This window comes from Hyalella azteca, unplaced genomic scaffold (genome assembly GCF_000764305.2).
Source record: "Hyalella azteca isolate HAZT.00-mixed unplaced genomic scaffold, Hazt_2.0.2 contig2932, whole genome shotgun sequence".
Lineage (NCBI taxonomy): Eukaryota > Metazoa > Arthropoda > Malacostraca > Amphipoda > Hyalellidae > Hyalella > Hyalella azteca.
Window position 1 is genome coordinate 146850 of NW_025933189.1, and position 53732 is coordinate 200581.

The 53732-nt window shown below is 38.8% G+C and overlaps 3 protein-coding genes across 3 annotated transcripts in view; all 3 read right to left on the minus strand.

Moving 5' to 3' along the window:
• The window catches only part of LOC108674424, a 66553-nt gene extending 63350 nt beyond the window's left edge, over nucleotides 1-3203 (minus strand). The window contains exon 1 of the mRNA XM_047885735.1: nucleotides 2532-3203. Within this exon, the coding sequence (XP_047741691.1) occupies nucleotides 2532-2585 (54 nt within the window). The 5' untranslated portion in view covers nucleotides 2586-3203. The remainder of the gene's footprint in view (nucleotides 1-2531) is intronic.
• A 14828-nt stretch (nucleotides 3204-18031) lies between these two features.
• LOC108674427 (homeobox protein unc-42) lies at nucleotides 18032-52921 on the minus strand (the record flags this gene model as incomplete). The annotated part of the gene is given in 4 exon segments (XM_018162372.2): nucleotides 18032-20430; nucleotides 21922-22012; nucleotides 23346-23549; nucleotides 52814-52921. Coding segments are annotated over 4 exon segments (588 nt in total), but the record flags the coding sequence as incomplete, so codon positions are not given.
• LOC108674425 lies at nucleotides 19539-20117 on the minus strand. Its single transcript, XM_018162371.1, has one exon. The coding sequence runs from the start codon at nucleotides 20115-20117 to the stop codon at nucleotides 19539-19541; it is 579 nt and encodes a 192-aa protein (XP_018017860.1).
• Nucleotides 52922-53732: the final 811 nt, after the last annotated feature.

Below are 53732 nucleotides of genomic sequence, written 5' to 3' on the forward strand. Positions count from 1 at the left end.
CAGCGTGAACATGTCAACTCAGCATCAGCGTGAACATTTCAACTCAGCATCAGCGTGAACATTTCAACTCAGCATCAGCGTGAACATTTCAACTCAGCATCAGCGTGAACATTTCAACTCAGCATCAGCGTGAACATGTCAACTCACCTTCAGCGTGAACATGTCAACTCAGCATCAGCGTGAACATTTCAACTCAGCATCAGCGTGAACATGTCAACTCACCTTCAGCGTGAACATGTCAGCTCGTAAAGCACTTATCATTTTTCGCAAATTTTCGAAGTGAAGAAAGCGTTGGATGCGGAGGCTTAAAGAGCGATTTGCATATTGAGATTGAAATTACAGCATGCACTATTATTATTATACACTTCTACGAACAAGTGAAATGTTGCCAACGTCGACGTATATATAATATTCTGGAAACTTGAATTAAAAAAAAAAAACAGAAATACCGCCTTAAATACTGCATTTCTGATGAAATTTTTCGAAATTAAACGAGTTCTGAGCATGTTTTTATCCTGCACTCTCGACGCAATATGACGAATGAAATTCAATTAATTGCGACACAATTAATTTCCTAAAACAGTTCAGTAAAATAAACAGAGAAATTAAGTTACTGAAATCTTCGTATTAAAGAACGCAGAGTTCTATTAACCCAGTTCTATTTGCTGGTTATGCACAGGCAGAAATGCGGGCATTAATTGTATAAATCTTCTTTAGTTAACACAACTATGATAAGGGAACACGCTTTGACAGAAAGCTAATGGAAGAACGAAATGTATTTAAAACCTTGGATAAACACACGCGTGAATATTATAAATTTTATATATATTATTAAGAGGCGAACACGAGCGATGGTCTTGTTCAATGTATTATTCTCATCCTGCGTGGGGAACTTTTTCGCTATCAACTTTGCTTTAAATTCACGGTATATTTAAAATATATGCAAAAAGTTATCTTAACACTCTACGGAGTTTATGTTTTTACAAGACTCACTTATTTTGTGGAGCGAAACCGAATATACGAGAATGATTCGATTTAGCGTGAAATATTGCACAGAAATATATTCATTGCAAACGAAACTGTAAGCCCTAAAGAAAGGTGTACGACAACACGATAAGACATGTAAATAATTCATTGAATTATATACCAGAGACTCCGATCTCACTGCACTCGTAAACTTGATTTTAAAAAGTTCATTTTTTACAGACCCTTTACGTTTTTTATCCAGCACATTCTTACGGGCTTAAAAAATCTAAACAAACTCATGAGAGACTTGCAATTCGTTCAAGATTCATGATTAACATAATATAATATTAATGCAGTTATTCTGTGAATTCAAATTAATTCCCATTGCCTCGAAACGAAGTGCAACGTTCCGAGTCCTTGCCTGGTAAAACTATCCCTTTCATTTCTCCCCGGACTCTACTTACTCCATCACATGAATGGAATCATTCAAGCCAGAGCTGCAATATTGAAGTAAGATATTCTGCCCGAACATATCAAGCTTGCCTCATACAAAGCGACGAACTGCCAGCCTAAATATTACATTTAATGAGCTTAACTCTGTTAAGGCGATAATTACAGCAAGCGTACGAGACTGAATTTGTACCCAGGTTGCTCGTATAAATAACTAATTCAAATGAAAACCTAGTTGAAATATAAAACTAGTTGAAATATAAAACTAGTTGAAATATAAAACTAGTTGAAATGAAAAACTAGTTGAAATGAAAAACTAGTTGAAATGTAAAACAAGTTGATAAGTAAAACAAGTTGAAATGTAAAACAAGTTGAAATGAAAAACAAGTTGAAAGGAAAAATAAATTGAAATGTAAAACTAGTTGAAATTATAAACTAGTTGAAATGTAAACAAGGTGAAATGTAAAACAAGTTGAAATGAAAAACAAGTTGAAACGCAAAACAAGTTGAAATGCAAAACAAGTTGAAATATTAAACTAGTTGAAATTATAAACTAGTTGAAATTATAAACTAGTTGAAATTATAAACTAGTTGAAATTATGAACTAGTTGAAATGTAAAACTAGTTGAAATGTAAAACTAGTTGAAATGAAAAACTAGTTGAAATGAAAAACTAATTGAAATTATAAACTAGTTTATATTATAAATTAGTTGAAATGTAAAACTAGTTGAAATGTAAAACTACCTAGTTGAAATGAAAAAATAGTTTAAATGAAAAAGTAGTTTAAATGAAAAACAAGTTGAAATGAAAAACTAGTTGAAATGAAAAACTAATTGAAATTTTAAACTAGTTTAAATTATAAACTAGTTGAAATGTAAAACTAGTTGAAATGAAAAACTAGTTTAAATGAAAAAGTAGTTGAAATGAAAAACTAGTTGAAATGAAAAACGAGTTGGAATGAAAAACTAGTTGAAATGAAAAACTAGTTGAAATGAAAAACTAGTTGAAATGAAAAACTAGTTGAAATGAAAAACAAGTTGAAATGNGGGGATGTAGGAGCAGGGGATGTAGGAGCAGGAGATGTAGGAGCAGGGGATGTAGGACCAGGCACTCACCCTTGGGGTTGCCCAGACAGCCTCTGGACGGGGTCGGGCGGACCGGTCCTCCATGGCGCTGGATCCGCAGATCTGAAGTCCAGTCCGTCGGAGATCTTCAGCGCGAGATCTCACGTGCGCGGCATTTCCGCTAGATCTTGCACGGCATTTTTGCTAGATCGAGCACGGCATTTCTACTAGATCTTGCACGGCATTTCCGCTAGATCTTACACGGCGTCTCCACTATATCGTGCACGGCATTTTCGCTAGATCGTCCACTGCGTTTCCACTAGATCGTGCACGGCATTTCCACAAAATCGTGCACGGCTTTTTCACTAGATCGCAAACATGAAAGTATGCGAGATGTTGCAGGTAGATATAACAACCTCCTATACGTTGAATTTCAGAGTGATATCACATGAGCATGTAGATTCTTGATAACCATAGTGGCTCTAAGAAAATAGGAAAGATATCGTCTTGAAAGAGCTACATGCAACTCGAGTAGTATTTACAAAAATAAGGTGTTCACGCTCCTACATTATCCAAATCGTATCGTGTATCAATTGAACTGTGCAAACGCAACACTCACTAACACAACTCGCCGATAAAACACGTAACTTTTCATTCAACGGAAGCAAGTAACTTTTCACTCAACGAGAACAAAGCATTTTTCACTCCAGCACTTCACAAATCTGAAAATGACAAGGATATTTTACGAGCTTTATAAAACATGACGAAAATTTAATCCGTATTATCATTGGCCGACCATTGGCCATTGATCAAGCACCCTTAATTTGTTTTATAATTCATCAAGAAAGAGCGAAATTAAAGGGTAAGTACAATCAGAAGCGACCGTTCAATAGCGCCGGTAATCTTCACCATCGTCTCAAAATGAACTATACATTTTATGCAAGGACTGAAAAATGGCTAAGAAATTTAATGAAAGGTATAATTTTCCTTTTCGTTTAGAAGAACTTATTAGACAAGGAGGAGGACGATACTGAAGATGTTGATAAAATTTGGAGAAAAAATGTGAGAAAAGGCAAAAGTATGACAGTCATTCAGATAATTGATAATATAATATTTCAATAGATTTTCCAGTAACTGCGTAACTTTCGTTGCCAAGCCTTCAACCATGCTTCAAAACCAGATTTATAAGATTGGTTTGGACAATCATCCCCAGCAGGCAATGTCAGGTTGAATCAATGTTGCAGCATCAAAACTCACGACATTGAAATAACGTTGAATATTAGTTTAGAATGAAAATTTAAGTAACGTCATTTTTTCAACGTCTTTCATTTCGACGTTGTTTCAGCGTTAAAATCGCGTTGGCATCTGACGGGAAGATTGCGAATGAATATATATATATATATATATATACGAATTTCAAATCAGAATATTACGCTTTTTCAACGTTGAATTAACTTCGAAATATAATTTTACGACGCTGAAAAAATCATGTTGCTGCAATTTTCATTCTAAACTAGTATTCAACGTCGTGAGTTTTGCTGTTTCAACGTTGATTCAACCTGACATTGCCTGCTGGGTCAACAAAATTATCAGTGACTTTCAATATACTGCCAGTGACTTTCAATATAACAATATTGCCATTGACTTTCAACTAGAAATAACAACAAACTTTCTTTGAAAATTTCAGATCTTTTAACCATGGATTTTTCATGGAGATTTAGATCTGTGAAAATTTCAGATTTTAAATCTTACATAGAAGCAGACTTTAGGCTGTTTCGTTCAAATTGTTCGAGAATTACTAAGAAAAATTAAATTTAACGCTACACGGGGAAACCAATCAAGATATTATTTATATCAGAAACGAGTAGGTTCAATATGGAAGCCACGTTTTTTTTAGAAGGGTTGCTTGTCTGTATAAGGCAGGACACACACAATTTTTGCAGGGCACTGCGATGGTGCAATTGCCAGACTTGTTAATGGACAAGAACTTCTGGCGCGACACTGAGGGGCAGTGAAAATGGCGCGAAGACAGTCCCTAACATTCTCCAATTTAAGCCAACCCTTCGGCGAATGACCTTTGGCCGTTCTATGGACATCTGTGACCAAGTCACTAGCGAATTCGCCCAAGACGAAAGATCTGTCGGTAATTACATTCCGGAAGCTCAGACTTCTTTTTTGCGAAATTGATAAAAAATAAACAAATGCAGTTGATCAAAATTATTTGTTGTTTTGTGTAAATTTGCGAGAGAGTAACAACTGAAATTTGAAAATAAATTTCTCTGTAATAATGATTGTCTTCATTTTGCATTTGGTATGCATATGGACGCTTTTGATAAGTACACCATTGCCCAATTTAATGGTGGCATTCTAGTGATTAAATGCAACGGATGTTCACTGCATCTACGGCCAAGACCGTAAACACCCAACGAGCAGAGTAGAGTTTTTCTTCAGTATCCCAAATTATATAATGCAGTGGACTTGAAAGTTTGCACATACATATATAGCGCCTGTTCCCCCTTTATTTCAAATTGAACTTTAATCGCAAAAACTCTGCAATCTTAAATTCAAAACTCTCCAATAATTACGAGCGGTAATATAATTACTATTCTTTCGATCAAATGAGATGTTACGTTAATGATAAAAGGAAGACATTCAACAATAGTGACTGCCTTCAATCTAGCCGTGATTTAAAACGGACGGGTTTGTTAGGTTATACGAGAAGTATCTGCTTTTACTTGCTGAAATTTGAATATTTGAAAACATGTAGAATTATTTGAAAATGTTTCGTTTTTTACCTGACAGTTAGTAAAATGTTTACCTTTCCAAAAAATCTTTGTATCTTTTCTAATTTCATTGTATAAATAATCACAACTAAAACTAAACGCGAATTACAAATTTGGGCACCTCAAATGAAATAGGTAAATATTTCATGATTATCTGCTATAAGAAGAAGGATGCGTCAGGTTATAGAATTGTTCCACGCTGACAATCAAATTAAGATTCAGTTTATTGAAGGCGATACGTACCTGTGGGCGACAAATCGTAATGTGAATCCAGTATCTCCAGATTTTAATTAAAGATACGGTAGTCATAATGTTGTCATCGTAATTATACAAAGAAGCTATGAGCCTGTGACTGAAGTGAAAACCACCATGTATCAATAAACGCGCTTGAACGATTCACTGCGAAACACGAATAAAAAGAAGGCTGTACTCTCAATGTATAAATGTCTACATAAATAAATCAAAATGACCATAGGCGTTTGTGGCGTGGCCACGAAAACATTGAAGAGAATTAGAAAAATTTAACGCTAAGGAAATTCTTCTACACATGATGACGGCAAAAAGTCGTAGGGATTTATTTGCCTTTTGTAGAGCGCGAACTACAGCCTCCTATATACGGAGCTGCAAGCACCGGAATAACCAAATGCCAGTAAGCAGAAAATATTCGGTTATCCAAAAGCTTGTCTTGGTACATAACTACTCCATATAAAAGAATAAATGAGGTTATAGCAAATCCTTAACCATGCATCGTATTTATCACTGTCGTCATTCATTATTTAACCGCAAGCGCACTTGGTGACAAATAGAATTTTCGTTATAAAAATGTCTCTTTCCAGGGTTATTAGAAGTGAAAGAATTTACTCGAATCAATTAACAGGTTACAAGGATGTATTCGAAAAAATCTTGATCATTTTCAGAATGAAAACACGGCTACGGCCAAATCGAAACGAGGGTTGTGATTTCTGTCCATTGAACCCTGAAGTTTAAATCAAAGCTAAAAACGACGTGTGTTCTCAACATCCAAAGAATAGGAGCGTTCGCTGCTCAAACTACTGCAAGTTGCGTTACTGCCTACACAAAACATGTGTTTAGTAAAAGCTAAATACTCTCACAACTAATAAATATAATTAAATTTCGTAGGCTCCGGTGTTCACAAGGTAAACCCAAAGAGCTCTACACTAAGCTTTGATGAATTTAAACTGAAAGGCATATATTAATATCTGCCTTCAGGCGGAACTAATTGTGGTTATTGAATAAGCCGTACATGCACTGAATGCAGCGCGAATGTTTGGTAAACGCATATATAAATCATTCGGCTACGGTTCTTGTTATGAAAGTGTGTTATGAACTTATGAAGGCTGTGCTTCATTGGGTATGTTTCACTCACGGGGACACTTCAACCGTTAATGAACACCAACAATTTACTCAAATCAGAAGAAGATGCAAAGTCTACCGTAATTTATGACACGTGTACTGTGTTTCGTGTACACAGTACACGAAACAATGATGATCTGCGATTCCTTGACACATAAAGGTATTCATTCCTGCGATTCCTGCTTCACAAGAAGCAGCACTTCTTTGGTCTATAGAGCGAGAAGTCGGTCCGCGTGGTGAGCACGTGAGTACGAAAAGCTTCAAATACGCTTGTAGAGGCAAGATTTCTTAGTGCCACCTCGAGTCCAGCCCCAGATCCGCAACTATACACATTAAAAATAGTATTACTTAGGAACTGACTGACACTAATAATGTAATCACTGTAATAATGGTAATAATGGAATTGCAATAAGACAGACTCAATAGCCACTGAATTTCAAATATGTGCAGCACATTTTATTGTAAAACTTAATTTGATTGAATGAAAAATCTTGCCAATAAAAGCAAGGTAAGTTGACTAGAAATCAAAGTAATTGAAGGTGTAATTGTTACCGTCAACCATCCCTAGAAATAGGTTGTTCACAGGAGGACTGTTTGGTAACGACTGGTCTAAGCCCCGGTCGTTCTCTCTTGACCAGAGTTTTCAATCGGTGACTTCTACAGTATAATTAACAACCTTACAGGAGGGTGAAGTATGATATCGTATGAATAAGACGGAATAGTTAGCAATTATGCCGAATTAACCTTACATATTTGCTGCAGTAGGCTTCAAACACACACCAACATACAAATTTTTACAAAAATAGATAAGATTGTTTTTTATTATTAATAACTGCGCATAAACAACAATTACTAAACTACCAGAACTCACTATTTAATTATAATTAGAAAATTGCAAGCAAAATCCCATCTGAAAGCTCCGGCATTTATAGTTATCCTGATGACGAAACGATTACGTAGCACCAAACTCTTGTTCGTTCCGAATTTGTCGCATTAATGCCCGACGAGCAGCATTTAAGTTACACAAACCATGTCATCTAGACATATTCACTAGCGAGTATTTAAGTATTCTTGTTGATACCTATGGAACAAAATAATATAATTCTAAGAAGTTACCCAAGCGTCGCAGGTTCATCGGGTAGCAGGTTATGCGGGCGGTGCTCCTGATAGGAAATGTTCTATTTTTTTGGTAGTTAAATTATGAAGAATATTAGATTACAGTTGACATCAGTCAGCCGATCTTCTCCTAACCTCTTGTCTAGAAAAGTCGTAGATGTCCGATCTCGGCGATACCCCGATACGATAGGTGGAGATACGTTCCAATACCTTGTAGGCATAGTTTCAAGCTTCAAGCATATACCCACAACCGAGCATTATAAATTATATCAATCTGAGTGTAGTTATCTCCTTCACTTTGACAGAAGGAAGACATGGATGGAAGACAATCTGCGAAGCGAGGATTTCCTTGGTCCAAGTGCGTCTAGTTTTACAGATGACAACTCTGACAGAAGTTTTTAGTGTTGTCAGTGAACTTAGTTGCTGCCTCAGTCGCGCTCTTCAAGCGCAGCGCCGCAGCAAGCTCATTTTGCCGACGACAAAGCAGACCAGGGAGAAGCAAGATGACAGGAAAGACTGGGAGCTTTACGAGTTTATGAATTAATTTTGTCATGAAAATAAACGAAAGAGTGGTAATGTAAAGCCCCATCCACACGCTCAAACTTATCGTCAGTCTTGCATGTCATGCCAGGTTTGACCGATTTTGACGGAAGACTGAAGAGCGTCCACACGCTCAAACTTTCCTTCAGTTTTTAGTGCGTTCGTGACAACTCGCAGCAGTGAACGCAGTTTGCGCCACCAAAATTAGGTTAAAACGATGCAAACGTACGCGGTGGTCCCGAAAATGGTTTTAAAAATGCCACAGTGAGAGTTGATTATAGACAGCATCCCCACCAGCACCAGACAGCATTGACGACTTCATTCTGGCACATTCGTTTCGATAAAATTTATTTTCATCGTTACAAAGTCTTTATTTTCTGTATAATCAACTTTTTTGCACTTAACTTTCAATGTCGCATAGGCCAGTGCTCTCTTTTCCTTGTGACTGTAGCTTTTTGATTGAATTAACTATAAACATGGGAAACTACGATATAACTCGATAAACTCGCCAAAATAAATCGTGAAACCAGTGTCAGATATCCTGGGATGTGAAAAACTAGAGCTAGCGAGGAACAATGTCACAGCTCTCATCATCTATATAGACTGAGATAGAGAAAAAGTTTGACCAATTAGTCGGTTGCCCGTCCACGCGCTCGAACTTATCGTCAGTCTTGCATGAATCCAAAGGTCTCGCCCGTCCGTCTTTTCCAGGTTTGTCAAACCTCAAACTCCGCCCACCCGTCATGCAAGACGTCAAACTTTGAGCGTCCACACGCTCCGTCTTGTCGTCAAACCTGGCATGACTTGCAAGACTGACGATAAGTTTGAGCGTGTGGACGGGGCTTACAGAATACAGAGGTAGGGTACGCACACAGTGGAAGCAGGTTTGCCCGCGCGGGCAACCTGCTCCAACCTGCCACAAGAATGAACATAGGATAATAATGTAAGTGTTCACAGTGAAAACCTGTACGTATAGGCTTCTGTATTCTATGGTTTCAGGCGCCAGCCAATGCGCAGGTAACCAGCACGCTGGCAACCTGCTTTCACTGTGTGCGTAGGTACCCATAGCCTTGTAACCGCCCAAAGCGCGCGAGAAGCGCACAACGAACAAGTTCAACTCTAACAGACTTTTCTTATAATATCGTCCGCCAAATTAAATTTAAATAAATTTTGACCGATCTACTGATTATTTAGATTAAATGATAAAAAATCGACGAATTGGCTAGGAGGTTTTATGAATTGACTAGAAAGTTTTCACAACACATAGTACACTTACAGACTATCCAGAAATTTCTCGGGAATCAGGACAGATGGACCAGAATACCGGGACTAGATCTAGCATAAGATTCTGAAACTACAGAAACTAGCTACTCCATTTAAAGAATGAGCAGTTCTAACTCACATGCACTACGAAAGTTCCATTTAAATCACATTTTAATGTTCAAAGAAAATTAAATTTTCATCTTGGAATAAAATGTAAGCAAATCGAAGAAAAATTACAAATATGTACACATGCAATTGACCCTTCCTCGTCTCGCTAGCCTTAGGTATAAGCTTATTGGTTATACTGTCAATGCTGCTAACAAGGCCATAGCACAAAAGTCCCCGGACTTAAAAAGAAACGATTCATCATGGAAACAAAAATAATTCACAACTTGCTAGCGAGATCGAAACAGGTAGTATTTAATATGTAGCGATCCTCTACGACAAATCATAGTTCTTATCAGAATTATGAGGTTATTAGTGACGATGTACCAAGTGCGATATCTACTCGAGTTACGACTTATGAGTCAATGGCTGTTCCCTCAGGGAGAATTAAATTTCTTGTAATGAAAAAATCACAATCTCCAAAATATATTTGAAGTTCGGAATTAAACCAAAAATTTCGATCTTGGGAAATTGAAGCAATTCTACTGTGGTTGTGAAGAAATTTTTAACTTCCCAAAGCTATGCAAACACTCAAGAGAATATTGATACAAAGTGAAATAAACACAGCCTAAATATATTAAGAAAACAGAATTATTATTGTTCACAATAGATAGTTTCATATAGATATTTCATAACACTGAGCCCAAGCAAAGATATCGGTTAGTGCCCCGATACGGAGCTCACACGTCCACAACCACACACAGACACGGCGAATACTACACTGGCATTAAAATGATCACTGTGCCCGACCTAAGCTGTGAACTTGTGACACCACGGGAAGGAATCTTGGTTATCTCTACCAACTCATTTATTCATACACAAGATATTTTATCTAACTTCATTCATTGTTTAAGGAATGCAATATTTCCTTCAATAGGGTAAATAAACGAATCAGTCATCGAAAAAAGGTAAACAATTAAGACTAAGCCATGGACGTTGCCTGATGTATGAGCCTGCTGCCACCTGTTGACAGACTCAGAGCGCCACCTCATGCATCGTAGTACACCCTTCATTCCAGAAGACTTGAATACCACCTGTTCTTTAATAATTAAAGCCTATAACGTAACACTAATGAGGAGTTTTATATTTCTGAATGCATTTTAGCGTAGCGGCTGAAGGTTTCATTGAAAATGCTTCTGCGTGAGATTGGGCGAACGGAAACATTTTTTCAATCAAATCCATACCACATTATGAGACAACGCGAGCTCAGCGTTTTGGTACGAGACCCGATAGTCCAGAGTACAAGCCTCCGCTTTTGATATTATCGAATAGAAACCTCGCTCCCGATAGTATTTTAGTGGCATTGTCAAGTACGATGTATGAATCAACGAAAAGACTCGCAGTTTCTTATGAGGCCAGGAAATCAACCATTCAAGTCTAGAGAAAATGAGTATTTAAGTATTTTGGAAATTAATTTTTTTTTTTCAGATACGCTCGGCGAGTTAATGAAGCATGCCAGTTATTGCTGTCGAATAATAAGTTCGTCGTTAAGAGAAAATTATGTTTGCTTTAATTATCATAATTATAACCGAACAAATTCATTAAAGTTATGGATGAGAGTAAGTGTTGAACTAAACGAACGGTGGAAACTTCAAGGCAGGTATAGAAAAACGGTCTTCGTTCTTACAGGTACACAACATTAGTATATATCATTACTCATATATCATTCATGGCTATTAGCATTATACTAAATCATGTTAATAGCCAACCCGTGCTATGGTGAGAGGTGTCAACGTACAATAATTGTTGTGGCAAGCTATGCATAGGTTAATAGGTAACTCTTGGTTACCATGTTAATGCATGAAAAATAAAGGCGTAAACTTCAAGAAACTAATTTAAAAAATTTCAGAATGCAATAGTAATTAATTTGGTATTTTTATGAAAGATATTACGTTAGACATGCTAAGTTACACCATGCATTTTATTGAAATTTAAACCAGATGTTAGGCAAACAATATTTCATTAATACATTATTGTAAATCTGATCATGTGTGTCTTTTAGCAGATAAAAATATGTTAGCATAAAGTGGGAATTAAGGTGAACCCCTCTAGTATCTTAATAGAAGCCTTAAATGTGTTTATACAACATAGCAAATTGTGAATACAAAAATAGAACATTTTATTATTATATTTTATTATTATATGGAAAATAGAGTCCATAGGTAATACAATTACGTTCCTTAGTTAAGTGGCCTAGTACCTACTTCTTCATAAAAGATTGTTTCGATCACTACTCCTAGCTGGAAACTTAACAATTCATAAGACTCACTTTGCTGATCTTTTCCGTTCCCTTCATTTAAAAATGTTACGCCTTAGAAGTGAGAAGTTGAGAAAATAAAAGCAACATAGATGTTGGAAAATAGAGTCCATAGGTAATACAATTACGTTCCTTAGCCAGCGTCTGGGCAGGAAAAACTGCGACAGACAAGCGCGTCCAAAACATTTCCGTGGGGCTAAATTGGCCCCGGGACAGACGATGTGGCAGTCAAGGGACTCTTTCGATTTGCCGGTCCAGTAGCCAGATTCTCAAAAATACTTACGATATAGTAAGCGTTTCAAAAACCTTGGTTTCCTTCGAAAAAAAATCCTGTGAATGGCAACCACAATCTTTGTCATCCGTCCTGCAGTCAAGGCAAAAAATCTTGATAATCAGAACCAAGGCTGCCGATTTTCGCAAATAAAAATAAATGAATCCTACTACTTGCGAGTATAAAAAACGACAAAAATAATAAATATAATCAGGATATGTTCAGAAAAATAACTACTAAATAACAATCTATTGATTAGGCGACTTGATTTTATTTAATATTTTGGACGAATATTTCAAGGAAAATTATTCAGCTTTCGAGCAGCGAATTAACGAACTCCTTCTTTCTCTATTTATGAAAATCATTCAATAACATAGTGCCAAAATAACTGTCCAACTAACTCAATGTCTGTCTTACACAAAAATGATCGAATATTTTAGAGTTCAAATAGATAGCTGAAATACTGCAAAGCTTACAAAAATGCATTTATAACTCATTTTCTCATTCATGGAAAAAAAGGCGCTATTGTGGTCGTCATGTCCGTCCGTCCGTGACTTCACATGACAGAGAAAATGCGCTCTCTGTCACTCACAGCAGTGAGTGCTGATCTATTTTTATGTCTCTGAATGTACAGCAATTTGAAAATAAGTGTATCAGGTATTGTGATGTTTAGTTGTATAGTTTACGGATCGTGTAGTTCATATATTTACAGCATCGACAGAATAGGAATTTCGCTGCACCTTAATAGATAAAAATATTTGGCGTCCTTCCTCCGCTCTGTAGGCTGCCGGCATAAATTAAATTGCATGCTTTCTGTTAATTGGACGAGTCTCTGTTCTCAGTGCCGTTTGGTTCTTAGTTTCGATTGATGTCCACCCATCTCTTCTTGTCCTTTATCGAAAACCTACTCAATGTACGAATGTAAATTTTCAATTCTAGAATATAGTAAGGATGTGCAAGGCTGTTATTTAGTACGGTACATTTTGTGCTACGGGAGATATTGTGTGCAATTTATTAAAATTTAAACTTAGTATTGGCACCAAAAATCTCATCGAACTAAAATACAAAAGAGCAAGTAACTAAATGCAGAGCATTGACTGATAAACAAGTACATTGTGATTTCATTCCAACTAAGATCTCTGACGTCAGGAAAATTACTTCCCATTCCCACAAAAAAAACTGTGAAGTAATTCTATCACTTAAATTGGAGGTTCAAACGTGTTTGGTGAATATATTGAATGAAGAAATCGAAATTCAATGATTGTACGATCGACGGCTTAGGTTTCCTGTATATTGGCAAGAAAAATCTAGGGATAAATAATTATTGCCTCTTCATTTCAGGTCATCTAATAGCGCCACTGATATATAATTGAATTGAAGGATAATTTCTTGAAATTTAAGACAGTCAGCAAAGTCTCCAGAAATCGAAATCAAGTAATTCACTGATGAGTAAGTGAGACCTGCATGTAGGTCTCCGCCATGAGGAGCCACACTCGACACTCGCATCCATCCTCTTTAAGAGCAACAGGTTATAGCGCTGCACCGCGCAGGTAGCAGCAACGCTTCTCGACGCTTCACGAGCAACAGGTTATAGCACTGCACCGCGCAGGTAGCAGCAACGCTTCTCAACGCTTCAAGAGCAACAGGTTATAGCACTGCACCGCGCAGGTAGCAGTAACGCGACAAATGTTACGCGACGCTTCATGAGCAACATACTCGTATTAATTAACACCGCAATAAGCTATATAGCAGCATGGAACGTAGCGAACATTTCTCGGCGTTTGCTCAAAACATTAATGCCGTGTCGATCAAGTAAAATTTCTGCACAACACATTTTTTATGTGCATTTGTCGGCTACATAGCAGCTTCATTAATATATATGTGAACACATAAGCGCCCCCAAATGTACGTATCTTGCCGTCTGTTGTCCATTTGGACTCCCGTACACTTCTGGATGTTATTGAATCAATCTTGCACATTGGAAAGTGAACTGATAAATGTTTATGTTGAAATGCAAGTTTGTCAATAATTCATGATCATCATCTCATTGGAAAAAATATTTAAAACAATAAATTACTTTCATATGTCATTCGCTGTGCAATTTCTGCTCATAGTGCGCTGAGAAATTTTCCCAAATTTATAAATATATTCACCTACTCTTCACGAAATTTAATATATAATATTGATGATTTATTGATTTCTGTAATTAATTTTTAATATTTAAATTTTATTCAATTTACGTCAAAAAAATGAGACTTACAAAAATTAACCAGGAATTTAAAAGCAAAGAAAATACCACAAAAATTCACCATATCTTTATAAGAGAAAACGTTTCGGAGTCCAGCTCCATCGTCAGTTAAATTGATTTATTTGTGTTTCTAGGACTGAACTTTTTCTGAACAGAATTTTGTGGTTTGAACTGACGATGGAGCTGGACTCCGAAACGTTTTCTCTTATAAAGATATGGTGAATTTTTGTGGTATTTTCTTTGCTTTTAAATTCCTGGTTAACTTGCGATTCAAGCAAACAAGTGATTTTAATACTTACAAAAATTAATTATGAATTCAAATAATAGTGCATTATTATAATGATAGTGCATTATTATCAAGTATGGAATTAATGAGGGAATTTCAGCGGAATGAATGGAAAGTAAATAATAAAGTTGGAATTAATGGACCTGTGCTTCTGAAGTCCATGACCTGAACCTTTGGGTTTAAACTGGTATATATTTTATTAAGGTCTTCATATTCATATTATGGCAATTGTTTAAGAAAAATAATTTCGAAACTAAACCAGAAACGAACATTACGAAAATCCTGACTCTCAAATACTGCTGCAGTTAGCCATCGAATGAAGTTATTTGAATTTTCTGATACACTCATGCAGAAAACGTTTAATGGTAATCGGAAGTAAAATGAAGGTGAGTCTATTTGTGCTCAATAATTGTTCAAGAGAATAATTTATGATTTGCAGAAGATCAGAAGATATTATGCATGCACCAACAAATACCATGTCATTCAAGAATTGCTAACAAGCATTGTATTCAACTGAGTCATCGCGAACGATACAATGAGTAAGAACAACGGCCGTAAATCATTGAAGGTTATTCGATTGACAAATATTTTGTCTCGATTAAATAAAACGAAAAACTGCAACTTATACGCGAGTGAGGAGTTCATTAATCAATCAATACTATCAATGGATCTCCATAAAATTCATAACATGACTAGTTGATAGCAAGACAATCGGCACAAGTTTTCACGTTGCTGCTTTTTTCAATAAAACAAAACTTTAAAAAATACGTTATGTTATGTAATCAGAGGTTACGCTAGGATAGGTTAAGCTAGGATAGATCAGCATAAGATGCAATATAAAAAATTGCCACTTAACCAATCCTAACCTATCTTAACCTAACCTATTTTAACCTAACCTATATTAACTAAACCTATATTAACCCAACCTATCTTAACCCAACCTATCTTAACAAAACCTATCTTAACCTAACATATCTTAGCCTAACCAATCTTAACCTTTCTTAACCTAACCTATCTTAAACTAACCTATCTAAACCTAACCTATCTTAACCTAACCTATCTTAACCTAACCTATCTTAATAAACATGACGTAACCTAACACATATTTTTTTTCGTTTTAATCGGAACCCACGCAACGTAAAAATCTGTACAAATTCCTACAGCGGGATCTCGCCATTAGATATTTATATTTTAAATTTATGCAGAAGTATTCGAATTGAGGAGCTTATAAGATGTCCTGTTGCGCAAAAGTTGTTTATTTTTATTTTAATCGAGAACAAAATGACGTAAAAATCTAATTATTCTCCCGCGGCGCATTGCTAATAATTAGTTAGGTTCTGATCTATTCGGAATTGAGAGACTTACCATGAGCTATTTAGTTGCACAAAAGTTGCGTTTTTCGTTTGCGTTCGCTGACGAGTTCGCGGGGGATAATTCGGAGAAGTGCCGATTCTTTGAATGCCGAGAAATGTCAGAGCCTCCCGAGGCCAAAGAAAGAAAAAACAAATGAAAAAAATTTTGGTCCAATAGAAATTTCAGGTCAAATTGCATAATTGATTCGATATCAAAATAAAATATAGCTCTCCATGAGGGTTATACCATTAAACACAAATTAAGTTCGAGGCAAAGGATCTCAAATGAAAAAGGGCTTATTATGTTTTATTCAGTGCTGACTTCCATTCACATACTTCGCCATTACTTCTTTTAAAAGTCCTAAATATATTGTTAACTTTCCAATCTCGCAACAACCAATTTCTCCAACTACTTTCACCTTGATTACATCAAAAATTCTTTAAACTTCGCCCGTGATTACCATTATGTTATTATATTTACGCTCATTAAACAATTTCTCTATAATGAATTCTCAAGTAATAATAATTCTCTTGCAACTGTTACATATTAAAGAAATAAATAAACTTTAAAAAACATGGTGTGCTATCTAAACGAAACGTGCTATCTAAAATTACAAGTTTGCACTTTGAAAACGAGCGAAAACCGTACTTATAATTTTACCACCACCACAGATGATGGTTGGTCCCATCGAACTTCGTCACACAATAAACCTTGAATTCGTTATCTTCTCTTAAACTCCGACCTTAATTTGACATTATTTATTCTCGTTAATTGAAAGAGGGGCGAGTATCTGTACCTTCTTCAATGCCTACTATATAATCTTTAGCTCTCCATATACATAATAGATTGATGTAAATAACCATCATTCGATCGGCTCAATACCGCTTGAATGCGTAGCATTAACTATGATTATTATTATTCTACGATGCATTTATCGAGTGGACTGGTTCAAACAAACTTTGAGGGCACGTCCCACAGAAGATTAATAGCAAGCGAAAAATAAATAGACACAGGAAAGGATGGGAACGGATAAATGACTAAGCACTAGATTCATAAGCTCTACGAAATAGTTCCGTCTTAAGGCGTCGACAAAACATCTGCAACGAAGCCTCTGAAGTTACGGAAGCCGAAGTTGATGATAGTTTCAGAACAGCGGTTCGTTGCGAATGACTGCCGTTCAACCAGAGTTCTCTTTGCCCTATTACTGAAACAAAAATTAACAGGAGCAAGAAATAACAACCGTCAATGTCACACGAGTCACCAGCAGCAGATATACTGCACCCAACTTGCCTCTCATCAAGAGAAATCTAATAATTACTCAGAATTGCGATTTGTAGGTTTTGTTTACCACATAATAACTACAAATTATTCCTTCCTAGAAATTATTAAAGCAGTTTTGTTCATTCAATGGATCGTTTGTATTGAAGGCCGGTAGCATATTTGCTGTGTCGACATAAGTGGCATACATCATACATGGTTGAACTAGTAGAGGTAGTTTCAACCATGAGTGGCATCGACGTTAGTTAAATTCTAGTCAGAAAGTTACTGCTACCTCCAACAGTTTCATGACAGATGTAAAAATACGTACGAATAACATGGATGTTCTTTAAGCTTATGAAATCCCAGTAGATCTCGGCAAGCACAGTTGTTTGCATAACCGCTAATCTTCAAGAGTTCTTCAATCTCCGCTAATCTTCAAGAGTTTTCGAAGCTGAAATAATTCATCGACACGAAAGGTAATGACCTGCCGAATTCTGCACCTGCTATCTAAGACTAGTTTTTTTTATCTGTCCGATCCGCAAGACAAGAAATTCATAGGATCAGTTATATTCAATCACTGCTTCGTAGTCATGAAGTTTCAGGAACACACATCAGGGACAAATAATAAATCACATTTTCCGAGTTCCGTATTTATTGCACATACTTTACAAAGATGCTCTTGGTTTCCCCTGCAAATGTGAGCTTCTGATCACTCTTCTGATATAACTAACAAGGAAATTACACAATTTACTTTTGTACAGACAGTAATTAAAATTTTCTATACTTGCGCATTATTATATATTTAATTTATACTTCATTTACAACGAATGGCTTCAAAAGTATATAGAAATGTCCGCGTTTCTATGAATTAAATAAGAGGGGCAAGTGAAGTGATGGAGTTGATTATTTGGAAATTATTTTCTATTTATCGAACAGTTCTAAAATTTTAGGTATGAAAGGAATGAAGACGCAGATAAAATAGATCATAAAAAGATTGGTCACTTCAGTAAATTGAGTTTCGGAAAACGATTTTTAGTCTTAACCTGAATAGCGGTCACCATTTATTTATTTTTATTAAACTGACTTGTCACGAGCATTTTATGATAGTCGATCACTGTCAATAATAAAGTTCTGAAATTCATGAATAGATATTATCGATAAATTTGATGATGATAGTAACTTATAGATCCTTGAATGCAGAGAGAAAAGATGTGTTACTACCGATGCTATGCTGAATAATGTCCGATTCATGAATTTATCCGTCAAGGATTCCATCACAGGAATCTTACAGTAGTCAATCCTACAGTAAACACGTAATTATCTCTAGGAGCGTATGTACACTTGTAGGATTCAAGTCATACTCTTATAAAGGGCCTTAAGATTACCAGTAGAAGGACTAGAATATCCAAATATGAGGCATTCAGAATAAAACTCATAGTATAGGAAATTATACAGCCTAGACAACATTTCTTCATCGGTTGATTAAAGTTAAGAAACAAGAATACGAAAGTTTGTGTTGATATTTACACATGATGATTCGTAACTCTTATAAAGAGCGACGAGAAGAGATACTGAAGAGATGCCACCTCAATATTGCGTGCTGTTTAAAGGATGAAAAATATTCAATATAGACTAAACATAGCGTCCATTCACGATCTCCATGATTATCACGAGACTGAAATTTAATTGAGGAGATTCACATCGTCTGCTCTCTCTTGTTACTCTTTCTCAAGCCTAACATATAATTTACAGGAAACAATGTATTTCCTTACAGCAGAAATATTCCAATTGTGGACTTCTCACGCACTGCGGGAGGCATAAAAACTGTATATTGAAAACCATTCACTATGTTAGACTGATAAAATAATTGTATTGTTTGTATTCATTTTCATGACAGGTTTTGCTACTCGCATCATCGCTCCTGTCACGATTTCAAATTGCCGGAATTTTTTTAGATTAATTTTTGGCTCATTAATCTTTGGCTCAGTGCGCTATTTTTCAATGTATTTTCTCCGCGTTTGAGAAATTTACTATTGCCCGCGATTAATTTTGAGATACCATTCTTCATGGTGTAGATATCGGTGACAAGACTCGGTACATCATAGCTAGAGCTGAAGACAAACCCCGACCCGATCTCTGCCACTACTCGCCGATCAAGTTGTTGCCGGAACCGCCACCGTTCACAGCATCTGAGGCCACAACGGCCGTGGCCGACGACGCATTGTTGTTCTCAGATAAAACGTTGGGCGATGACAGGCTTCCTGGCGAGCCGTTATGGATGCCAGCGTCCTGAGCCTGACGAAGACCAGCAACAGCAGCAGTGTAGTCAGGCAGAGGCGTCATGCCGTACGACGAAGAGCCTGGCAACAAGGACGGCAGGACAGACGAGTAGCTGAGCTCAGAGTCTTGTTGGTGCGAGCTGCTTGTTAGCAGGGACTGTTGTTGAGAGTGTTGCTGGTGAGCATCTGTAATTTGATGTTGATTCAAGTCCCTTAATGAAGATGATACGGTAACACCACTTCCAATACTGCTGCTGCTGTTGCTGCCGCCAGTTCCATTGCCTCCTACTGTCACGGTGGACAAGTCGTAATCAAGGTTTAAGTTGGATGGAAGGTTGTAGGCTTGAGTTGGATGAAACGGTGACCCTGCAACCGACGAGTGGTCCAACGAACTCATATTCTGCTCAGCGGGAGGCGTCGCCTCTTGCTGATGTTGAAGCATGTCTGTTGTTGGATATCCATAGTAATAATGATAATAACTAGAATAATAAGCAGGGTAGTGCGAAGTGGAATGTTGTAATGACCGAAGATGATGATGATGGGACGAGGCAGCAGCTGCAGCAGCAGCATCTAAGTCTGATACTGCAGCATGGGTGCTGCTAAGTTTGGATGGTGCTGCACCGAGGAATGATTCATCGAGAGAGCAGTCAGCGACTTCCTGTACCAGTCGTCGTCTCCGGGACTGGTCGGCAGCGCCGAGAAGCAGGGCGAGGCTAGCCCCTTCCTGTACCAGTCCTCCTCCCCCGCACCCCCAGCTGCGGTCAGAGGGTGGAAGGTTATGTGATAACAGGAGTGTGATAACAGGAGTGTGATAACAGGATTGTGATAACAGGAGTGTGCTAACAGGAGTGTGATAACAGGAGTGTAATAACAGGAATGTAATAACAGGAGTGTGATAACAGGAGTGCGATAACAGGAGTGTGATAACAGGAGTGTGATAACAGAAGTGTGATAACAGGAGTATGATAACAGGAGTGTGATAACAGGAGCGTGATAATAGGAGTGTGATAGCATGTGTGTGATGTGATAAAATGTGATAGCAGGAGTGTGATAACAGGAGCGTGATAACAGGAGTGTGATAACAGGAGTGTGATAACAGGAGTGTGATAACAGGAGTGGGATAACAGGAGTGTGATAACAGGAGTGTAATAAATGGAGTGTGATAACAGGAGTGTGATAACATGAGTGTGATAACAGGAGTGTGATAACAGGAGTGTGATAACAGGAGTGTGTGATAGCAGGAGTGTGATAGCAGGAGTGTCATAACAGGATTGTGATAACAGGAGCGTGATAACAGGAGTGTGATGACAGGAGTGTGATAACATGAGTGTGATAACAGGAGTGTGATAACAGGAGTGTGATAACAGGAGTGTGATAACAGGTGTGTGTGATAGCTGGAGTGTGATAGCAGGAGTGTCATAACAGGATTGTGCTAACAGGAGTGTGCTAACAGGAGTGTGATAGCAGGAGTGTGATAACAGGAGTGTGATAACAGGAGTGTGATAGCCGGAGTGTGTGATAACAGGTGCTTGTGATAACAGGAGTGTGTGATATCAGGAGTGTGTGATAACAGAAGGGTGTGATAACAGGAGTGTGTGATAACAGGAATGTGATAGGAGTGTGAAAGCAGGAGTGTGAAAACAAGAGTGTGATAACAGGAGTATGTGATAACAGGAGTGTGGTAACAGGAGTGTGATAGTAGGAGTGTGATATCAGGAGTGTGATAACAGGAGTGAGATAACAGGAGTGAGATAACAGGAGTGTGTGATAACAGGAGTGTGTGATAACAGGAGTGTGTGATAACAGGAGTGTGTGATAACATGAGTGTGTGATAACAGGAGTGTGATAACAGGAGTGTGTGATAACAGGAGTGTGGTAACAGTAGTGTGCAGCAACAACAGCGTCGACAGCACATTACTGGAGTGTTCAGTAGATAAAGCCTTAAATTGTACTGATAACATCGTCACATTGCACAGGGATGGACATCGTGACTGGGATGATTGTGAATCAGTAATGTATTTAATCGATGAAACTTGCATCAATGCATGAGACAGCCAATCCTGTGATACGAATTGCTCGTTTATTGTCATCTTTACTGAATGAATGATCGAATGGTCTCCGATAATTGCTACATTATTCGATATGCCCATGAGCATTAATCTGAATCAATTGAAGCATTAGAAATTTTACCTAGGATTCATACTGCAATGACATAATTTGACGAGCGTAAAAGTTTAAATACTTACTCATTGTATCTTGCCTCATAGCTGCCATATTGGTCGTAGGATGTGTCATAGAAAACGGCTGAGCCATCCCAGGGTAACCGCCGGTAGACATCTGTAACAAATGTGGCAGTTTGAAAAAGTATTCCATGAAAAATATTAAATGATTTAAACAATTTCTAATCAAGAAAAGTTCAATTGGGTTTACACTCATAATATACTGCATCTTTGAATTTTATTGTACTGTCATCTGAGTTCGATGACAGTAAAAAGCTCTTCAGCCTGATGAGATGCAGCGACTCTTGGTCCTGAGTAGGCGAACAGATTACTTCTCCTTCACCTAATCTGTCTTGCCGCACGGCTGAGCCTCTAATAAAGCCACCTAAGGCCCAAAACTAAGACTGACATCCGTGAAACGTTTCAGTTAACGTAAATTTAAAGGAAACTCTAAATAAAATTCCTACAATAAGTCTGGATGAGACAATTTACAGGCACTAGCCACAGTCCCCTTCAACGCCGGTGATTTTGGTGTGTTCCATGAATTCAATCGTCCATTCAGATGAGTCCTACCTAATTTCTACAGATTCATTCCGTAATCGTTTAGAAACTGACAACGCGACTATTGTCGAACGTCTTTCGAACCTAGCAATTTTGTGTACATTAATCTCGAGCATTGATTAATCAGATAGAAACTAAAAAAATCTCACCAAAATTATTGATGCCTAGTATTTAAATCTCCGATGCAATTAAAGCTTTTACTAGTTGTTTAGCTATTGTTGATTCCAGCACTTTTGTGTGAATTTATGGTTTAGTACGCAAATGTATTATTAAGTGGAAAATATAACCTTGTCTTCTTGACACCCAAAATCTTATCATCAAATCCTAAATCTGAGTTATCGAGCCTGGCATACCATTAGCTAAAAGTTTTCAATTACAGTATTTTTTTTGCGAAAAGAAGGGTGAATATTTAATATTTTACTGTATGTTAATTAATAGTGCAAGAAACGGACGGCACGCTGTGACCTAATAGTGGGTATCGGTTCATGTTAAGTCATGGGTTAAGATAAAAACTACTGCTGCATAGATCCACTAATGGTTATCGATTCATACTATGTCATGGAATGCTGATTCAAGTCCCTTAATGAAGATGATACGGTAACACCACTTCCAATACTGCTGCTGCTGTTGCTGCCGCCAGTTCCATTGCCTCCTACTGTCACGGTGGACAAATCGTAATCAAGGTTTAAGTTGGATGGAAGGTTGTAGGCTTGAGTTGGATTCCCTGTGGGAATCGGTCCATGATACGCCATGGGTTCAGGGTTCTGCACCGGCACCTACTTATGGGCATCGGTTCATGCTATGTCATGGGTTCAGGGTTCAGCACCGGCTCCTACCTGTGGGTATCGGTTCAAACTGTAATGGGTTCAGGGTTCAGCACCAGCACCGACCTGTGGGTATCGGTTCATAGTGTTGAAGCCCGAGATAGAATTGGAGGCAGGGTAGGCTTGGTACCCCCGGGACACGGGTCCAGGGTACATGTTACGCATCATCGCGCCGTTGCAGGTGGGCAGCACAGAGGGCGTCCCCGCCAGTGCCTTCTGCAGCTGTTTCTCCTGCTTCCTGTACTTCGCTCGTCGGTTTTGAAACCAAACCTGAAAAATTTCCATTGATTTAATTGTGTGGACAAAATAAGAAATGCATGTTATCTGGGTTAAGAACTTAAAAATGAGTCTTTTTCTTTGATACCTCATTGGAAAAAAATAGTTATGTGATTTAAATTTGAATAAATTATTGGAAAACATGAGCATTTTAAATTATGTATATATATATATATATATATATATATATACTTAGCTGCATAGCTTGACCAAAAATAGTGTTATAGGCATATTTGGTTGGGTCAGTTAGGAAGAAGATATTTCTGCAATAAATTAGAATAAGATTTCGGAACCAAAATTGGAAATTACGTCGCATTTGCGCCTTTACCCATTTGGGTGAAGAAACACGCATTTTCCCCAGAAAGGTCAATCAAAATATTGTGCTCGTGAATAGTTAGTCACGACAAACATTGTATAGGGAGCGGCGAAGACCTCCTCAAGCACTCCTCCCCACGCCCATGCTTCTGTTTGATCTCTTTATCGAGTCCCCGAGGGGCTGTGAGGGACCGGGCGACTAATGGCCAACTAATGGAATAGTTCCCCCGCAACCTCCCCGGCTCAACTGCTATCGTATTATTAGCTCACACTAGCATTAACGTACACCATTGCTGACACTAACACAAACGTTATTAAATGCAGTTTAGTATTATTGTTATATTGCCATCATTGCCTCTATGAGTATGCGGCTATAATTATAATTACCTCAATAATTATTATTGCCTCAATAATTATAGAGCAATTATAATAATCCTATTGCCTCCGACTAGGATTAGCCTACGGCAACGCTCACCGTGACACAAACGCTATCCAATGGAGTTTATAAACGTTAAATTATTATTATTGTATTATAATATTACCTCATATTGGCATTATTGCATCACCCTAGTATTTATATACGCACAACAACGCTGACGCAAACGTAAACGCTATTCAATGGATTAACATCTCAATGAAACTGTTGGTTTACATGCAGTACTGCTTGCTACCGAGCCAGCGCTACTAGTGGACTGTAGGAAATGAATGCAAAAGGGACGAACGGATTGGACACAAAATTAAAATTCGATTTCGCAATTGGTATACATAAATATAATTTTAAAGACGCGAAAAATCTGGTTTTGAAATGAGAGTAAAATGGTAGTCCTATCTTGCAGGTCAGATGTGAGTTTGAAGGGTATTTTATTTAATTAGATTATATAATATTACAACACTTCTCTCTAACTTCACTTATTGTTTGTTTGTCTGCTACAAATCTTATAATCAATATTTAACACACTTCTACTTGTCCAATCGATTTGAAATTTTGCACACTTGCGTAAAATTGGAGACAATGCATGAATCAATTGACATAATAAATAATTTTGAAAATTAAAAAAAAAATTATATATGAAATTAAACAAATTGAAAAAAAAAGAATTTGTCTGCAACATACATATTATAATCGATATTACACATTTTTACCTGTCCAACCGATCTGAAATTTTGCACACATTTGAAAGTCATAGACAATGAATGCATGTATCAGTTGACAGAATAAATAATTTTGAAAAATTTAAAAATTTTTAAATTATAAGAATAAAATTTGAAATTAATTTTTTTATTATTTGATAATAAAATTAGAAATTCATTGTGCATGTGTAACATCCGAGGCACTGCATTCTTTAGAAGTGTTGTCTTTAAAAAGAGTTATTTTTACACGCATATTATTTTATCTTAATAATAATATTATCAGTAAGCTGTATTATTAACGGGTTTAGTGATAACTTTATAATGATAGAATTTGAGATAACAAAGATTGCAAAATTGTCGGGACTATCAAACCCGATCAACGCCAGACTAATTTGCTAATACTATACATAATTTGCATTATACCGCACGAATACTAACTGCGCATAAAGTATCCGGGATACGATGTACCACGTATACTTTATTTAATTAAGTATACTTCGCAAGCTTGCGTTAGAATAAAATGTAAGCTAAAGCGCACACTTATTTGTCTTGGTTAAAAAAGTGGAGTTATATAGTTTAATATAAACAAGTAGACTAATATTACAAATACGCACTATTTCAGACATTAGCACTCAAACAATGTGTAATAATTAAAATTGTCAAAATGAACACAGCTGATTATTTACATGAACTTCGGTAGCGCTCAGCAATCAAATAAAAAGCGAATGCAAGCATATGTGTTGCGGGAGATATTATCTCTTACGCTAAGTTATCATATTTCTTGGTATATATAAAATTTCCTGAGAGTCGATTTTAATTTCACCGAAAACTACCGCGATCGAATCATCTTTCGGAGAAGTCCCATGTCAATCGTCAAAAATAGTAAGACCGTTGTAAGACATATTTCTTGAATTACGATGTATGCCAAATATATTCATGCATAATTAAGCCTTAAACAAATAAAGGATCGCTGACACATTTTGTGATTACAATTATTTTGGAAATGGAATGTACACCGTAATAGTTCGTGACGGCTAAGGTCAGGTTTTTCCTAGAGTTAATTTAATTTTGATTGCAATGGTAATCTTCATTATCTGAAAAGATTTGTTGCCAGCAAATTTTCCAGAAGCAGTCTTCCTGCAATCATCAATGTCAAGAGTTTCCCTCCACCGAACTGTCCACCGTTCTGAATTCAATTAGATTATTTCATTTTAAATGCATTCACAGCAATACAGGCGCATGAAAAACTCCACCCGAAAAATATTAGCGCGCTCTAGAGCTGCTTACGAAACTGTCAATGAGGCAGCAAGGCGAGAGGGTTTGTCAGTAGATCTCAGCTCCAGCAAGGCGAAAAATTCCACTGAGTCATATTTGAATAGGCAAGGCATAAAAAATGCTTCGTCTCGAGCGACGAGAAGAAGCGATCTTACTGCCAAAGCCTGCAAGTGCTAAGCTGGTGGAGCCTTAGCCATGCTCTTGCTTCCATCGCTGCGTCCAATGGACCCGAAAATTGCCATGTAATTGTCTATTAAGCTTCCTCCGTAGCGCTCGGTAGGGTTTGATAAGAACGAATATCTCCCTGAGAATAGAAGGCAACGTCATTCATATGAGCCGAGTCGCAGCCGTCGAATTTACCGGATAATAACCTGTTTCCATATACATAGAACACTTGCTGCCCGGCCCAATTCTGGCCTCAGCTCGCCTGGTTTAGCATGCACTGAGCTCACGACAAAATTGATGCAACATCATCATTATCTTTTAGAATATTTGGCTAGAACATGTTACTTATCAATGAATTATTATAATTGTTCTTGCCAAAATAATTCTTTTCGCAATGTTATTTGATAAAAGTGACGATTCACGAAAATATTTACTTATTTCTGACGCCTATTATTTTTCTTTCTGTCTCCATCGACAATAAATTCGGAGAAAAATTGTAATGCTTCCATTAACAAGTGAACGATAGAAATCATGCCCTGTCTTTCCGATATTTCCCTAAAGTTCTCGTCGGTATAGCGACTTCATTCTCCTTTGATGCGAGAGAATATCTACTTGCTGGCAGCTGGACTCTATGGAAACACTTGTATCTAAATTATAGAGTAGTTACAATAGAAATTAGAGAGCGCCTTCTATCGTGCCTGTGAAGGGGCGTGACAACCACCTGTGATGTAGCAGCACGCGTCGCTGATGTACAATAGACCGGCTGTCCCTTCGACACAATCAATAATCGCACAGCTTCCCTTCTTCTATTGATATATTCACGCCGACCAGAGCTCCGCACTACGCCTTTAAATCTTCGGTAGGTGCGACTTGCGGGAAATTTTCAATTGAGCGATAAAATATTGATATTTTCCTAAAAGAAAATTTTTAATTTGTGAAATTGTTTTGACCAACGGGAATAACAGGAAATAATAAAAGAAAATACGTAACATAATTTCTTACATAGGTAAAGTTTTCACGGTGCCTTAGAATACAAGTTCATTTTTGACTGTATGATATCACACAGCAAGACCCTTGAGATAGAACCCATATAATTACGCAGGAACAGATCTCTACTAACAACTAAAACTAGAAACTTAAACTTTCAAGCAGGTGTAAAATATCAGAGTACATGTGAAATTCAGGAGAAGGGAGCTGACATTTCTAATGAGATATCCTTCGGAATGCAAGGTAATAAAATCGTTTTTTTTAATTCAACAGCCTATGCACATCCATCATTGTTTTCAAATTATAAAAATAATAAATTTACTTATACATGTAAAAAATCTATACAAATTTGTTATATTGAAAGCCAATACCGCACACGAGAAAAATTTTTTGAATATGCATTGTATAAAATTGAGGCGATTTAATCTCCAAGCCAAAGCGATCATTAAAAATTAATTTTGATCTGTGAAATCACTTGCTAGTGAACAAACACGCTGTCTAGTCTGCACTAATACTCACATAAATGCAATTAAGCGAAAGATCATGAGCGAGTGCCCGAAGTTAGGCTCGTTCCCTCACGCATTGAAATGCGACGAGCCGCGGACATTCACGAGACTCTCATTCATTCACGAGACTCTCATGAATGATCTCCTGGTGGTGAGACATGATTGGTGCGTCGGTGCTTGTCATTAAACATTCATCGTCTTCCCATTATGAGCAAGTCGTGGGTAACCCATTAAGTGCTACGAGGGTCGCTTAAGTGACGTTCAACAGAGCGATGAGCGCAGTAGTGGACTCAAGTACCCGACAGAGTGAGGGGAGAGATGGGCTTCCTGCTTGGTGAGTGTGACAGGCGGTTTATAGGTGGCCAATCGATGGCCAACTGTCAGACAGCGTTCTGGAGATGTTTTTAGCTAAGGTATCAATTAATTTAATTTTTTTATCAACTGGTAAATAAATATGACGGTTTGCAAGTGAACGGACTACGCCTGTTTAGTAGCAACGAATTTACAATATCATTTATAAAAGTAAATTTAATCGAATTACCAGAAAGAAATTACTTGAATAAGGAGGAAATACAAGCAGCTTTCGTCAAGTCGTTGCCTCATCAAAGCTCAGAATTATTCTGGGACAAATTGAACAGTTTGTTGAGCTCAAATAGTTTATTTTGTCACCAGGTATTCTGTAAAACCTTCTAGTACAAAAATAATATATGAATGCTAAATTATGGCTTGGCAACACAAGTTGCCACTGGGAATTAAATTAGAGAATTTGTACCTTCATGGGGTGTTGTAATTGGGGTTGCTATAATTTCAGGGGTATTGGTAACCCGCTAGTACGTGCGCCTAGATATCAAGCGAGTCAGTACTGTAATTTGTAAGCATAGCCAATGTGAGCACGTCAGCACGAAGGCCGTGGACCTCTGTCTCTCTACTTGACCCATAAGCTGACAAGCCCTGTTCAGGCCGCCTTCCCTCTGAGACCTTTACGATCTTAGTTCGTTGCACTATTTTACTGTTTCTGTACATTTCCACCTACAAGATTGATTTACACTTTGTTTTCCAGTTTTCCTAATTTTCCAATAAGACGCGCTGACATTCATCGTTTGATTCACATTGAGATTAGGCCGAGCCTATAGTTGCAAAAATCAAACTTACCAACGGCAAAGCCCCGGCACTTTCGAGCACCTACATTTTGACGGCCGTTACAAGGGTTGAAAATGGAATCTTTCGCAATGTTAGCCCATGAACACCGTCACCAATTTTTAGTTCAATGTTTACTGACAGAAGCGTAAGCAACCGCGCCGTGCCATTCTCGTTCAGTACTCGTATGAAATGTGTATGATGCGGCGAAGCTCAACAAAACTGAAATCTACTTTAAATTATGAATGATACAACCGTTTTTGAGGTGTATTAGTCTTTTCATGGGTAAATGAAAAACAAAACTCATGAGGTTTTTAAAATTAGATTTCCGTTGGTGCGCAAACAGATCACCATTGGTAAAAATTATTCTGACATACCGATTGTAGCAAATTGTGCACCTGCAGGCTGATTAAAGTGTACAGTGCTCGACGCTGTGTAATTATGCCCGCCCAATGTGCAAATGCAACGACACACACACTTCTCTTCTTAAATTCATAACATTTCTCTTCGTTTGGGCTTAATTTGAATTGAAAAAGTTAAAAACATTTGTAATTATGTTCGCGGTTCATAATATGATGTGAACCTTCGCAGTTCTTGAGATTCTTTTTTTAGTGATAAGAATTTTTGGTTCATATTAGTGCAGCGAAATTTTAATTAGAAAAAAATCTGGAATTTTTAGCGCGGCATTAAAATGGTAACACATCAATAAAAGAATTATACTTAAAAACGCATGGATTTTTTTCTTCTTTCAACATTAATCCCTGTTTATTTTCATTTTTTCTCATTCATTTATTTTTCTATAGCACTATTTCTTTCTTTTTCGTTTTCTCGCTATTTCTTCCTCGTTTGAATCCAACCTTTCGGCTTTAAATTAAAAAATAGGATTTTCTTTTTTTATTAAACAAAACTTCTCAGTTCTACGATTCCCCAAAATGATTTCAACATTTTCCTTTTAACTTATTAAGAATTTGAACGAATGCGTAAAATTTATATTGTATCTTTTAGCGGTGTGAGAGCATAGCGATTAAGAGGAGCAGGCAACTGGTCGCAGTGGGTGACACCGGAGCCACGAGGGGAGAGTCCGAGGGAAGCTCCTCTCATGGGACCTTTTACAAAGCGCCAGCCTCACACTCCCAGGCACGCCATCTGACGTGCCTAGCCTAAATCCTGCACATTTAAATGTCAGCGCATGTCACGTGTAGCTCGCTCGTCTAATCCTCTCTAGCACTCGCTCCTGTAGTTTTGTTCACTCTTCTGTACTGCTACACATGTTAATATATTTGCATTGTTGCACATTGGTTCAGGCTATTGTACATAACTTCATAGGCGTCATACACGGCTAAAATATATGGCAGTTTTAATTGGCTTATAGTATGTTCTCCTTTAAAAAATTTAGTTAAAATATTAAGTAAAAAGTGGTATTTGCGTGTGATCGCCACTTCTACGTAGGTTATCTCTATACACATGGAAGTGTCAACCCTCTACCAGGTAAACGAAGAAACAACTTATATCGAATTAACTTGATGGATTACAACAAAAATTGATGACATATCGTCTCAGATCGCCTGCTACACTTTTTCATCTCCTTGTCATTTGCGGCACTGACTATCGTTTAATATTTTTTAATACATTTTTTAACACAATCCCACATTAGACAGTACCGATTTTGAAGGTGGAAGAACTCCATTGAAAAAATATTAATAATTAATCAGCTACATATAGCAGTCGTTGTTTAATGTCGGTCTCCTACGGTGCTCAGCCTTCAACACCTTCACAATTTTCGAAAAGCGACCTTCAATTGCCTTGTCCGCGGTGGCACTCAAATTGTCATTTATTACTCTCATTATTTAGTTTATGTATACGACTCGTCAAGCCGCACGAAGAACAATGTACTATAAGTTGCCAGATTGTGCTGTCCAGATTGAATACAGATGACAACTTAGCACTTGTTTATGGTAGAGGAGGGCGAGTGTGATGAAGGGGGATAAGAGACCAAAGCTGATCGGATACTCCGATAGACTCAGCAGGTTGTCTTGGCTGTAGGGACGGCGGATTATTGGCTAATTGTCAGACAAGAACATGTCGGGGGGAGGCTTTCAATCATCGATGATGCTGTGGGTCCAGAATTTGAATAAATCGGTCATTTTATGTTAAAGTTTTAGTTTAGGAGTGTTTAGTTTGAACTAGTTTACTACGGTTTATTTAAGTTTGGTTTAATTTAGGTTAATTTATTTTGGTGTAAAAAACTATCCCTATCCAGTTCTCTGAGATTCATTAACAGCATATGAACATTATCAATGATCAAAGCGCGTCCGATGATCTAGCATAGATGTGGTATGCATCTGCAAGCGAGGATTGACAGCTCACTTGAAACAGAATTGAATTGACGCCTTTTTTACAAGATGAAGAAATATAGAATTTTCGGTAAACCAAAACACAGCCTCGGCTTCTCAAAAAATTCCCTGAGAGAGGAACCTGCCAGATTGCCACGTACCATTGTCCCACTAACCTCGTCTAACGCTAAGTGTATAATTTGCCCGATGTTTAGCAAAACATTATACGCGTTGCGTGACGGCACGCTGCAGTAACACGCAACACGTGTGCGTGGGTTACACACACGTGTCACACAACACGTGGCGTTATGCGTGCCTTCGTCGTAGTGGCCTCGTTAGTCAACACGTGACCGAACACGCGTCGCAGTTCCTCCAAATAAACTTGTTACTGCCTGTTTCTGGGGGAGAATCATGGAGTCAAATGTCTACATGGTTTATCCGAGAATAATACTGCTTCATTTAAGTTTAAATTAATGCGGGTGGTCATAAATTGAAAAATTCCGAGTAGTTCAACACCTAACCATGTCCTCATAAGATACCTCATCAATGATGAGTGAGAACTTGTCGCCCCTCAGTTGCCGCCAAAATCACTCTTTTCATAGAATCGCAAATTTGTAATAGCTATTAATCAGTATACAAGCACAGGTCCTACATTCTTGGTCCTACAATGTAATTCTTTTTCAAGTAATTTCAGTGATGTCTTGGCAATAATGTAGCCCGAGTCAAGTGAATTCATGTTATGCAGGTCACTATATATAGGCCCGTCACATGCAAGTCACAAGTTATGTCAGTAGGCCCGTCACAAGTCACAAGTCATGTCACAAGTCACAAGTCATGTCACAAGCCACAAGTCATGTCACTAGTCGTGTCACAAGTCACAAGTGCGTCACTTGGAGCAGCTCGCGTCCTCGAGCGCTCGCTTGTCTCACTCGAGCCTGGCGAGGGGAGCGCAAAATGGAACTCATAATGTAATTTGAGGGCATAAAAAGCCCTCGTGCGTCGCTGCTGTTGTTTGGCGGATGTTTGTTGCTGGTGAGTTATGCTCAACGTTTGATGCGAGTCCCGGCTGTTGTTTGGCGTGTGTTTGTCGCTAAAAGTTGATACTGAGCAGCTAAAAGTTGGTTGCATGTTAACTGCTATTATTTGTTTTGTGAAATGGCCTTTGACAACTTCTAGTGAGGCAACTAGAATCTAGGCGGTTCTTAGAACAAGAACCGAGGTTCATTGGATAAGTCTCAAAATTAATTTGGAACAAGAACCAAGTTTCCTAAACTTAATTGTGTCCTTGAATGCATTCCAAGACTAAAAGCAAGAACCGGGGTCCTCGAGCTTAGTCCTGTAACGCATTAATAGCAAGAAGCAAAGTCCCATAGAATGCATCGATTTCTGACAACGTGGTGCCGCCATATAATTAACGGAGGTATATAGGTAAGTAACATAAGGAAACAAACATCTGTAACTTATTTAGAAGCTGAAACGACGTTTTGCCCTGTCCTGTAAACCACCATGCACCTGCATGCCAGTCTATAAACAGGTGGTTAATTTACAGCAAAAGTATCTTGAAAAGAAAACAGAAATTGTGCTCGGTAATTACATCCAAAAATGTATTGGTCTACCGTATTTTGAGTACGAACACAAAAAAACCATCGTCATTCACCCCAATTTAATGCACAGGATAACGATTATAAAATGTTAACAAAGCCACTGTATTTATTGTCGTAGTTAAAGCAAGGCAGTTGAAGCCCAGTTGACCCAGTTCTTTTAAATTAGATTATTCGGCACTATAAGATGCAAATTACTTTAAATGTAGGTTCATATTTAACTATATCATTCGTCTGCTTAAATAATTACCTTATTTACGACTTACTCATTGCTTTATATTTACGACGAGTTTTTCATTTAAAAGTTTAGTCATTAACCAATAGACAAATTAGACTGCTCAAAGAAATGTGACAAAATAATAATTTGCCTGTCGGGGTAGAAAGCAGTTAATGAATAAACGTGGAGCTTTGAGAGTACAGCGGCGCTGCGTGTAAACCTGAGAAGGCAGCTTTAGGGGAGGGTGAGGCTGGGAGGTAGGGAGATGTGTGCTGGGAGGGGATGAAATAGTGCTGGGATAGAGTGCAGGAGACGTGCTGGGAAGGGACTAAACAGTGCAATGGGTCGGCACAATAACTGTTGCAGCAATTGGTTGGCACAATAACTATTGCAGCAATTGGTCGGCACAATAACTATTGCAGCAATTGGTCGACACAATAACTCTTTGCAATATTGGCCTGCACAAAAATTGTTGCAATGCTGGTCTATATGCCCTAACTTATTGCAAAGTTGGTTGGCAAAACAGCTTGTACGAATTGCTAGTGCGCCCAAAGAATATTTTATTTACCATTTCTGCACATTTAATATAAGCGAGAACACTTATTCCGGAAGATGACTAGTTAGAAGAAAAGTTGGGAAAACTGTCCGCAAGTAAACCAATTATTCGAAATGATGTTCCTTGACATTATATAGCTTTCCATATAATTACTATAATGAGAATATTTCCAAATGACAAGTCACCATCGATTATCACAATTAAATATTACAATACTAAGTTTAATAGTTTATATAAGAGAAAGATGAATTAATGCACCACTAACTTAATTAACAGACTTAGCAATGGAATTATTGTCTGCTCTGCGTAATTATTTGTTTTCAATTACCTTCTATTATTTACGATATATTACACAATTGCTGTTGTCAAACAGTAGTCCAGTTTTAATCCGTAATTGCATTTATGTTGAACAAACGACAAAGATTCTATAATGTGTAACACCTTAAGTGACATAAAGGGTAAAAGCTTATTAACATACCCTACCTATAATTAGCGACCTAATTAAACAACGCCATTCGTTTAATATAAGTTAATGAACATTAATGTGCAGAAACAAAGAAATAAAATGACACTCTTTTTACAACACTTCTCTTTAACTTCACTTCTTGTTGTTTGTTTGTTTGTCTGCTACAAATCTTGTAATCGAAATTTAACACACTTCTACTTATCCTATCGATCTGAAATTTTGCACACTTGTGTAAAGTTGAAGACAATGCATGAATCAAATGTCAAAATAAATGATTTTGAAAATAATTTTTTTTTAATATTAAAAAAATTGAAAAAATATTTTTGTCAGCTACAAATCTTATAACTGATATTTGACACACTTTTACCTGTCTAATTGATCTGAAATTTTGCACACTTGTGTGAAGTCAGAGGCAATGCATGAATCAATTAATAGAATAAATAATTGTGAAAAAAATATATTAAAAAATTATATATTAAAAAAATTGAAAAATTAATTTTTTCAATATTCGAAAATTAAATGAGAAATTCATTGTACATCTGTAAGATTGGAGACACTGGATTCTTTGGAAGTGTTGTCTTTAAAAAGTAATTTTTAAACGTATATTATTTTTATTCTAAAATATGATATATATAAATAATCATGAATAAAAGATCTCATTTTCTTCAATGCACCGATGTTTTTCGGTAGATTTGTTCATTAAAAAAAAAAAGAAAAAATGTAATATTGGAATCGAAGGTTTTTCAGCTTAGTCAAAAAACGAATGAATGTTCGAATAAGTAACCTGTACCGTTCGTCACAACACGACCACAAAGTTTTCTGAGGGGTTAGCTTATACGAGGACGACTCAAAATAAAAAAATACAGAGTTACAGAGAGCGCATTTTCTCGTCGACGAAAACGTGAAGTCACGGACGGACGGACGGACATGACGAGCACATAAGCGCCTTTTTTCCATAAATGAGAAAATGAGCTATAAACGGAATGCCTGTACATGTGGTGCAAGCTAGGGCGAAGTTTTGGTAGGCCAGAATTCTCTCCCATAATAAGCAGTATGTCTACATTCTACTGAAATTTCTCCGTAACTGCCATCAAATTCCGCTTTCCTCTGTGCTACTAGGCAATGCTACTGCTAAGGAAATCCTAAAGATATCCTACACGGATGATGATATGGGGAGAAAACAAGTTTTTCACCTTTAAAAAAAGGGAAATGTCGATTGACGTCAACGCACAGAAGAAAATGTAGAGAAAATTAATTCAGGCCAAATTATCCCCGAAGATCAACGTTGAAGTATTAACGAAATTACGGAACTGTCGCAATAATTAAGTAACTCGGAGTTAATTTATACACATTTCGATTGAATATTTTGAATGAAAAAATCTTTAAAAAATCAGTCCGTTTTTTTTGGGTCCGTCCCCCTTTGCATGTACGTAATCCCCCTTTGTATATATACGTAAGACTATTTATTATATTGCCGATGTAAGGTGGACTGTCGAACTAAGTTCAATTTGACAAGCCACTGAGATGGTCATGTGAGGTCAGCAACTTAATAATTATTGACGTAAACATCAACAAGTTTTTTGCTGGGCATGCTAATAATTAATGTACATTATTCCAGCAGATATGCCACACCGGGCATGTTCATATAAGAGCCGATAATAACATGACATGAGAGTACTGAAACTAAAACAAACTTACCCCACTCAAGCAACCTTACCCCACTCAAGCAACCTTACCCCACTCAAGCAACCTTACCCCACTCAAGCAACCTTACCCCTGTCTCTTATACACATCTAGATGTGTATAAGAGACAGGTCGTAAGTCGTGTTGAGGTTCTGGTCTTACGACCGTCGTAAGTCGTGCTGAGGTTCTGGTCTTACGACCGTCGTAAGTCGTGCTGAGGTTCTGGTCTTACGACCGTCGTAAGTCTGTCTCTTATACACATCTAGATGTGTATAAGAGACAGCTTATACCCCACTCAAGCAAACTTACCACACTCAAACAACCTTAATTACCCCACTCGAGCAAACTTACCACACTCAAACAACCTTAATTACCCCACTCGAGCAAACTTATCCCGCTCGGCACAATAACTATTGCAGAAATTGGGGGTAAATTTGCACTGGCAAATTTATCAGACAAATTCGACACACTCAGATATCAAAATTATAATAAAAACGATTATAATTAAAGGCGAGCGTTTAATTATAATCGTCTGATGACCGCCATGCACCAAGTAAGGGTAAAGGAAAGCATGGACGTGCGAACGGCTCGATGTGATCATCACAGCAACCAGAACCTGGCACAGAACAAAAGAACCTGGCACAGAACCAAGCCTTGAAAGGAAAAATATAACTCAGTACTCACTGCAGTGAGTGACAGAGAGCGCATTTTCTAGTCTGTCTGTCCGTGAAGTCACGGACAGACAGACGGACGGACAGACATGACTAGCACAATAGCGTATTTTTTCCATAAATGAGAAAATGAGCTATAAATACGGGAAATCAGAATACAGTAATATTAAATTTTTTATGAATGCTATAGGAAACTTTGATATTAAAAAATATAACAAAAAATTTGTTAAAGTTTCCGGTAGATGATGGATGTTGTGTGAGAGTCTAGAGAGCTCATGTCTCAGTGTCGTTACTAAAATGGTCCAGCATAATCGAATTAAGAGCCAATCACAAACGCGGACAGCTCTAGAGAGTGCGCTCACAACAGCCAATTAGAGCTCTTTTTCCCTCACTCTGTACTGACCAATCACAGCTGCCGTAAGAAGCAAGGGTCTGGCGAGGGGTGCTTGCGAGGGAATGCGTGCACAGCTCACGTCATCGAAACACTAGCATAAAAATGGCTTCCAACTTGCAGGAGTATATTCTTTTATTTGTCACCGCATCGTGCACAAAATTAAAGCTATCCTGCACAAAATTAAAGCTACATGGTTAATACATGTGTTGATAATCCACTCAACAAAAGAGCCTTCGTACAACTTGAAGATCACAGGTGCCCATAAAATAATTTTCGCTTTAGTTCGCTTCGAGTGTAATTGTTCGCAGTTTATTTAAATTACTTACTTTTCTCTGAGCGTAAAGATGCTGGTGTCCAAAATACACGAGTTATGTGTAATAAACTGTACTCAGATTGATACGTGAAGAAGAAGCGAGACATGTGCGTGGGAAGGGAGATTACGTATCCAAGAGGGAAGAGCCGTGCACATACGCGGATAGGGTGAGAAATGTACGATAAGAATGAGGTACGAGTGAGAGAAGATATACGAGAAGAATGAGGTACGAGTGAGAGAAGGTATACGAGAAGAATGAGGTACGAGTGAGAGAAGGTATACGAGAAGAATGAGGTACGAGTGAGAGAGGGTATACGAGAAGAATGAGGTACGAGTAAGTGTCATGGGCAAGATATAATTGCAAACGACAAGACGACATATACGTGCGTGCAGAGTGACATATGTTCGTATGAGAAAGACGTGATACGTGTGCGGAAGAGGCGCAAAATCGTGGCCGGAGCGACGGGACTAATGCATGGGAAGGACCTGACACGCGAGCAGGAATAGCGAGCTGCATCCTCGGGGATGGCGAAAAATTGACACGGGAAGGCCGAGACGCGTCCACGGGAAGGGCGAGACGCGTCCACGGGAAGGGCGAGACACGTCCACGGGAAGGGCGACACGCGTCCACGGCGGGCGAGACGTCCTCGGGAATGGCGAAAAAAGGCCACGGGAAGGGCGAGACGCGTCCACGGCGGGCGAGAAGCGTCCACGGGAAGGGCGAGAAGCGTCCACGGGAAGAGTGAGAAGCGTCCACGGGAAGGGCGAGACACGTTCACGAGAAGGGCGAGAAGCGTCCACGGGAAGGGCGAGAAGCGTCCACGGCGGGCGAGACACGTACGTTCACGAGAAGGGCGAGAAGCGTCCACGGGAAAGGCGAGAAGCGTCCACGGCGAGCGAGACACGTCCACGGCGGGCGAGACACGTCCACGGGAAGGGCGGTACACGTCCACGGGAAAAGCGAGAAGCGTCCACGGGAAGGGCGAGACACGTCCACGGGAAGGGCGAGACACGTCCACGGGAAGGGCGAGACACGTCCACGGCGGGCGAGACACGTCCACGGGAAGGGCGGTACACGTCCACGGGAAAAGCGAGAAAAGTCCACGGGAAGGGCGAGACACGTCCACGGGAAGGGCGAGAAGCGTCCACGGGAAGGGCGAGAAGCGTCCACGGGAAGAGTGAGAAGCGTCCACGGGAAGGGCGAGACACGTTCACGAGGAGGGCGAGACACGTACACGGAAAGGGCGAGAAGCGTCCACGGGACGGACGAGACGCGTCCACGGGAAGGACGAGAAGCGTTCCACGGGAAGGGCAGAAGCGTACACGGGAAGGACGAGACGCGTCCACGGGAAGGGCGAGAAGCATCCACGGGAAGGGTGAGACGCGTCGCCCCAGGCCGCTGCAATCAATAGGCATTATTGGCGTCCGTCGATTACCATACATGAGCCGTGAGCCCCGCTGCTGCTGCTGCTAATGCTGCGGCTGCTGCTGCTGCTGCTGCTCTGCTGCTGCTGCTGCAGCTGCAGCTGCTGCTGCTCTGCTGCTGCTGCTGCTGCTGCGCTGCCGCTGCTGCTGCTCTGCCGCTGCTGCTGCGTCTTTGCTGTCACTACTCCTTCTTTGCTCTGGCGATTGCTTTGGCTCCAACGCATCACGCAGCGTAGCGTTGGGACTGTAATGCCGTGCCACGGCAGTCACATTCAGCAGTGCCAGGTTTTGACAGAACATCGCTGGGATTTGGTCATGATTTAGTGAAGTGCTGATCAGCGGCGACTTTTGTGAGCAAGTCATTGTACTGGCCACGTCCTGATGATGCCTGGTACATGACACAAGGCCTGGCACATGACACAAGGCCTGGCACATGACACAAGGTCTGGCACATGACACAAGGTCTGGTACATGACACAAGGCCTGGCACATGACACAAGGCCTGGCACATGACACAAGGCCTGGTACATGACACAAGGCCTGGCACATGACACAAGGTCTGGTACATGACACAAGGCCTGGCACATGACACAAGGTCTGGTACATGACACAAGGCCTGGCACATGACACAAGGCCTGGCACGTGACACAAGGCCTGGCACATGACACAAGGCCTGGCACATGACACAAGGCCTGGCACGTGACACACGTATGACACAAAAACTGTTGCTTTGCGTCGCTGCGACACAAAATGTAGATTCAAAAAATGATCACCACGAATTGCTGACTGATTGGATCGTGTCGTCGTTTTCCTATGAGAAAAATCTCAGTGCATTTTATCTTTAGTCATATACAGTATTTGTTCTGAACACCTATAGATCTCAGTATGATGACAGAGCCAAAATTTTGAAGCTAAGCCAGAAGTTATTTTTGACGTACGCAGCCTCGCCGAAATTCTGCTCACGTTCCAGTGGCTGTCGAGAATTGCAGGTCACGTTCCTTTTTTGCTCAGTGTGGCTACGACTTGAGTTCTGGGCAACGTTTACGAGGTAATTACGAAGCCAGAATTGCCCAACACAAAGTTGAAATTGGTCTTGCACTCCAGCAAATGACAAAGCTTGATGGAATTCTAAAATGTCGACAAAGAAATGAAGACTTTTGACTCATGCCAACGGAATATTTCTCGTTTCAAAACTAACGAAAAAACATCATTAATTTTACGAATACAAACAAACCTGAAATCGTCATATTGTATGGCATATTATAATCAACATCGTTCTATGCATGGCGCTCTTGTTGGCTGCACGAGGTAAATATTACAATAAAAAATACTGTCTCAACAAAAGCACACTTTTGACAAGACTTTGCAAAATGCACTTACACTATGAATAGAGAAAAAATTGTCAAATAAAAGATTTTTGTCGCTTCAGCTGCTTTCAAATTTCTTTCTGTGGTGTTTCTGCTTAGCAATTCTTATCAGAATCTTCATCTCTTCTGCTATCACCTTATCACTTTCTCTCTCCTCCATTTCGCCGGCTTCTGTTTCTCTATGCATCCGACCTTCTGAATACATGTTTCTCTTCCTGATCATCATCTATTTCCTACCGTTCCTAACCATCTCTTCCTACTTCCCTTCTTGTCTTCTTTCACTCTTTGCCTTGCAATTTCTCAGCCTTTTTTTCGCATTTTCTCATTTATGGAACAAAAGGCGCTATTGTGCTCGTCATGACCGTCCGTCTGTCTCTCCGTCCGTGACTTCATATGTTTTCGTCGACGAGAAAATGCGCTCTCTGTCACTCACTGCAGTGAGTACTGAGTTATATTTTTTCTCCATGTCATCACCGTTTTATCTCTCACAATATATTATCTTCACTTGCTCAAACTGTAAACATCCCACATCATCTCTCTTTCCCTGTCCCTCACAATCTTCTCCTCACAAGTCCCTGACCATCTTCCCTCTCTCTCCGTCCCACCACATGAGCTGCCCTCGCAGCAGGCACCCTCGTAGCGAGGGCTGTCAGCTCGCTGGCCGCTAATTTCATTACGCTATTTTTTGCCTCGCGTGCGCGCGCAACACTTCCCTCCGCGCCAACAAGTGTCTGTCTTGCTCTTATATTCACTGCATTGCCCCAGTATTCTTACATTGCCGACTTAATATTACTTTCGGTCCAGGAAACAATGTCGTGCATATTATTTCTTCATTCATTCATTCAAAAAATTTCGATCAAATGATCATTAAATATCACTGGGAGAAATCACCTGGTTTTTAAAGAATTTTTCAAGAATCTTTTTGAAAGAGTTTTTAAAAAATCTTTTTAAAGAGCTTTTCTAAAAATATTTTCAAATTATTTTCAAGAAAATGCATAATAATTTTTCGAGACACCGCAAAAGAAAAATAAAACTATAAACGTCTGATGTCTAGGACACTGTTCTCTTATAGAGCACCACAAATTTTGTATTGCATCCTCATTGCTTGATCGTTCAAAATTAAATCAAATTAACCAATTTTAGTTACCAATCCTTCGCTGAATTCTTTCCCTCAACTTCTCAATCATTTTCTGTTTTGTACGATTGTTATATTTCGAAAATTAATAAAAGCTTTATTTAAGCGACTCAAAACTCAAGCTTGCAGATTTTTTTTGAATAACGATCAATTTTTTCCTTAGGCATCAAAAGAAAATGTCCTGAACTCCTCGATATCAGCGACACATCTTCTGTTCCTCGATAAAAATAATCAGATTAATTCTGATCGCACTCAACAGACATGCTAGCATTTCTGCAGTGATTACCTGAACAAGTTTTTTGTGGCAATGAGAATAAAATAGTTTAATTTGTATTGGTATTGGTAATGCGAGAGTCGTGCCACGTCTCACATGCAAGGACACGTTATTTTCTAGGACCGGCAAAATAACATTATATAATTTCCTACTGAGCATCATTAAATAACAAGATGCTTCGACATGTCGCGAGCAAACCTTGACAATTTTTTTGACATCGCGTGTGTTGCTATAACGCCGCATGGTGCATACGTGTTATTAATATTGGATGTGTAAAGTGTTTCTAATGTTACATATGTAAGAGTTAAGCTAACGCTGCATGCACGATGCATATACGTGTTATTGATATTGGATGTGTAAAGTGTTTGTAAAGTTAAATATGCAAGGGTTAAGCTAACGCTGCATGCATCCATGGTGCATACGTGTTTTTGATATTGGATGTTTAAAGTGTTTCTAACGCTAAATATGTAAGGCTTGCGTGTTATTGTTGCAAATTATGTGTTTTGAACATTAATCTTATGTTACTAATGTTGTAAAAGTGTTTCTAGCCTTAAATATGCAAGTGTTACTAGCTCTGAATAAGTTTTTCTAACACTGAATACCTATTTCTAATTCCGAATGTGTAAATGTTACTCACGCTGAATATACATTTCTAACATTGAATGTGTGTCATAATAAGGCGGAGCCGCGGAATACGTGCTTATAACGCTGAATATATGTTTCGAACAGTGAACGTGAAATTGTTATTAACTCTGAATATATGTTTCTAATGCTGAATAAGTAAGTGTTTATAACGCCGAATATGTAAGTGTTCAGTGAATACGCATGTAAGAGAATGTGCAACTAGTTAAAACGCTGAATATCTAAATGTTTCCAATGCTGAATACATAAGTTTATTTACCATTGAATATGTAGGAGTTTCCTGCGCTGCAAGCATATTTATTTACTATTTCATCGTTTAATATATTGGCATTTTTAGCGCTGAATAAATGAGTATTTGTAACAGTCAATATATTAGTGTTTGTAATTCTGAGTATATATATGTTGAATATACATATGTATTTATATATAATTCCTGTACGTTTCTAACGCTTATTTTATGTATTTCTCTAACTTTGGACACTGCAGTTATTTCTATCGCTTTATTTTTGAGCATTTTTAAAATTGAATATGAAATTGTTTCTAACGTTGAATAAATAGGTGCTTCTAACGCTCATTACATTAATGTTTCTAACGCATAAATTATTCAATATTTTTAACGCTTACCATACACTCGTATATAGGTACATATATCGAGTAAATACATTCATCTAGCGCTTGCTATATAGGCGTTTTAACGCTATAAATATATATGTGCACATCGTACGGTAACGCTAACACGACACACGGTAATGCTATTTCACATCATACGGTATGTTTCTTACGGGTAAATAAAAACTGCATAAGAAACTGCATTTATAAGTGCATATAAACCTATATATAGAGATACGTGTCTACGAATAAATTATGTATCGTTTCTAACCCTAAATATAAAGGCATTTATAACGCGTAAGTTTAAAAAAGGATTGTAAGTGACTATATAAATTTCTAACGTAGAATACATGGTGTTTCTAACGCTGAATATCTGAGTCTCAATAACGTAAAAATTATTAATTATTTCTAATCCAAAATACCCGGGAGATTCTAACGGTAAAATGAATAAATGTCTTTAAATCTAAATATGTAGTTGTTTCAAATGCTGAATTTATTGGCCTTTCTAATTCTTTCTAAATCTTGAATGAATTTTTCTAGCCGTGAGTATAAAAGTAATTCTAATTCGTGTTATATATAATACATAAGTGTTTGGTAACATTGAATATAAAGGTGAAACTAATGCTTTATAGGTGTTCCTAACTCTGAATGCATAGATGTTCATAGCATTGAATATAGAAGTGTTTTCAACGCCGTGATTATATGTGTTCCTAACGCTGAATATATAATTGCTGCATCTAACTCTTAATATATATAATTGTTCCTAAAGTTTAATGGTATATAGAGATTCAAATGTCTCCTTATATAAATAACAAGTAACAGTACTTAAAACAAAATGAGTCACTAATTAAATAGGTCTGCGTGGTGAATAGTTTTTTGAGTTTTAGGAATAAATCATTGAAAATAGCACATTTATTATTTATGACTATATTATTAACGCATAGTTTTAATGTTATATTACACAAGCCTTGTGCCGAAATAAGTTATCAGTCGCCACGTACGCAAACAAAAAAAAACAATAAAAATCCAAACTAAAAATGGACCTGTAGACTGCGGAGAACTGCAAGCTCTCGCAGCCCCTGCATGTTGGCTGCTGTAATTTCCTGCTCCGGAAATTGTATCTTTAGCGTCGAGAGCAAACTGCAAGTGAGCAGTAACTGCTTGGCTCAGCAGTACATTTCTGGAATCGCCAGGGTTAAGTGAACTGTTTTAGATAGAAACAAAATGGGAGCAAAGACTGAAAGTTTGTTCAGATCACGATCGAAACTCACAGAGTTACGCGGCAGTGACCAAAAAACAAGTGGCTATAAGTGGGCACAATAAATGATTGGAAGAAGTCCTAGTCCTCGTTAAATGAAAAGAAGCAAATTATTCTCACAGCAACAGGAGACCAAAGGTTTCTAAGTTGTAAAAGCTTCTTTATGTTAAAATATTTGAGCTAATCATACAACGAACTTTGCGCCGCTAGAAACGAGAAAACGATGAAATCGACCTCTGCCCATTTCTGTCATACTTTTTTAAGGCATTACACTAAAATAATGCCTTCATTACTATAACCAATCATTGATTGCTCAAAAATTGTCGTGAATAGGAGAAGGGAAAAATCATCCATTGTACGTAGTGCTTCACTTTTATTTACGAAACTTTTCAAGATCGGACATGGAATTTGAAACTGCTTAAAATTCACGTCTAGCGGGATAACTGCTCAACAAATATACCGCAATATCATTCACGACAGTGATATATAAATACAAGCCAGCTTTGCAGCTGGTGAGCCAAGCCAAAATTGAATGTATTTGTTGAAGAATTCTCATGAGACGGAAAAGTCTGAAGCCATTGAGACTTAGGGCAGGCTACTGGAGAGAGCGAGCCTCGGCTCAGCTAATGCAGTTAGTGAGGCTCTAGCCGGCTAACTTCTTGCGTCCTACAAAACATTCCCTCGAAAACACATCCGTCAACATTTTCTTCACCGGTAAATGAGAGGTTTGATTTAAAACTACACGTTACCCTCACACAGCACTGCAGAAATTGCGCGGCGGCTTTCAACATTTTACGTATGTATTCACAGAAGTATTTAACATTCCCGTAAAGTTATGAACATTCTTCAATATTGCATGGTAATTTTCAAAACATTTTTCGACAATTCCCGGCAGATTCTCAATATCATTCAAATATTTGGCAAGTTGTTTATATTCCTGATTTATCCCGCAAGTTATTCAAATTTTAAAATATTTTTTGGCAAGTTCTTAACATTTCTAACATGGTACAACTTATTTAACATTTCCTCCATACGACAACGTTTATTGAGGTATCTACTTTTCTAAGCTTGTTATATCAATGCTTAGAAAGTAAAACCATTTGATGAGGCGACTAACCTAAAAATGCAACATCTATGCGATATATCATTTATAACACTTAAAAACACATGCATTTATCTGTACACATGGATCCCTTGCACTCACACTAGACACTATATTACATTTAGCCTATACACACGTGTGCCGCTTCGCCTTTCATACACCATACACAAACTTTAGCAACAATACGGGAACATTTTAAGACATCTTTCATATTCAATACATAAATAACATGTTTAACACTTCTCGCACGTGTTTTAAATCTCTTTCAACACTTCTCACGAGGGTTCAACACATCCCACTTGTATTAAAAAAGCCACGTTCACATTCAATACATCATCAAAATACGTCGTCAAAGTCGTTATCTCGTCGGTACGTTGAAAATGTGATACTCGATCTCTTTCATTCTATCGGATACTGTTCGAGGTCTATCGATGTTGTAGAACGTATAGATAAATTAACGAAGAAGAAAATTAATGATGCACTGTATCAAGCGCAGCCATTTTGGAAGCAGCATAATAGTAGCAATAAGCAACACAGTTGCCTTTTCCACCAATTCCCCTGACAACAGTTCACCAGCCACAGTTGCCTTTTCCACCAATTCCCCTGACAACAGTTCACCAGCACAACATATTTATCGATGTCCTTATGTCGTCGAATTTAGGACGTCCTTGCACATGATTACGCTGATGCGCCGCCTTCGTAGTCCTCCGTCTCCCAGTCACCACTGCAGTCGCCCGCTTCCGAGGCTCGGAGGCACGTTGAACTTGACTACCGCATGCATCTACCTTCGTTTGAGCCAGCTGATCAAAGATGCTGTGTCTTGCTGCTTGCTGAAGGTATTGGGGCATAGACGGACAATCCTGGATCGTGCTCAAAAACGTATTCGTTCGTCTCTTGAATGTCTCAGGTATGAACTCCCCTCGTGTATACTAGCTACTTCGTCAAGGCATTGAACAGCCTAGGACCTGCCACATAAAGAGATTCCATGCGAAGAGAGATTTCAGTTATAATTTCTTAAGTGTGCAGAATGATATATTTCTCCCTTCTCCGCTCCAGTGAGTATTCACAGGTGCTCCAACTTGTCCCAGGTGCTCTGTATTGTTCTCAAACTCCCTCATAGTGCTGCTTCTGGACGTGAAGGTCCGTTGGACTGCCTCCAGTTCCCGCACCGCACCCGCCTAGAGCGGTGCCCAAATCTGGCAGCAGTACTTTAGGACGGAAAGCACGAGGGCTCTGAAAAACATAATAATTGGCGCCGCTTCTCTTGTTCGAAATGCGAGCCAGATCACCACCTCTGTCTACCTTACTATATACCATCTGCCTTAATATATATACTAAACTATTGCTGCGATATGAACATCAAATGCACACATTACTAATACGAGATTACGAGCAAGTCGCTTCTCCTCAGTATTTGAGCCGTCCGATGCTGAGAAGCGGCGCAGACAAGAATGCTCCCCACTACACAACAACAGTTTTAAGAGTAGCGCGGCTCACCAACACGTACATGTGCGCAGCAATCTGATTAGCAGTTACACTCATACAAAGGCACTGCATGCAGTTGAACCGCAGTATAATGAGTAAATAATAAGAGAGGCCGGAATAGCATATACGGAATGAATCGTAGCAGCACTAACAGCAGCAGCACCACCACCAGCAACAGCAACAGCGGCAGCACTAATGCATCATCAACTGCAGCACCATCAGCACAAGAGGCAGCACCAGCAGTTTCAAAAGCGGCACTAATAGCAGTTTCAACAGCAGCACCAACAGCACCAACAATAGCACCAACAGCCCCAGCAGCACGAGAGGCAGCACCAATAGCAGTTTCAACAGCTGCACCAACAGCAGCTTCAACAACAGCACCAACAGCGCCAACAGCAGCACCAACAGCACCAACAGCAGCACCAACAACAGCAACAGCCCCAGCAGCAGCGGGGGCCGCCATATTGATCGCAGGTCCGCGGCCTCGGCGAGAGGGGGCGACAAAAAAGACATCCCCGTGGCTCCCTCGGCTCCCCCGGCCCCGTGGGGCCCCTAGTCCTCTCGCACATGCCGCTCAACTCACCCTCTGCCTCCCTCACCCTCTTCTCTTTCCACTCCCTGCCACTCTCACCTTCTTCTCCTTCCACTCTCTGCCACTCACCTTCTTCTCCTTCCACTCTCTACCACTCTCACCTTCTTCTCCTTCCACTCGCTACCACTCTCACCTTCTTCTCCTTCCACTCTCTGCCACTCTTACCCTCTTCTCTTTCCACTCTCTGCTACTCTCATCCTCTTCTCTTTCCACACACTGCCCCTCTAACCGTCTTCTTATTTAATTCTCTGCTCGTCTTTTTTCTTTCAGTGTCACTCTAACTCTTTGGCTTTCACTTTCCTTTCCACTCATTTTCCGTATCACTCTAACTTTCTGACACTCTCATTCAGCGTCAATTTAATCCTTTGCCACTCACTTTCTCTGCCATTCACACCCAAGTCTCTAACTTTACAACACTCAACTTCCGCCTTCATGCTGTTTCCAACTTCTACCTTTATGTCATTTGTACCTTAGCCTCCGACATTTTCATTTCGGCCTTCAGGCACGTTTCTCCTCTTCTTCGATGCCACTTTCGTTAGCCCCATTTACACTCCACCACTCTCACAGTTTGTCCAACTCCCACTCCACCCCTCTCACAGTTTGCCCCACTCCCATTCCACCCCTCTCACAGTTTACCCCACTCCCACTCCACCACTCTCACAATTTGCCCCACTCACCCCGTCACCACTCACCCCGTCACCACTCACCCCGTCAACACGCTCTCTTTCACGCTTCCCTCGCGCACGCTTCCATTTTGCTCTTTTCATCTTGCGCTCTCCAGGTTTACTCTTTATTAGCACTTCTCTCATATTACTTACAATATTTACGATGGTAAACTGTACCTAAAACAATGTTTCGATACTAAAGGTATTCGCAATTCAGGTGACAATTAATTGGAAGGAAGAAATCATCTAAAGTTTAAATGGCATTTAGCCTTGTGCTTTCCATTCATGATGAAGGCACACAATGACTTGCTTAAAAGCTTTTATGATTATTTCGAAAAATTCAGTTAAGTCTTTGTCAGCCCGATTGCATACTCTATTAAGTGTTCAGGTTTATAATGAGTTTTCATTTCAAAATCAGCTCCTTTATAATTAGCTATCATAAAATTTCTTTTTTGAGCTTACAGAAAAATTCATATGTAATTTTTTTTCTTTTTTGCTAAAGGATTTTTTGTATGTGCAGTGTGAGGTAGCAAGCATTTATTGCAATTCTGAACCCCCTCACCCGCCATCCCCCCCCCAAAAAAAAATATGTTACCTAAATCCATTGTGTTTGCGATTTAAATTTCCTCTAGCGAATCAGCACGTGAGTCATGAAACGAAAAGATTTTTTCGTCATATCAGCAGTTTTTCATCATGTAATGATCCCGCCTTCATAGCGTCTCTTTAGACCGACTTAACGACCACGAAGGCGCCATTTTATTGAGTGTATAAATTACAAGTTACAACAAGACTTTGTGTTGTTTTGTGTTGTATGGACTCAAGAAGCCGGTACAACTTCCCCGCAACTCTCATCCCGAGGGTGATTAGCGAGGCTCTAATTAAGAACATTTTTCGCTAGTCCCGTTGTGCTGAGACGATATCGCATTCACTATATGAATTAAAGTTTTCTAGCTCGTGAAATGAATCGAACTTGTTAATTTTTTCTTAACATCTTAGTAATAGCGATTCACATAAGTTAGCTCTCGATGTTATTTTCATCAATTCATTAATTATTTAATTAGTTGAAGTTATTTACATTACCTTTTTATGGGATTTATATCAAGAAAAGTTACCATAGCAACGACTACACCATTAGAGCAAATGGCCACCTATAAAAAAATTGTCAGCGTGGTTGCACTTGCAAAAGCCTTTTCGTAAACCAAAATAGAATCATATCTATCGTCTTTAGCAAAGAAATGAGTTAATTGCAAATTATCAAATAAAGACCTGACCACTATATTGCAAATAATCGAACAGGAAGAACACAATGCACATATAATTGATAAGACATTATTAATTTAAGAAGCCTCACTTCTTAAATTAATCTCAATGAATATCACGACATTTTTATCAGTTATTTAAAATGGAGTTTGTTTTCCCGCGTACCCAATTGGTGACAAAAATGGAGAACTGCGGATCAGGATGAATAATTTGGTAGAATAATAATGTGAATAATGAATGGCTTCGTGAATGATGAATGGCCCCATCGTCACCTTATGCGTGGTGACAGATTTGTAAAGCATACATTACAGTCACGTAGTTATGTTGGGTGATGTAGTCATGAGAGTTGAGTGATGATGTATCATGTAGACATGAGAGTTGAGTGATGATGTAGTCATGAGAGTTAAGTGATGATGTAGACATGAGAGTTAAGTGATGATGTAGTCATGAGAGTTGAGTGATGATGTAGACATGAGAGTTGAGTGATGATGTAGACATGAGAGTTAAGTGATGATGTAGTCATGAGAGTTGAGTGATGATGTAGTCATGAGAGTTGAGTGATGATGTAGTCATTAAAGCTAAAAAGTAAAGTATAAATATAGAACGCTTTAGATTTATTGAACATTTAGACCGTAACTTCTAGGAACAATGCAATCAGATAACAATTTTATGGTCCATATAAATAAGCAAAAGAAAAACCCTTAGTCTGTAATGACAGAAAACACGGCAAACTCTGAAACCAGGCAAGATTGAGAAATAATCTAAAAACCGTCAGAGAAGTCGAAAATATTCGCGAGTTTTACGTGAAAAGAATACTTTAAAAGAGTTCCTTGGATAAAAACTCCAGAAAAAAGTTGGTCTTGGACCAGCAACTGCAGTCTAGGTCCCTGGAGGGCAAGTCTTCGTAACTAGCGTCTAAAAATCTCCAGCACAGGAGCGCTTTGAAGACTCCAGGGAAAATTCTCCTTCATGTTCAGTTTTTTGCCTTGGAAAGTTTAGGTCTCGCCTCTTCTAGGAGGACACGAATGCACCGCAGAGGCTGGCATAGGCCTATCCTTCGGCAGCAATGGCGCGGCCTACAGCGCCTGCAGTAAATACTGGCAAAAATGTTCCTACTTATGAGGGACAAGGGCTATATAGGCAAGCGTAAAATTAGGAAAAATTTTTATGCGGTCAAGAATGAAATACATTAGGAAGATGAATTTAAGGTCCTGTTGTATAGGGCATTCCGAAGATTGGTAGAATGGTCATTTGTCATCAGTTTGTGAATTGATCAAATTCGACCAATACTAGATAACACGAAGAAAATAAGCTGAACAAACCACTGCACTTTTAATCAAACGAGTGAATTTAACATGAGCCTCTTAGCCGTTAAAGCGTGCAGTAAAGTCTTGTTTAATTAGAAGCGACATCGCGAGCAAAATGTTAAGAGTGACCTAGCTGGAGCGAACGTATCTCTTGACACACTCTTTTCACAGTCTCCTTCATTGCTAAACTTGATTATGTAAAAACGTCGCAGAGAAAAACGCGATTATGAAAAGTAGGCTAGATATCAGCGTTGCCTAATTTATCCTTCTTTCAGGCTACCTGCGATGTGCATAATCGCGTTCCAAGGATGAAGGACTTGAAATAAATACACTACGGTAAAATCTTACTCGCGGCTCCGAATAAAAAAGAATTTCGCAAATTCTAAACTTCTTCAAGAAGCGGCACTTCCCACACGACGAGGCAGGCAGTCAAGGGTTGACTTACAATTTAGGTAGGAATAGCATTAAGAAAATGAGAGCCCTTTTACTGCGTGCATTGAGTTTCAAATTTACTATGAAAAAAAATATAATGCAGCAAAAAAGATCAGAGGCGAACAGTGTTGGCCTTCGCAGAGTAAAACAATATGACTGGAATTATAATAAACTAGAAGACATTATTTAAAACAAAATCGATAGTTTAATTATTAGTAAGTAGTTTCATAACTTGCCAGTGTGTTGATAGACTAAAATTTTCTGGTAGTCGAGCAAAATGAAATGTTGTTGAGCGCAAAATCGAGCCAATGATGGGGAAATTATACAAGAAAAACTATAAAAAATTATCTTGAACGTGGAAATAATCTAGAAGACAAATTTATACAACGGCAAAGTGTTGCCTTTTAATGTCCACCTGTATATAATGATGTTTCCTACTCCAAATTAAAAATTCTTCTAACCAAATTAACACGAAATCATTTAAAAATTTTGCTGGCATGTTTTAGACGTTTTAAATTTTTGAATCATATTTCACAAAATTATTGACGCATGTTCACACTATTGACTCCTCTATCATTCTATTTTCATTTTTAGCGCATTTCCTCTTTATAGAAAAAATGCACTATTGTGCTCGCCATGTCCGTCTGTCTGTCTGTCCGTCCGTCTGTCCGTCCGTGACTTCACGTTTTCGTCGATTTTAAGAAGCGGGCATGCCTGTATCAAAGATACGACATCTCTAGCTCTAATACACTGTACTAATCGCAATTAAAACTGATTTATGCACGAGAAAATGCGCTCTCTGTCACTCACTGCCGTGAGTACTGAGTAATATTTTTTCCGCCTTCTAAAGCCCGCTGTCTAATATGAGGATTTCAATCCCGGAATCAACCTTCTGAAAGCTGCGGTCTTACTGAGAATTCCGATCTTAGTTTATCACCAGAATTTAGGGCTTATCGACTGAGTTTGTAGATGTTTTATCACAACTGAGGAGCGAGGATTCAGCAACCCAGATGGCAAGAGAGATTCAGACATTGAACTTAAGATGTTAGAAGGCAAAATAGACAAAAAATTAAGATTACAGCATAAAATAAGAATTTTAACTTCTTTTCTACTCACCAACACTAATTAAAATTTGCCTTATGCTCACATGGCAACAGAAGAAGGTACTGACTTGGAAATAATGAACGTTGTTCTTGAGTCAATGAAGCGGTACTGGAATTGGCATTACTGCCCTCTTTGTTAACAAACACTATAACACGGTTACTGATACTTACCGGCGGCCAGGCGGCCGTTACCCATTGCCACCACTGCATGCTAGGACTAACAGAATCCTTGCCTATTTACCCATTGCCACCACTGCATGCTATGACTAACAGAATCCTTGCCTATTTACCCATTGCCACCACTGCATGCTAGAACTAACCAGAATCTTTTCCTATTTACCCATTGCAGCCACTGCATGCTAGGACTAACCCGAATCCTTGCCTATTTACCCATTGCCACCACTGCATGCTAGGACTAACCGGAATCCTTGCCTTTATACCCATTGCTACCATTGCATGCTAGGACTAACCAGAATCCTTGCCTATATTTACCCATTGCCAGCACAGCATGCCAGGACTAACCAGAATCCTATTTACCCATTGCCACCACAGCATGCCAGGACTAACCAGAATCCTTGCCTATTTACCCATTGCCACCACAGCATGCCAGGACTAACCAGAATCCTTGCCTATTTACACATTGCCACCACTGCATGCTAGGACAGAATCCTGCAGAAGCATGCCATGCCTGCAGAATCCTTGCCTATAGCTACTATGCGCCACTACAGCATGCTAGAATTAACATGTATCCTTGCCTAGTTGCCCAGTGTATCCACAGCATGCTAAAACTAACCTGTATCCTTGCCAAGTTACTCAGCGCCACCACAGCATGCTAGGACTAACAGGACTAACCTGTATCCTAGCCTCGTTGAGCTTGGTCTTCCTAGCAAGCTCCTCCCTGCAGTAGATGTCAGGGTAGTGGCTCTTGCTGAACGCTGCCTCGAGCTCAGCAAGCTGTTCCTGCGGATGCAAGTGAAATAAAATAATTACTTGATGCTCCAGACTGCTACCAATGCGTGATGTGTCTGGTTCGTGGAAAAGTTATAAAAATAATTCATGTAGCCTACTACCAAGCGCAATAAATGATGAGTGTGACGTGTGACCCGCTCTATGGCGCAATAACACAATTCGTGTCACCTCTCCTGAGGCGCAGCAACATAATTTGTGTGACCTGTTCTAAGGCACCATAACACAAATCGTGTAAACTAAGGAGACAACAACACAGTTCGTATGAACTAAGGACACAACAACACAGTTCGTATGAACTAAGGACACAACAAGCGTCGTTCGTGTAAACTAAGGGCACAACGACACAGTTCGTGTACTTTGAGGACACGACAACACAGTTCGTGTGAACTAAGGACACAACAACACGGTTTGTGTGAACTAAGGACACAACAACACAGTTCGTGTGAACTAAGGACACAACAACACAGTTCGTATAAACTAAGGACACAACAACTCAGTTCGTGTGAACTAAGGACACAACAACACAGTTCGTGTGAACTAAGGACACAACAACACAGTTCGTATGAACTAAGGACACAACAACACAGTTCGTATGAACTAAGGACACAACAACACAGTTCGTGTGAACTAAGGACACAACAACACAGTTCGTGTGAACTAAGGACACAACAACACAGTTCGTGTGAACTAAGGACACAACAACACAGTTCGTGTGAACTAAGGACACAACAACACAGTTCGTATGAACTAAGGACACAACAACACAGTTCGTATGAACTAAGGACACAACAACACAGTTCGT

Bases quoted from the DNA above. Each gene is read 5' to 3' on its own strand.
- LOC108674425 (XM_018162371.1), bottom strand. From the start codon at position 20,117: ATGCTTCAACATCAGCAAGAGGCGACGCCTCCCGCTGAGCAGAATATG.